This window comes from Salmo trutta, chromosome 22, assembly GCF_901001165.1.
Source record: "Salmo trutta chromosome 22, fSalTru1.1, whole genome shotgun sequence".
Lineage (NCBI taxonomy): Eukaryota > Metazoa > Chordata > Actinopteri > Salmoniformes > Salmonidae > Salmo > Salmo trutta.
In genome coordinates, this window is record NC_042978.1 from 37,344,760 (window position 1) to 37,416,848 (window position 72,089).

Consider the following 72,089-nt stretch of genomic DNA (forward strand, 5'->3'; position numbering starts at 1 on the left):
TGGCAAAGTGGGTGGGGTTATATCCTACCTGTTTGGCCCTGTCCGGGGTTTTCATCGGATGGGGGCACAGTTTCTCCTGACCCTCCTGTCTCAGCCTCCAGTATTTATGCTGCAGTAGTTTATGTGTCGGGGGGCTAGGGTCAGTCTGTCACATCTGGAGTATTTCTCTTGTCTTTTCCGGTGTCCTGTGTGAATTTAAATATGCTCTCTCTAATTCTCTCTTTTTCTTTATTTCTCTCTCTCGGAGTACCTGAGCCCTAGGACCATGCCTCAGGACTACCTGGCTTGATGACTCCTTGCTGTCCCCAGTCCACCTGGCCGTGCTGCTGCTCCAGTTCCAACTGTTCTGCCTGCGGCTATGGAACCCTGACCTGTTCACCGGACGTGCTACCTGTCCCAGACCTGCTGTCCCAGACCTGCTGGAACCCTGACCTGTTCACCGGACATGCTACCTGTCCCAGACCTGCTGTTTTCAACTCTCTAGAGACAGCAGGAGCGGTAGAGATACTCTCAAAGATCGGCTATGAAAAAGCCAACTGACACTTACTCTTGTGTTACTGACTTGTTGCACCCTCGACAACTAATATGATTATTATTATATGACCATGCTGGTCATTTATGAACATTTGAACATCTTGGCCATGTGCTGTTATAATCTCCACCCGGCACAGCCAGAAGAGGACTGGCCACCCCTCATAGCCTGGTTCCTCTCTAGGTTTCTTCCTAGGTTTTGGCCTTTCTAGGGAGTTTTTCCTAGCCACCGTGCTTCTACACCTGCATTGCTTGCTGTTTGGGGTTTTAGGCTGGGTTTCTGTACAGCACTTTGAGATATCAGCTGATGTAAGAAGGGCTATATAAATACATTTGATTTGATTTGATACTCCTGTGTAAGGGTCTGCAGCAAATCACAGCCAGACACCAGAGAGAAGCAAATGTAACCACAGGACATGTGACAGAGTTGATGGACACCCCATGTTCATAAATGGACAGAAAGTTCCACAGAATGGAATATAATCACATGTTATAAGAAACTGCTGCACTTGACCCCAGGTTTAAGAAGTTAGCCTTCAGTGATGCCAGAGTGTTTGATGAGGTTCTTCAAAGAATAACCTCAGCAGCAGGGAGGAACAGCCCCAGCAGTCAGCTGGCTCAGGTACCAGGGCAACAGGAAGAAGAGGGATCAGATGGAGCAGAAGCACCAGCAGTAGGGCCACAAACGTCTGTTGTTTGGATGCTGTTTGACGAGAGAGCAACTGGGGATGCAACACAAAGAAATCCCTCAGCAGATGCCATAATGGAGGTCCGATCCTATTTGGAGGATCCCCTCCACGGGTTACTAAAGTCACGGCAGGGAGACTCTGCATAGTGGCCACATCCGTTCCCTCTGAGAGGGTCTTCTTGAAAACGGGACAAATAATTACTGAAAGAAGAAACCGCATCAGCCCCTCGAAAGTGAGGCAGCTTGTATTTCTGAATGCAAATCTCTCATAAAAGCAGCATTGGTCAGCATTGCTGTGTGCTGCTGGTTAAAACATAGCAATAAAGAAGAGAGAGAAAAGAGGGACCAGTTTAATGTTTTAAGTGGGATGCTGTAGTTTTGCAATTTGTTATTTATTTTTCTTTGATATGGTGCAGTATTCTATTATGCTGTTCAGATTGTATTCATTTTGAATGGTTAGATTTATATGCACTTTGTTTAGATACATTAAAAAGTTATACTTTAAATGCAAATGTTTAATAGCATTCTTTTTCATAACAAACCAATGCATTTTTAAATACATTGTGGTTAATATAAGAGTATGATTTCATTTAATAATTTAATTAGAATCGTTTTAACACCAATCATAATCAAACTATCGCAACTGTTTGACTTGAAAAAATACAAAACATATATATTTTTTAAGAGCCGTTTGGGAGCTAAAAGAGCTCACTGAAAAGAGCCGGAATGCCCATCACTAAACCCGGTACAGTAGGTGGCAGCAATTCACCAAAAGATGTAGTCTGCCATAAAACCTTGATGAAGAAGAAGTTCAGTTCACAGAAGCTTCTACAGTAAATAGCTTACGTTGTACATTGATAAATAAGAAGACATGCTTTCCGTCCTCACATTGCTTTTAATCTTATTCAGTCTAAATGAGGCCAAACAGAAAGATTTGTACACTTTCAAAGTTGTTAATAGCAGAGGGAGATTAGTCTCTTTGGAAAAATACAGGGGTTCGGTAAGTTTGAAACTCGAGCCTACCAACTTTTGCACGGTGGCCTATGCAAATGTGCCATTTGTTACCGGTGAATGCATGCTGCGGAATTTCCTTTCATAAGGCATGCATGATCTATGCATGTTTTATAACAATAGCATCTTACTCTTATGAATAAAATGCTACGTTTAAGACCAAATTCTTTGTGTCTATCATCTGTATACGTGGCAACTGCTGCTGGACTCCAACGTTACTTAGAATACTAAATTGTTTTATAGGCCAATAGCTAGCCTTAGTTTGATCCAACTGTTATGTCTGGTTGTGTATTACTGACTATAATGTAACCTGCATAAAGTTATTATTTCATATGCCTTATAAAAGAGAGGTAATATTCCTTTCTGTAGTCAGTGATAATTTAATATTTTTAAAACATCAAGATGGGCCATTGTAATACATATTTAAAACTTGTATTTACTAATTGTCAACTTTTTTCATTGGGTATAACCATATCACAGGACACATTCTATAGACCGTCTGCATGCTGCATAATCTGAACAGAATTTAAAGTGATACAGTAGAAAGAGGCGTTCACAAATCTGCCCATTTTCTATCCTTACCACGTGTAGTTCCGTCGTATTGACACTAGAGGACAGCAATACCATATGAGCACTACAGGCAAAAACTTTTTTTCTCGTAGTGTTTCCCCCCGACCTGCATTTATTTAAAGGCCGGGTGCACAGCCAGGGATACTGATGCAAACACTTTTTGACCTAAGTCCAAGTAACCTATTAATAAATGAAAACACAATGCACAATGAAAAGTGCACGTCTGCTAATTGGAGCATTCATGAGGAATTTATTGCGAAGCATTTATTTATTTCTCCTTTTAGAGTTTATTATTGTGCAGTATTATTCTAGCGCTTTATACAATTTTACATGTATGAAAATGTATGCACTTACTATTGTAAGTAGTTCTGGAGTAGTGTAAAATGTAAATGAAACACTTTAGAAATAGAATAGCAACTTTTCATTTTGATGGATACAATTATAGACCTTGAAGAGGAAGGTAGATGTATAGAAAAATACAGAAATATAAAGTTGGCCATAAACATGGCTCACAAAACCAGGCTCACTAATCACTTTTTTTGCTGCCGTCTCCGATGAGTCACACATTCACATAAGAGAACATAGGACAGCCCACAGGGCACAGACATTACTTCAACATCTATTCCATGTTGGTTCAACATAATTTTAATGAAATGAGATGGAAACAGCATTGATTAAACCAGTGTGTGCCCAGTGGGAAGTAATGGCTCAAACATTCACCTCAAGGATGTTTGAAATGTGTTGGTGCAATTCTATAATCCCAGTGTTCAAGTGATTCATTGGAAAAAATTATTTGGCACAAAAGTAGTGCACTGGGCCTTTAGTATTCCTGCATTAGAGGACCCATAGAGCCATCTGTAGTGCAGGCAAAAAAACATGTTTCATAGCAAATCACATGTAATGTAATATATCTTCTATTTTATCAAAAAGTCACTGCATCTGTTCAATACTAAAACCGAGCTATTGGCCCAGAATTGCTAAAATATTTTAATGGATATAAGAATTTGACTTGACCAAACATTATTGCAACGATTGACCATTTTCCAGGGCTTCTTTTACTATCACCCTCATTACTATCTGGCCTGAACCTCCACTATTCACACTGCTCAGAGATTGCTCATCACTTACATTCATCTCCAAACCTTTGATCTTGTTTTCCTTGAAACCATGCTCACTCAATTCTTAGCCTTGTAGCTCTGTGGTAGTCCCTACACACAGAGCAGGAAGGATAAAAGGGTAAAACTATTTTATGGAATAACCCATGTGCCCTTACCAAATGTGTCATCTGGTCACGTAGCCAATAAATCATCACATTGAAGTAGTCAGTGTGTGACTTTGGCAGGAGCTCACTGGAGCTGAGTAACAGCACCTCAAATGTTCTAATGCTTGAGCTCCTGTTCCTCTTATAGAATATTTGCTCAAAAGTATTGTGGAGCTCCTCCACCTAAATATAAGAAGTACAAGCACCCAAAATGAGTACCAGTACCTATTTCAGTCAAGCACTGGAAATAGCATTCAGCACCAATGAAAGGCTACTGGTTATTTTCATATTATCGATAACAGTTTTTATCAGTACAACATTTATATTTTTAGTATTATGGTTGCCTGCAGGTGTCTCTTGTGGTGAATGTGGCCAGTGACTGTGGCTTCACTGAGGATCACTACACGGACCTGCAACAGCTGCAGAGGGACTTTGGGCCGTCCCACTTCAACGTCCTGGCCTTCCCCTGCAACCAGTTTGGCCAGCAGGAGCCTGGCAGCGACAAGGACATTGACGCATTTGTCCGGCGTGTCTATGGAGTCTCCTTCCCCCTCTTCAGCAAGATTGCTGTGGTGGGCACCGGGGCCAACAATGCCTTCAAGTACCTTGTGGGTGAGTGAACAGATGAGGGATGGATGGGGGCAGAGGCATACACACATATACATCGAGATGTATGGGTGGCAGGTAGCCTTGCGGTTAGGAGCGTAGGGCCAGTAACCAAAAGGTCGCTGGTTGAAATTCCCCAGCCAATTAGGTGAAAATCTATTGATATGCCCTTGAGCAAGGCACTTAACCATAATTGCTCCAGGGTCACTGTCACTAATTGCTGATTCCTGGCTCTGACCCCATTCACAGGGGGAGTGGGATATTCATTTGTGAAAAAGGACAAATGTAAGCACCCACCTAATTATCTTTATAAGGTGTCTGTGTATAGTTAACTGAATGTCCTTTGGGTGGTGGGCCATTAGTAAATTAAAAAGAAAAGGGGAGCTCTAGGAGCACAGATGTAATCATTTAATAACCTAATATCCAATGTTTCCACAGACAAGCTGTCTTTATCAGGGTATAATGACAAACACTGCGGGTCACTAGTTTATATAGTGTCAAAGGACACACACAGGTGTCTGTAATCATGGCCGGGTGTGGCCTGATATCATTGGTTAATTCTCATATAAAAATAACATACAAAAACATGAATGGATAGCATATGATCATAGATACAATTTGGCTACATAGGCCTACAAACGTTTACAATGAGTAGCAAAATCACAAGAATGGCTTCAGATCAAAGTCTACGTTGAGACCGAATGGAGCAAGGGTCTTTAAATTAAAGGTCCAGACAGCCTCTCGTTTTAATAATAAATTGTCGAGGTCACGGCCTCTCCTAGGGAGTTTGACATGTTGGATGCCGATATAACGTAGGGACAAAATCGAGTGGTTTGCTTCCATAAAGTGGGTAAACTGGGTAAGTCGAGTTCCTGCACCTAATGGTGCTACGATGCTCCGAGATTCATACTTTTAATTCACGCTTATAAGTTATAAGATAAATAACTGCCTTAGTGGAGCACGTGATAACACCTTTGATTGGGATCTGTTTCCCTCTTTGGGGGTGTTTGAAGGATCTACATTTATAAGTGCCATTGCATTGAGCACAGCCATTACACTTGTAGTTTCCATCCGGTAGAGGCGCAAATAGACGTTGTGCAGGGATATTTTGGGGTGGTATATCAGAGTTTACCAATTGATCTCTGAGATTTCTGCCCTGCGAGAATACGACCAAGGGAGGGTCTGAAAACACATTACCGATACTGTCATCGGATCTTAGAATGTGCCAATGTTTGTGAGCGATTCCCTTAATTTGTTCAGAGCACTTTGAATGGCGGGTAGTTAGAATGCAAGAATGCTTCTTTTTGTGAGACTGTCCTTGTAAGAGATCATGTCTCGATTTGTTTTGAATTTTCTCAATGGCAGTATTAATCTGACAATTTCTGTACCCCCTCCTTTAATTTTCTTTGTGTCTCAGCCATATTTCTGTCGAATTCTGATTGTTTTTTGCAAATTATTTTTATTGCATCCTAAGATGCTGGGTTCTTTTACTGAAGACTCTGAAGCGTACTTATAATAAACGTAACAGATATATTTGTTGTGTTCTCCTTAACACATTACAGTCGACTACTCTACAGTGTCTAAAGCCCAACTCTCCCATACATCATTGAACTTTTACCGCCCTTGCATCTCGTAATCCAATCACTTCAATGCAAGAACGGAAACCCCATTGTCATTTGGTAATTCAAATAACTCAACCTCTGCATACAAATCCCATTGGTAATTTGCAACCATTTAAAATCTAAACTCATTAACACATAATACATTTCTCAATACACCACACTCCTCCCCAGAAATTCTCACTTCCTCTGAAACATCCTTGATGAACATCATGGGTTTCCCAAAACAGTTTTTCACTTATCAAGTCATATACAACCTGTTTACAGATCCACTCGGTCCTGAGGCCTTCTGACCCTTTTTGGCCTCTTATGACGCTCTGGGCCCTCAGGCTCACGGCCAGGCACAATCTGTGTCTCTGTATGCATGCCCGTCAGTCTTAGTTCCCAAGTCCCAATCAGAAATGTTCCACTCTGACACATTCAGGTCTTCTCTTTCATTGTGTTGCATCATCATTTGATCCACATGCTTCTTACACAATTTTCCCTCAGTCTGCACTAAGCAGGTTACAGGACCAAGTACCCTTTTCACAACTCCGGGTACCCATTTCTCTCTCTGTCCTCCCTGGTAATCTCGGACAAGTACTGTTTGTTCCCACTGAAAAAAATGAAGACGCTTGCCCACCCCCTTGTCCTGTATCTTAGACTGTGTGTCAGCTGAAAAGCTGGGATAACCTTGTTCTAACCTGTGTTTTTAGGAACAACTCTGCTGGAGTTATTCCAGTTATGGCATGCAGCGTATTCCTGTAGGCAAACAGAAAGTTATCAACACTATGCTGTACAGACCGTCCTGATGACTTGTCCTTCTCAAGAGCCTGTTTTAGATTCTGTACAAGTCGCTCTGCTGCGCCATTTGAAGCTGCATGATACGGAGCCGATTTTATATGTTTCACCCCATTCAACTGGAAGAATATCTCCATCTCTTTTGACACCAGCCCTCGGCCCATTGTCTGAAACCCACTCCTCAACTAACCCGTAGGCTGAGAACATTCCCCGGAGTGTCTCTACCGTGGCTGTAGCTGAAGTATTACTCATACACTTTACTTCTGGCCAGCGTGAGTATACATCTGTAACTACTAAGAACTGGTGCTTTCCCTTTTGAGCAAAATCTATATGAATGGCCTCAGGCCATTTCCAAGGATGCACTGGTGCAAGGTTCAGCATATGTGTCACGATTCTCTAAAGCAGAACCCAGAAGCAGACCAGGACCAGGTGAGTTGAACGAAGGTGAGTATTTATTTACAGACTCAAATGTGAAAGCAGAATAATCCAGGAGACGGAGCGGGCAGCGGAGGTGAGTTGGTGAGAGTGAATAGGCAGATCCAAGGATGTCACAGAAGCCACCGACGACCAGGCAGGGGTGGGGTGAATGTTCCGGGAGAATGATGTTCATTGCTAACGATCCGGCAGGGAATGGATGTCAGGTCAGAGCTTATGAAGTGGAGAGGTGATGATCAGGACCAGGTGTGCAGATAGCTGATGAGATGCAGATGCGGGTAATCGAGAAATCTCCCGCCTAGCTTCATCGCCCGGCAACCAGACAGGGTTCGTTCAGGAACCTCAGGAAACAGACTCCAAGACAGAAAACAGGCAACTCAGGCAGAAAACAGACTCAGGAAGCGAGATTCATGACAGTACCCCCCCCCCCCCTCTGACGAACGCCACCGGGCGGACTACCCTGAGCGCCAGGATGGAGGCGGTAGAAGTCACGAAGGAGGTCAGCATCAAGAATCTGACGCCGAGGAATCCAACTCCTCTCCTCAGGACCATACCCCTCCCAGTCCACGAAATACTGGAAACCCCGACCCCGCCGTCTGGAATCCATGATGCGGCGCACCGTGTAGACAGGACCACCTGTGATCATTCAAAAACCAGCTTTTTACATTAGCATGTGACGTTCAGAACTAGCATACCCCCCGCAAACCTCCGGTGAATTTACTAAATTACTCACGATAAACGTTCACAAAAAACATAACAATTATTTTAAGAATTATAGATACAGAACTCCTCTATGCACTCGATATGTCCGATTTTAAAATAGCTTTTCGGTGAAAGCACATTTTACAATATTCTCAGTAGATAGCCCGGCATCACAGGGCTAGCTATTTAGACACCCACCAAGTTTAGCACTCACCAAAATCAGATTTACTATTAGAAAAGTTTGATTACCTTTGATGTTCTTCGTCAGAATGCACTCCCAGGACTTCTACTTCAATAACAAATGTAGGTTTGGTCCAAAATAATCCATAGTTATGTTCCATCAGCGACGTTTTGTTCGTGCGTTCTAGACACTATCCCAATGGTAAATAAGGGTCGCGCGCATGGCGCATTTCGTGACAAAAGATTTCTAAATATTTCATTACCGTACTTCGAAGCATGTCAACCGCTGTTTAAAATCAATTTTTATGCCATTTTTCTCGTACAAAAGCGATAATATTCCGACCGGGAATCTGCAATTAGGTAAACAGCCGAAAGAAAATACATCACGGGGTCGACTCGGGCACGCGCCTAAGCCTTTTGTCTGCTGATAGACCACTTAGCAAAAGCGCTCGTGTGTTTCAGCCAAGGCTTTGAATTACGTCATTCAGTTTTTTCCCGGGCTCTGAGGGCCCATGGAAGCCGTAGGAAGTGTCACGTAACAGCAGAGATCCTTTGTAATGGATAGAGAGAATCAACAAGGGGAAGAAATGGTCAGACAGGGTACTTCCTGAACAGAATCTTCTCATGTTTTGGCCTGCCAAATGAGTTCTGTTATACTCACAGACACCATTCAAACAGTTTTAGAAACTTTGGAGTGTTTTCTATCCAAAGCGAATAATTATATGCATATTCTAGTTTCTGGGCAGGGGTAATAATCAGATTAAATCGGGTACGTTTTTTATCCAGCCGTGAAAATACTGCCCCCAAGGCAGTTAGCATGACATTCAGTGCTCCAACTAGTTACCTTGCCAGTCACCCAATCAAACGTGGGATTGTGTTCTCTCAGCCAGGGGTATCCAAGAACCAGAGGAACATGGGGAGAAGGCAGAATGAAGAAGGAGATAACCTCTGAATGATTCCCTGACAAAAGCATCTTAACCAGTTCAGTCCTCATAGTGATATGGGCCAGACTACTGCCGTTCAGAGTGGTAGCTTCAATGGCTTCCGGTAATTGCTCCTTGGAAAGCCCCAGCTGTTCCACCAAGTCGGCATCCATAAAGCTGCCATCGGCACCTGAATCGATAAAAGCGTTAACCTGTTAGGGCTAGGGGGCAGTATTTACACGGCCGGATAAAAAACGTACCCGATTTAATCTGGTTACTACTCCTGCCCAGTAACTAGAATATGCATATAATTATTGGCTTTGGGTAGACAACACCCTAAAGTTTCTAAAACTGTTTGAATGGTGTCTGTGAGTATAACAGAACTTATATGGCAGGCAAAAACCTGAGAAGATTTCATGCAGGAAGTGGCCTGTCTGACAAGGTGTTGTTGTTCTTGCCTCTGTTTATTGAAGACTGAGGATCTTAGCTGTAACGTGACACTTCCTACGGCTCCCATAGGCTCTCAGAGCCCGGGAAAAAGCTGAACGATATCGAGGCAGCCTCTGGCTGAAACACATTATCGCCTTTGACAACTGGCTGATCAGAGAACAAAGGGCTTAGGCGCGTGCCCGAGTCGACCCCATGCTTTATTTTCTTTCGTCTGTTTACCTAATTGCAGATTCCCGGTCGGAATATTATCGCTTTTTTACGAGAAAAATGGCATAAAAATTGATTTTAAACAGCGGTTGACATGCTTCGAAGTACGGTAATGAAATATTTAGAAAACCTTTGTCACGAAATGCGCCGTGCGCGTGACCCTTATTTACCATTCGGATAGTGTCTTGAACGCACGAACAAAACACCGCTGTTGGAACATAACTATGGATTATTTGGGACCAAACCAACATTTGTTATTGAAGTAGAAGTCCTGGGAGTGCATTCTGACGAAGAACACCAAAGGTAATCAAACTTTTCTAATAGTAAATCGGAGTTTGGTGAAGGCTAAACTTGCTGGGTGTCTAAATAGCTAGCCCTGTGATGCCGAGCTATCTACTTAGAATATTGCAAAATGTGCTAGTTCTGAACGTCACATGCTAATGTAAAAAGCTGGTTTTTGATATAAATATGAACTTGATTGAACAAAACATGCATGTATTGTTTAACATAATGTCCTAGGTGTGTCATCTGATGAAGATCATCAAAGGTTAGTGCTGCATTTAGCTGTGGTTTTGTTTTTTGTGACATTATATGCTAGCTTGAAAAATGGGTGTCTGATTATTTCTGGCTGGGTACTCTGTTGACATAATCTAATGTTTTGCTTTCGTTGTAAAGCATTTTTGAAATCGGACAGTGTGGTTAGATTAACGAGAGTCTTGTCTTTAAAATGCTGTAAAATAGTAATATGTTTGAGAAATTGAAGTAATAGCATTTCTAAGGTATTTGAATATCGCGCCACAGGATTCCACTGGCTGTTACGTAGGTGGGACGATTTGGTGCCACCTACCCTAGAGAGGTTAATCGCTAAACTCTGGTTCTTGTTCATGAGTGTTGCAGGAAAACGGGGTCTGACAGGACTATTGAGAGGTTGAAACTGACTCGCTAAAAGTCCTCCCAAACTTAGCGAGCCGGGCAGTTTAACCTCTCTGGCGCATGTGGGACGAACTCGTCCCACCTACGTAACAGCCACTGAAATCCAGTGGCGCGATTTTTGAATCGTTAGAAATACTATTACTTCAATTTCTCAAACATATGACTATTTTACAGCTATTTAAAGACAAGAATCTCGTTAATCTAACCACACTGTCCGATTTCAAAAAGGCTTTACAACGAAAGCAAAACATTAGATTATGTCAGCAGAGTGCCCAGCCAGAAATAATCAGACACCCATTTTTCAAGCTAGCATATCATGTCACATAAACCCAAACCACAGCTAAATGCAGCACTAACCTTTTATGATCTTCATCAGATGACACACCTAGGACATTGTGTTATACAATACATGCATGTCTGTTCAATCAAGTTCATATTTATATCAAAAAACAGCTTTTTACATTAGCATGTGACGTTCAGAAAAAGCATAACCCCCGCAAACGTCCGGGGAATTTACTAACAGTTTGCTAAATTACTCACGATAAACGTTCACAAAAAGCATAACAATTATTTTAAGAATTATAGATACATTACTCCTCTATGCACTCGATATGTCCGATTTTAAAATAGCTTTTCGGATGAAGCACATTTTGCAATAATCTAAGTACATAGCCTGGCATCACAGGGCTAGCTATTTAGACACCCACCCAGGTCAGCCTCCACCAAAATCACATTTCCTATAAGAAAAATGTTCTTACCTTGCTTGTTCTTTGTCAGAATACATTGCCAGGACTTCTACTTCAATAACAAATGTTGGTTTGGTCCCAAATAATCCATCGTTATATCCAAACAGCGACGTTTTGTTCGTGAGTTCTAGACACTATCAGAATGCTACATCACGGTCTCGCGCATGGCGCATTGGCGTGACATAAAATGTCTAAATATTCCATTACCGTACTTCGAAGCATGTCAACCGCTGTTTAAAACCAATTTTTATGCCATTTATCTCGTAGAAAAGCGATAATATTCCGACCGGGAATATGCATTGAGCCTAAACAGCCGAATTAAATTTCTCCTCAGGAGCGAATCGTGCACGCGCCTCATTCAAAGGTCCTCTGATCCGCCACTTACCAAAGGCGATAATGTGTTTCAGCCTGAGGCTGCCTCGTCAACCTTCAGGTATTTCCCGGGTTCTAAGAGCCTATCGGAGCCCTGGGAATTGTCACGTTACAGCTAAGATCCTTACTTTTCAATAAACAGATGCAAGACGCACGACTCCTTGTCAGACAGGGTACTTCCTGCATGAAACCTTGTCAGGTTTTTGCCTGCCATAGGAGTTCTGTTATACTCACAGACACCATTCAAACAGTTTTAGAAAATTCAGAGTGTTTTCTATCCAAACCTGACCAATAATATGCATATTCTAGCTTCTGAGTTGGTGTAGGAGGCAGTTAAAAAAGGGCACATATTTTTTCCAAAATTCTCAATACTGCCCCCTAGCCCAAACAGGTTAACGGCGCTGGGGACAAGCGGAGATGTAATGTCCCGAGCTACCACAGTAGAGGCAGCTGTTGGTCTCACGTCTATATTGGTGCTCCTCCTTGGTTAACCCGTGCCGCCCCACTTGCATGGTTTCAGGATCTGGAGGCAGGACCCCTCCACTAATCCCGTGTGGTGAATAATGATCGACTCGTTCTGGTCCACTTCCTGACCCGAATGGTAACCGAGTAGCTGATTGATTGGACGTGCCCCATTGCTTCTCCCTCCTCTCTCGGACTCTGTTATCCACCCGAATAGATAATGCTACCAGACTGTCCAGGTCACTAGGCTCAGGATAGGAGATCAGCTCATCCTTAAGTTGCTCCGACAACCCTTGATAAAAAAACGCTTGTAGTGACACCTCATTCCACCCACTCTCCACAGCCAATGTCCTGAATTCGATAACAAAGTCTGCCACACTGCGAGCTCCTTGGCGAAGAGAGAACAAACGCTTAGCTGCGTCCTTACCTCGGACAGGATGGTCAAAAAGCTTCCTCATCTCTGCTGTGAACTCCTGGTATGACGCCATGCAGGTGTCCTGTCGTTCCCATACGGCTGAAGCCCACTCCAGAGCGCTTCCACGCAGCAGTTCAATAACAAAAGCTATCCTAGCCTTGTCTGTGGCGTAAGAGTGGGGCTGCAGATCAAACACTAATCCACACTGCATAAGAAACAAACGGCATCTTCCAAAATCCCCTTCGTACTTATCTGGCGTCGGAACCTTGGGCTCACGGAAGGAAACCGCTCCAGAAGCGACAGGTGAGAAGGGTGAAGCAGGTGGTGGATGATCCGCCGGCAAACTGAGCTGAGCCTGGATACTCGTCAGACTAGCAGAAAAGTTCCGAACCGAAAACGCTATCTCCTGTAGCGCCGTGCTGTGTTGTTCCAACATCTTCTCCTGATGGGTAATGGCATGGCGAACGGAGTCCAGGTCCGCTGGGTTCATTCTTGGCCGGATCGTTCTGCCACGATTCTCTAAAGCAAAACCCAGAAGCAGACCAAGACCAGGTGAGTTGAACGAAGGTGAGTATTTATTTACAGACTCAAATGTGAAAGCAGAATAATCCAGGAGACGGAGCGGGCAGCGGAGGTGAGTTGGTGAGAGTGAATAGGCAGATCCAATGATGTCACAGAAGCCACCGACGACCAGGCAGGGGTGGGGTGAATGTTCCGGGAGAATGATGTTCATTGCTAACGATCCGGCAGGGAATGGATGTCAGGTCAGAGCTTATGAAGTGGAGAGGTGATGATCAGGACCAGGTGTGCAGATAGCTGATGAGATGCAGGTGCGGGTAATTGAGAGATCTCCCGCCTAGCTTCATCGCCCGGCAACCAGACAGGGTGCGTTCAGGAACCTCAGGAAACAGACTCCAAGACAGAAAACAGGCAACTCAGGCAGAAAACAGTCTCAGGAAGCGGGATTCATGACATTATGTCTATTAGACTGACACAACTGGCATCTCCTTACCATGTCTTCTATGTCTGAGTCTAACCTGGGCCACCAAAAGTGGCTCCTGCAAGAGCTTACATTTTGACCATGCCCCCGTGGTTTTCATGTAGCTCCTTCAGTAGGTCCCTCTGTAGAGTAGACCGGCAGCACCTCTCTCATACCCCATAACACACAATCACTTTCTACAGTCCTTCTCACTCAATGAGGCTTTAGTTCAGGATCAGTAACATGGTTAGGACACCATGTAAGTGTGAAGTGCTTCACTTTTGCCAAACCCTCGCCCTTGGTAGTTTCCCTGGCTATGTCCTTAGCTAAAATGGGAAGTACATCTAAAAAAGACACTCGATAGTTTGGATTGGTCTCTGGGACCCCCCCCCCCCCCCCTTCATGGGAAGCCTATCAAATCCAAATCAAATTTTATTTGTTTCATACACATGGTTAGCAGATGTTAATGCTAGTGTAGCGAAATGCTTGTGCTTCTAGTTCCAACAGTGCAGTAATATCTAACAAGTAATCTAACAATTCCCCAACAACTACCTAATACACACAAATCTAAAGGGGTGAATGAGAATTTGTACATGTAAGTATATGGATGAGCGATGGCCGAGCGGCATAGACAAGGTGCAATAGATGGTATAAAATACAGTATATACATGTAATGTAAGATATGTAAACATTATTAAAGTGGAATTATTTAGAGTGTATTGTATAAAGTGACTAGTGATCCATTTATTAAAGTGGCCAGTGATTGGGTCTCAATGTAGGCAGCAGCCTCTCTGAGTTAGTGATTGTTGTTTAGCAGTCTGATGGCCTTGAGATAGAAGCTGTTTTTCAGTCTCTCGGTCCCAGCTTTGATGTACCTATACTGACCTCTCCTTCTGGATGTTAGCGTGGTGAACAAGCAGTGGCTCAGGTGGTTGATGTCCTTGATGATCTTTTTGGCCTTTCAGTGATATCGGCCTTTCACTGCTTCTACGTTCTGTAAGTGGTCCTCTGTCGATTTCCCTGTGATAAGAATATCATCCAGAAAGCACACAACCCCAGGTAAACCCTGTAAAACCTGGTCCATACTATGTTGGAATATAGCTCGAGCACTTGATACTCCATAAGGCAGGTTATTAATCTGGTATAAACTCTTCAACGTGTTTATAGTCAGGAAATGCTTTGACTCTTGATCTACCTCCACTTGCAGGTAGGCCTGTGTAAGGTCTAAGTTTGTGAACCGTTTACCCCCGGCTAGAGTAGCAAACAAGTCCAGGGTCTTTGGTAAGGGGTACTGGTCCACATCCACCCATGCATTTACAGTCACCTTGTAATCATGACATATTCTGACACCACCGTTTGTCTGTGGAATGCAAACTATAGGTGCTGCCCATTCACTGGATTCTATGGGTGGGGTCACTCCTTGTTTTTCTAGCTTTGTAAGCTGTTTGTCTATTCTGAGTGCATAAGGTTACAGGTGCAGCCTTACAAAACTTTGGAGCTGCTTTCTCTGACACTTGAGTTTTGGCTTTAACTCCCTTTACCACACCCAGTTCACCACTAAACACCTCAGCATATTTATCGCACAGCTGCGCAACTGGGTCTGACACATGGTTCACTCTTGACCAATCTAATTTGAGGTGCTGAATCCAGTTCCTCCCCATTAGCGTAGGACCCTTCCCGTTTGACACTACTAGAGGTAGTGGTAACACCTGAGCACCACATTTCATTTTAACCTCCAGCTGTCCCAATAACTGAATAGGCTGAGCTGAGTAAGTTCTCACCATTACCATGTACGGTTTCACATACTCACGATCACTACACACAGTAAAAAGTCCCAAGTCCTTTTCTGACTAGTGATTTCCGACTGTGATGGAGCCTGCAGGCAGTAGTAGTTCTGCCTTCTCAACTTGATCTGTTGTCCATTAGCGTGTCCCCTTCACTGGATTTGAATGCACTATTTGAGAGCGTTGCTTAGAAAACATGCTGCTCCCTGCAGATACTCTCACCCTGCAAGCCCTTTTAAGATGTCCAGTCTTCTGGCACACTCTGCATTGGAACTCCTTGTAACGGCAGGTCTGCTGTGAATGTCCTTTCCCCAAACAGCGAAAACAGGACTTTGACGTCTCCCCCCTCTGGTCTGACATCCACTGTTTCTCCCTGTCGGATCCGGGTCGATGCCCCTCCCATTTTGTGGTCAACTGATCGGATCTCAACTGAGTCGATGTCTGCTGGAATTTCTGCATACTCTGGGCTGTGCACGCCAAGTTGTTGACAATGTCCAATACTTTTGCCCATGTTAAATTCTTCCCATATGCCGCGCTTAACATCTTGCCATGCAGCTCCTTACTGGCAACTCCATAAACTAGCTGGTCCCTCAGCTGCTCCTCTAGTGCAGCACCAAACTCACATGTAGCCGATGCTAAATACTCAGCTAACGTCTCTCCCGCCAACTGTTTCCTATTCCGAAAAACATACCTCTTGCTCAACATAAAAGTCTCTCAGAGCTGAAATTAGCTCCTGGAAGCTAGCCTCTCCCAGCTTCTTCAGCGCTACCAAATCTTTCAGCAGCGTTAACATCTTTGAACGCACGACTGATAGAAACACCGTACTTCTGCGGTCGTCAGCTATCTCGTTAACTGCAAAAATTGCTCCTCATATGTGCTGAAGCTCTAGTTAGCCTCTTGGAAACACAAACCGGTCTCACTACTGAAAAGTGCCATAGCTCTCATTAGCCCATGCGCCATTTCTTCCCAGCTGACCAACTCATTTACTAACGTTAGTTACGAGCTAACTTTCTAGCTCGTTCACTCAGTTGGTCATCAGTAGTCTGAGGATTTTGCCTCAGAATTCCGTTATCCTCGTCGCCAGTTGTTGCATCCTAAGATGCTGGGTTCTTTTACTGAAGACTCCGAAGTGTACTTATAAAAACAGAACAGATATATTTAATGTTCTCCTGAACACATTACAGTCGACTACTCTAGTGTCTTCAGCCCAACTCTCCCATACATCATTGAACTTTTACCGCCCTTGCATCTCGTAATCCAATCACTTCAATGCAAGAACGGAAACCCCATTGTCATTTGGTAATTCAAATAACTCAACCTCTGCATACAAATCTCATTGGCTATTTGCAACCATTTTAAATCTAAACTCATTAACACATAATACATTTCTCAATACACCACACTTTTGATTCGACAGAATTGTCTGTAGGGCAAACTGCTTTTCAAGGGAAACGGGTGACAACTATCAGCCCTCAAACTGTTAGGATCAGTAGGTTTCCTGTAAAGATCAGTGTATAGAACATTATCCTCACATAAAATCAGAAGATCAAGGAAACTGATTTGACGTGTGTCAGATTGCATAGTAAATCTCAGGTGCTCAGAACAAGAGTTAAGAAAAGCATGGAATGCCTGGAGCTGTTTTGCATCACCCCTCCATAGAACAAAAATATCATCAATGTACCGTTTCCAAATAATAATGTTCGGCAAGAAAACATTTTTGAGAGGATTGAACATGGACTGTTTCTCCATGTAACCCACGTACAAATTACCATAGTTAGGAGCCATAGGGGATCCCATCATAGTACCCTTTGTCTGAATAAAGAAATAATTTAGAAACATGAAGTAGTTGTGTGTGAGTACTATTTCAGCGAATGTTATAATGCATGCACTGGAAGGTAATTCATTAGGGTCACGTTGCGGAAGAAAATGTTCCATGGCTTCAATACCGCCCTCGTGTGGAATATTTGTGTATAATGACTCAACATCAAAAGTGACTAACAAAGTATTATCAGGGAGAGGATCAAATGATTTAATAATAGAGATCATACTGCTGGTGTCCTTTACAAAGGAGGGGAGCTGTTCTGAGATCATACTGCTGGTGTCCTTTACAAAGGAGGGGAGCTGTTCTGAGATCATACTGCTGGTGTCCTTTACAAAGGAGGGGAGCTGTTCTGAGATCATACTGCTGGTGTCCTTTACAAAGGAGGGGAGCTGTTCTGAGATCATACTGCTGGTGTCCTTTACAAAGGAGGGGAGCTGTTCTGAGATCATACTGCTGGTGTCCTTTACAAAGGAGGGCAGCTGTTCTGAGACCATACTGCTGGTGTCCTTTACAAAGGAGGGGAGCTGTTCTGAGACCATACTGCTGGTGTCCTTTACAAAGGAGGGGAGCTGTTCTGAGACCATACTGCTGGTGTCCTTTACAAAGGAGGGGAGCTGTTCTGCGATCATACTGCTGGTGTCCTTTACAAAGGAGGGCAGCTGTTCTGCGAGTGGTCTAATAAAAAAGTTAACGAAAGTCGATAAAGGGGCCGTTACTGCGTCGGTGCCCGCTACATTCTTGTGTAATTTTGTATCGAAAGTGGCAATTTTAGGGTGTTGAATAGCCAAAAAGTTGTGTTCTTTTTTGGTGATCTGACCAGAAATTAAATACCCATCTAGGAGAGTAAAGACAGTGTTCTGAAATTGGGAAGTGGGGTCACTTCTGAGTTTGTTGTTAAAGGTGTTGTCAAGCAGTTGTCTATGACACTCATTTACATAAGCTGTCCTATCCATGAGTACAACCGACCCACCCTTAACAGCAGGGCGGGTAAGGACTGACATATTGGATCAAGGCTTGTTTTTCATCCTTGGGTAAATTATGGAAAGATATGTACTCCTATTTGTTCTTAAGGAGATTATCAACATCTTTTTCAACAAGTCTGCAATATGCCTCAATTGATTGGCTGGAGGTACAAAATAACTCTTACTTCTAAAAGAAGTCGAAGTATGTGCAGGTGAGCAACCTACATGTTCAGTAGAAATATAACGATTAGGGGAGCTAAAGTATCCCCTTAAACGCATGTTACTACAAAACTTAAACTTGTCTACCTTAACATCGAAATCGTTGCACTGAGTTGTAGGCACAAAATAACCCTTTATTAAGCAAGGAGACATGGGCAGGGCTCAAAATCTTGCTTGATAAATTAAAGACATTCAATCCCATGGATTCTGGGACCTTGTGTACGGTCCCCTCTGCCTCTGGTAGTAGTTTCTTCTTACCCCGTTGGGTACGGCATCTCGTCGGTACGCGTGGCCACTGCCACCTCCCCGCTTCCGTTGGCCCAGTCTCTCATTGGATAAAAAACTACCACTGGAAGCAGATGAGGTGCTGGTTGTAGAGCGTTGGTCAGACGGGTGGATAGAAGTAAGCGGCATCCCTCCTGCGTCTGTCATGGAGAGGAGGAACAGGACCTCTTGTCAGGGTTTCTCCAGAAGTAGACTTTGTTCTCGGCCTTGTCTTTTTTGTCTTGGTTGAATTTCTTGATTTTAAGTTCCTTTATTTCTGTAGACAACTTGTCCTGGAGCGCTTGGTTAGTTTTCATCAGTTCATTGAATATGCCATCATCATTAACAGCTCCTTGCAGAGCTGTGCGTTTCTCTTCAATTGTTATCCATTTCAATATAATCCCTTTTCAACTGGTCAACAATTAATGTCATTAAATCAATAGAGCATGTGTTCAGAATGGCACACCAGCGCTGTCCCAATGACGGTTCTATTTGCCACCTGTGTCCCCGTGGAATAATGCCTTGACACATTCTTAATACACACGGGAAACTGTTGAGCGTGAAAAACCCAGCAGCATTGCAGTTCTTGACACAAACCGGTGCACCTGACACCAACTACCATACCCCGTTCGAAGGCACTTAAACCTTTTGTCTTGCCCATTCACCCTCTGAATGACACACATACACAATCCATGTCTCAATGGTCTCAATGCTTAAAAATGCTTCTTTAACCTGTCTCCTCCCCTTCAGCTACACTGATTGAAGTGGATTTTACTAGTGACATCAATAAGGGATCATAGCTTTCACCTGGATTCACCTGGTCAGTGGATGTCATGGAAAGAGCCAGTGTTCTTCATGTTTTGTACACGGCTATGGGTGGGGGATGCATTTTCCAACGTTTTCCTAAATAGCTTGAAGTGTGAACAACAAGTCTATAACCCCTGACTGACATGGGCAGACAGCGACCGTCTTCGTGGACTCATTAGCAAGCCTAGGCCAGCTCAGAGTGTGTGTGTGTCTTAAGTGTGTTTGCTTTATTATGGGTTTGAGTGGAAGGTTGGGTCCCCCAGCGGGAGATAAAATGGCAGGCTACTGGCAGGCTGCACGTTTTTACAAACGGACCCTCAGAGCGTAGGTGATTCAAACGTCAGGAAATATCATGGGGAAGGAGAAAAAGAGGCAAATTACATTTTTACCACACTCTTGTCATATTTTCCTGAGGGAGTGCTAGTGAAAGGCTGGAGGAGAAAGGAAGGAAGGAATGATGATTGCAATCTTCTCCTCACCTTTAAGTGTACTATGTCTAAATATTTTATTCAATGCATTTTTTCAAATCGCAACAACTAGGGGTTGAAACATGGCTTTTGATCAGATGCTAATTTGTATTCATGCTATATTAACACACAGTGAATATACTGTATATATGGTTAATTTCCAATTCATTATCATTATATTTTTTTTAACCTTTATTTAACTAGGCAAGTCAGTTAAGAACAAATTCTTATTTTCAATGACGGCCTAGGAACAGTGGGTTTACTGCCTTTTTCAGGGGCAGAACGACAGATTTTTACCTTGTCAGCTCGGGGATTCAATCTTGTAATCTTTCGGTTACTAGTCTAACGCTCTAACGACTAGGCTACCTGCCGCCCCGAAAACACATAATAAGTATTTATGTTTTATGGAATTGTCACAACATTTTTTTTCTCTTTTGATTCTTTACAGAGATGTCAGGAAAAGAGCCTGACTGGAACTTCTGGAAGTACCTCATCGATACAGATGGGAAAGTCGTGGATGCCTGGGGGCCCAGTGTCTCTGTCAAAGAACTCCGACCTAAAATAGCTGAAATGGTACGGAATATCATCCTCAAGAAGAAAGAGGAACTTTAACTCAACACCTCAAGACCATTCTGACAATCTATTCAGGAGTATCCTATGTGATTGAAATCTGCAACAAAAACACCCCGAGCATCACAAAAATACGCTCCAAGCAGCACACACTCCAAGCACCACACACTCCAAGCACCTCACACTCCAAGCACCACACACTCCAAGCACCACACACTCCAAGCACCACACACTACATACTGTAAATGTTGTATTCTACAGATGTAGGATCTTAATTTGAGCCAGTTTGCAACATCAGGAAAATAATCCTGCAGCAATAGCAAATGTGAATTATTATGTGGATTATAATTAATGGACATTTTTGTATGGGTTGATACATTTTTAGGGAAAATCAAGTCTGAAATTTCAAATGTGAAATTACAAGCTTCAGAAGCCTTTTTAAACACAAATACACAAAATAGTTAAGAATCTCCTGCAACAGGGTGATCAAATTAAGATCCTGTATCTGTGCCCCTATTAACCTTTATGAAACCACCTCTATGACTGCATTCAGCATACTGATATCCTCTTTTGGAAGCAGTTGATCTGCCTGCGAAAAACTCTCATCAGTAATCAGAGCTTATTGTTGTCCTGTTGAGAGGTTCTTTGTATTAGATTGCCTTTTCATGGTATATGTGTGCACATTAATAAATATACTTTTACAAAGTGGCATGAATGCTTTCATCAGTTTTTTTTCTACACAAAGCTGTACATGGAAATGTGTAGGTCAATTTAGGTCAAACTTGACTTTTGCATGAACGTTTTTCTCAAATAAGATTTGTTTGTTTTTTGACTGTCTCTGCCTGTAAGGAATACTCACATTCCTTTGTAGATAAGTCTTTCACTCTCTAATGTTTTCAAGGTTAACACTGTGCTTTGTGCTTTTGTGTTAGTTCTTTACCTTGTTGTCATTTACACTTTTTTTACAGACTGTGTGCTTGTCCTGCCACCGCTTTGCTTTCATCTCATTTGAAACCATATCTTTGGAGAATGAAAATACATTTTGGAAATTGTTTTAGCAGCCTTCCCCTATTACCTGTCCTGAATGTGTTTTCTATGGTACAAGGTGTCGTTTCTCTGTTCAGCAAAGTGTTTTTATCCTTGGAAGATTTCGGTTGATTACCTTGGTACAAAATAGGGCTATTGATTTCGGAGAAGACCCAGTTTGGCTGACACTGCATTGTCAGTAGGGTTGAATTCAGATGAAATAACAACCTGGAATGTTGTACCAACATACAATGCATTCAGAGCTCTGTTTCATTGAACAGCAAGAAAGTGGGAATGTACCATAGGCCTCGGATCTCCACCACTGACATAATTATCGTTCCCTCTCATGTCCCTATCAGGAACAGGGGTCTGTAAATTAGCCCTTTCGGATGAATGAGAGCCGGGGACACATATATACTGTAGGACCTTTGAGACTGTCATGACACACCCCTAAGGGTATACAGTTGTGGCCAAAAGTTTTGAGAATGACGCAAATATTAATTTCCACAAAGTTTGCCTCTTCAGTGTCTTTAGATATTTTTGTCAGATGTTACTATGGAATACTGAAGTATAATTACAAGCATTTCATAAGTGTCAAAGGCTTTTATTGACAATTACATGAAGCTGATGCAAAGAGTCAATATTTGCAGTGTTGACCCTTCTTTTTCAAGACCTCTGCAATCCGCCCTGGTATGCTGTCAATTAACTTCTGGGCCACATCCTGATTGATGGCAGCCCATTCTTGCATAATCAATGCTTGGAGTTTGTCAGAATTTGTGGGTTTTTGTTTGTCCACCCGCCTTTTGAGGATTGACCACAAGTTCACAATGGGATTAAGGTCTGGGGAGTTTCCTGGCCATGGACCCAAAATATCGATGTTTTGTTCCCCGAGCCACTTAGTTATCTCTTATGCCTTATGGCAATGTGCTCCATCATGCTGGAAAAGGCATTGTTCGTCACCAAACTGTTCCTGGATGGTTGGGAGAAGTTACTCTCGGAGGATGTGTTGGTACCATTCTTTATTCATGGCTGTGTTCTTAGGCAAAATTGTGAGTGAGCACACTCTCTTGGCTGAGAGGCAACCCCACACATGAATGGTCTCAGAATGCTTTACTGTTGGCATGACACAGGACTGATGGTAGAGCTCACCTTGTCTTCTCCGGACAAGCTTTTTTCCGGATGCCCTAAACAATTGGAAAGGGGATTCATCAGAGAAAATGACTTTACCCCAGTCCTCAGCAGTCCAATCCCTGTACCTTTTGCAGAATATCAGTCTGTCCCTGATGTTTTTCCTGGAGAGAAGTGGCTTCTTTGCTGCCCTTCTTGACACCAGGCCATCCTCCAAAAGTCTTTGCCTCACTGTGCGTGCAAATGCACTCACACCTGCCTGCTGCCATTCCTGAGCAAGCTCTGTACTGGTGGTGCCCCAATCCCGCAGCTGAATCAACTTTAGGAGATGGTCCTGGTGCTTGCTGGACTTTCTTGGGTGCCCTGAAGCCTTCTTCACAACAATTGAACCGCTCTCCTTGAAGTTCTTGATGATCCGATAAATGGTTGATTTAGGTGCAATCTTACTGGCAGCAATATCCTTGCCAGTGAAGCCCTTTTTGTGCAAAGCAATGATGACGGCATGTGTTTCCTTGCAGGTAACCATGATTGACAGAGGAAGAACAATGATTCCAAGCACCACCCTCCTTTTGAAGCTTCCAGTCTGTTATTCGAACTCAATCAGCATGACAGAGTGATCTCCAGCCTTGTCCTCGTCAACACTCACACCTGTGTTAACGAGAGAATCACTGACATGATGTCAGCTGGTCCTTTTGTGGCAGGGCTGAAATGCAGTGGAAATGTTTTTGGGGGATTCAGTTCATTTGCATGGCAAAGAGGGACTTTGCAATTAATTGCAATTAATCTGATCACTCTTCATAACATTCTGGAGTATATGCAAATTGCCATCATACAAACTGAGGCAGCAGACTTTGAAAATTAATATTTGTGTCATTCTCAAAACTTTTGGCCACGACTGTACTACAAAGCAGGATAAACGAGTTAGCCAGAAATAACTCGATTTTATGGATCAATAAAAAAGTTAAACTTAGATGTATTTTTGTTTGTTGAATCAATTAGACCATGACCATTTCAAGCTTATCTTTCAATTAAAAGTTAAGACAAGTTAGCTGGCTAAATCCTTAAACCTACTTTGTAGTATCCCTATGAACTTACTCTGAGTTTAAAGGCTTAATTAAACACATTTAAACACCATAAGCTATGTTTTTATATTATCCAATCACTTATTAGGACTTGTCCTCATCAGACCCCATGTGCAGTAGGCTAGAATATCAGAAAGAACCCTGTTGTTTGTCAACTGTACATATTTCTTAACACGGAGAGAAAAGGCAGCAGGGTTCTCGCTTTTTGTTTTCTATTTATGTGGAGACTTCAGAGCAGAAACATAAAAGTATCATTAATATGCATGATATTATACAACACAGATCTTCATATGCATGTCATTATACAACACTGATTTGTGAGCAAACAATGTTTCAATCCACCTCTAGTTTCTTACCTCCCAATTGAATTTAGCAAATTGTTGAAGGATGGCTTTGTGAGACATTTTGATGCAATTTTTCAATTATCATCGATACCCACTGTGCAAGTTAAGATGCACTTGGGCTGTGAAAGTCAATATAACCCCAATTCCAAGGCAAATGTGTTACATGTCTGAGGTTTTGATGTTGTTCAAACAACTGCTAAATTATTTAGTGGTTTGTGTTCCCTATAGGAATAATTGGAACCTGAGCTGTTGAAACTTCTAACAACATTAATAAAAATGTAGGATTTACCTGATTTGTTCTTGAACATGACATTTGGAGAAAATGTTGAATGTTTTAAGAACTCCCACAGAAACTGATAGAACCCTCTCTGGTGGCCTACAAGAAGAAAGGTAAATACAAATTTTTGAAATTGTGTCACATCATTTATAAAATGTACTTTAGGATCAGATACAGTAACACCAATTAATCATATTGAGCAGGCCTTCTTAGGAGATTGTAGAATACTGAACAGGTCTTAGGACATTGTAGAATACTGAACAGGTCTTAGGACATTGTAGAATACTGAACAGGTCTTAGGATATTGTAGAATACCTAATGCAGAAATGATGTTACTACTGAATTCTAATGTAATTAAATAGAAAATACACTTACAATAATATAATAAAAGCTTACAGTAAGTGCATATTCATGTATATCTGACATAATCCAATCTATCACTATACATAGATTTTTTATGTACTGTATGTGTGAGGGAACCAGGAGATGGTTGAGAATTTGTCATACATATAGCATGTAGCATATGTATCCTACTGTGTTTCCAGTGCTTGCTGAGCTAGTGCTTGAGAACTCTGGAAGCTTTGGACGCAGTGCTTCCACCCTCAGACTGAGCAGAGGTACGACATTTGGCTATCAAAAACCAGAGGTAAACTTAATTCAACTTAACACGGCAGAAAAATTGCATGAATAGCCCCCAATATCTCATTTCCTGTCTGTCCATAGAAAAGTACATTTTAGCTGATAGTTCAGACAAGTCTGGCTGTCTCAGTGAGTTCCTCATCTGATGTCAAGGGTCTTGGCTTTCAAACTCAAGCAGGATGATTATAGGCCTTGCACTGTCATTATCTCCATACAAAGAGATTAGAACAGTTTTAGGTTTCTTACTTAATTTGAATATCATAAGCACTATTTTTTAACTCCCTCACCTGCCTCACCTTTCACGGTACTGTCACATCATCCTTGCCTGTTGCACAGAAGAAACTTGTATATATATGTGTTGGCCTAGAGTGTGCTTGTATTCCCAGTGAAATACATTACTCCTTAACCTGCCATGTACGTAAAGAAGAACAGCAGCACAGTGTGGAAAGAGAGAGAGAGAAAGAGACAGAGAGGAGAAAGAGAGCTGGGAAGAAAGAGTGTTGTTAGGGAGATGGGGATAAATAAAGAGATGTGCGATGTAAACATGGAACAGGTTAGAGGTAGCATTCCATTTTGTGCCTGTGAAGGTTATTTATTTTAATACCCACCAAAATAGTGCTACACTGGGTAGTTTCCATAGCTTTGGTCAAAATGTATGCACTATACATTTACGGTGTCATTAAAGTGCACTATGGAATTGGCTGCCATTTGAGACGCATACGCTATACATGCCCAATGGTTGTATAACTACTGCACAACTACTTTTTGAAGAATTGCAAGGCTGCCACATGCAGGTGGAAGGACAGCTATATTCACTCGGGAGCAAGAGGCCGTTATAGTTGGCATGGTCCTTCAAGATAATGCAATACGACTCAGAGAAATCCAGGAACGAGTGATACAAGACAACACACACTTCCAGGGAATCAACAGTGTGAGCATTTCCACAATTGACCGTGTCCTCCATCGTAACAGGATGCGAATGAAACAAGTATACAGAGTACCTTTTGAGCGCAACTCACCAAGGGTGAAAGAACTGCGAGCTCAGTATGTGCAAGTAAGTGTACATTCAGAAACATTTACTGTAATCCAGATTGTGTACAGTACTAACACATACTATGTGAATGACATTACTCTTCAATACATACAATGTATGTGAATTAGAAGTGCATACAGTAGGCCTAATTGTACTCTACAGTATAGCACTGTCTCTGTACGACTTACAAAATCCTACATACAGTATATTGTATTTCTACACTGACAATATTTAACTTGGAATCCTTGGACAGACCCCATGAGTTCATCGTTGTCAATGAAGCAAGCTTCAATCTAACAAAGAGGAGAAGTAGAGGCCGAAACATGATTGGACAGCGGGCCATTGTTGAAGTCCCTGGTCAACGAGGTGGCAATGTCACAATCTGTGCTGCTATCAGCAACCATGGTGTTCTACATCACCATGTTACACTCGGGCCATATAACACCCAGCACCTTCTAAGATTTATTGCCAATCTAAGAGATATTTTATTTGAGCAGCAGGTTCAAGAGCAGCAGGGTAAAGTGCTCATCTTCTTAATTTATTAGAATTAACACTTGAACAAAAGAAACAAACGACGAAACAGTCCCATAAGGTGCACAGACTATACAGGAAATAACCACCCACAAAACACAAGTGAAACAAACCTCAACTAAAATATGGCCTCCAATTAGAGACAACCAGCTGCCTCTAATTGGAGGTCCTACTAAAAACCCAAAATAGAAATAGAAAACTAGATTTAAACATAGAAATAGAAAACATAGAACCTAAACAAAAACACCAAAACAAACACCCCCTGCCACGCCCTGACCAAACTACAATGACAAATAACCCCTTTTACTGGTCAGGACGTGACACCTATGTGATAGTGTGGGACAATGTTCACATTACAACCTACCTGAATATACAAAAGAAAGAGAGAGAGAAAAGAGCAAGAAAGAGAGAGAGTGAAAGAGAGTGAGAGAGAAAGCGAGAGAGAGAGAGAGCATGAGAGAGGGAGAAAGAGAGAGCGAGAGAGAGAGAAAGCGAGAGAGAGAGAGAGCGAGAGAGAGCGAGAGAGAGAACGAGTGAGAGAGAGAGAGAGCAAGCAAGAGAAAGAGAGGAGCGAGAGAGAGAAAGCGAGAGAGAGGGCAGGTAACGTAGCTGTAAAACGATTCTCTTACAACAGTATCATCCCAGTTTTATGGCTATTTAATTGCCATTTAGAGGTACTCTAACTCTACTAGGGTATCTTGTGTCATGCGTACATTAAGTAACATACTGTATATATTGTGGGCACCTCTGCCTCTCACGGTTGCTGTCAACACGATGCACAGTGTAGCCTAGTAATGGACAGGAGAACATTAAGAGTGGAAGTTCTGTTATGACAAGATTCAACTGCCTACATCCATTCCACCTGAAATAGCCGTTTAAAAAGGTTAACTGTTACTGTTTTTTGTTATTACTCTGTATCTCATTCTCCCTTTGCAGGTGATGTTAAAAAGACTGTTTAAAAGACTCCAAGGGAAATGTTTCACTGCTAACAATAAAAGTAGCGGGTCCAACAAAAACACTCCTGTATTCTACTGTACTGTATGTTATTTAGCAAACACAAGTGAGCATTCATATTACTCATTCACACTAAGGACATCATCAAATATCAAGCTCATTCACACTAAGGACATCATCAAACATCAAGCTCATCCACACTAAGGACATCATCAAACATCAAGCTCATCCACACTAACGACATCATCAAACATCAAGCTCATCCACACTAACGACATCAAACATCAAGCTCATCCACACTAACGACATCATCAAACTCATCCACACTAAGGACATCATCAAACATCAAGATCATCCACACTAAGGACATCATTAAGCATCAAGCTCATACACACTAACGACATCATCAAAAATCAAGCTCATCCACACTAATGACATCATCAAACATCAAGCTCATCCACACTAACGACATTATCAAACTCATCCACACTAATGACATCATCAAACATCAAGCTCATCCACACTAACGACATCATCAAACATCAAGCTCATCCACACTAACGACATCATCAAACTCATCCACACTAAGGACATCATCAAACATCAAGCTCATCCACACTAACGACATCATCAAACTCATCCACACTAAGGACATCATCAAACATCAAGCTCTTCCACAGTAAGGACATTATTAAACATTAATCTCATCCACATTAAGGACATCATCAGTCACTAAGGGTCTATTATGGGCATGCTTGAAGTTGTGTGCTGCCTCACAGCCAGAGTTCTGATAGATGGTTACTTGCAGGACAGAGCCAGTTACAGATGTAGAACCTTAATTTGATCACTCTTTTGTTGCTGAGAATGTTCCTGCATAGTAGGAAATGCAAACTTATAGTGTACTCAAGGTTTAAAAAGGCTTCTAAAGTTTGTAATTTCCACATTAAAATGTCATTTACAATTGCGACCTGGCCAAGATAAAGCAAAGCAGTTTGACACATACAACACAGAGTTGCACATGGAGTAAAACAAACATACAGTCAATAATACAGTAGAAAAATAAGTCTATATACAATGTGAGCAAATGAGGTGAGATAAGGGAGGTAAAGGCAAAAAAGGCCATGGTGGCAAAGTAAATACAATATAGCAAGTAAAACACTGGAATGGTAGATTTGCAGTGGAAGAAAGTGCAAAGTAGAAATATAAATAATGGGGCGCAAAGGAGCAAAATAAATAAATAAATAACTACAGGGGGGACTTTACCTAGCAGGGTCTTGTAGATGACCTGGAACCAGTGGGTTTGGCGACGAGTATGAAGCGAGGGCCAGCCAATGAGAGCGTACAGGTCGCAGTGGTGGGTAGTATATGGGGCTTTGGTGACAAAACAGATGGCACTGTGATAGACTGCATCCAGTTTATTGAGAAGGGTATTGGAGGCTATTTTGTAAATGACATCGCCAAAGTCGAGGATCGGTAGTATGGTCAGTTTTACGAGGGTATGTTTGGCAGCATGAGTGAAGGATGCTTTGTTGTGAAATAGGAAGCCAATTCTAGATTTAACTTTGGATTGGAGATGTTTAATGTGAGTATGGAAGGAGGGCTTACAGTCTAACCAGACACCTAGGTATTTGTAGTTGTCCACATATTCTAAGTCAGAACCGTCCAGAGTAGTGATGCTGGACGGGCGGGCAGGTGCAGGCAGCGATTGGTTGAAGAGCATGCATTTAGTTTTACTTGTATTTAAGAGCAGTTGGAGGCCACGGAAGGAGAGTTGTATGGCATTGAAGCTCGTCTGGAGGGTTGTTAACACAGTGTCCAAAGAAGGGCCAGAAGTATACAGAATGGTGTCGTCTGCGTAGAGGTGGATCAGAGACTCACCAGCAGCAAGAGCGTCATCATTGATGTATACAGAGAAAAGAGTTGGCCCAAGAATTGAACCCTGTGGCACCCCCATAGAGACTACCAGAGGCCCGGACAAAGGCCATCCGATTTGACACAATGAACACTATCAGAGAAGTAGTTGGTGAACCAGGCAAGGCAATCATTTGAGAAACCAAGGCTATTGAGTGTACCGATGAGGATGTGGTGAATGACAGAGTCAAAAGCCTTGGTCAGGTCAATGAATACGGCAGCACACTATTGTTTCTTATCGATGGCGGTTACGATATCGTTTAGGACCTTGAGCGTGGCTGAGGTGCACCCATGACCAGCTCTGAAACCAGATTGCATAGCGGAGAAGGTGCGGTGGGATTCGAAATGGTCGGTAATCTGTTTGTTGACTTGGCATTTGAAGACCTTAGAAAGGCAGGGTAGGATAGATATAGGTCTGTAGCAGTTTGGGTCAAGAGTGTCCCCTCCTTTGAAGAGGGGGATGACAGCAGCTGCTTTCCAATCTTTTGGAATCTCAGACGACACGAAAGAGAGGTTGAACAGGCTAGTAATAGGGGCTGCAACAATTTTGGCAGATAATTTTAGAAAGAAAGGGTCCAGATTGTCTAGCCCTGCTGATTTGTAAGGGTCCAGATTTTGCAGCTCTTTCAGAACATCAGCTGACTGGATTTGGGAGAAGGAGAAATGGGGGAGGCTTGGGCGAGTAGCTGTGGGGGGTGCAGTGCTGTTGACCGCGGTAGGGGTAGCCAGGTGGAAAGCATGGCCAGCCGTAGAAAAATGCTTTTTGAAATTCTCAATTATAGTGGATTTATCAGAGGTGACAGAGTTTCTTATCCTCAGTGCAGTGGGCAGCTGGAAGGAGGTGTTCTTATTCTCCATGGACTTTACAGTGTCCCAGAACTTTTTTGAGTTTGTGTTGCAGGAAGCAAATTTCTGCTTGAAAAAACTAACCTTAGCTTTTCTAACTGCCTGTGTATATTGGTTTCTAACTTCCCTGAAAAGTTGCATATCACGGGGGCTGTTCGATGCTAATGCAGAACGCCACAGGATGTTTTTGTGTTGGTTAAGGGCAGTCAGGTCTGGAAAGAACCAAGGGCTATATCAGTTCCTGGTTCTAAATGTCTTGAATGGGGCATGCTTATTTAAAATGGTGAGGAAGGCATTTTAAAAAAATAACCAGGCATCCTCTACTGATGGGATGAGGTCAATATCCTTCCAGGATACCCAGGCCAGGTCGACTAAAGAAAAATATTTTCCTGCTGTAGGAAACTGGCTCAAATCTGTAGAAGGCATTGATTGGCTTTCAATATACTTAAGTGCAAAAAGTTAAATAAAGGTTCAATTAAAATATATATATATATTAAAAAGAGTGCAAAAAGATATTTTATAATTTAGAAGTATAAACTGATAAAAAGATTTAATCCACATTAATAATGAATAATTTCGTCTTTATCTTTCAGACACAACCTATTTCGTTCAGATGACAGAGAATCCATTATATATAACTCTAGTCCGTACTCTTTTGGTTATTACATTAATTTGGTTATAAACCTCTTTACCAGGATTAAACATTTTTAAATGACAGATTGTAACACTGTAAGGAATCATACAGTAATTACACCAAAATTCAGCCTTTTTCTGCTGTAGAGTGGGTTTTACGTGTGCAATAGATTATACCCACTGGGCAAAAACTGCTTGAATCAAAGTTGTTTACACACCATTTCATCCCCAAAAAACAATGTGATGACATTGAATCAATGTGGAAAACTGATTAGATTGGCAAAAAGTCATCAATGTAAGGGATGTTCGTATTTTCTTCACCCAACTTTTAACCTAAATCCAATGACATGGTAACATTTTTTGTTGCTGTCACGTTAGTTGACAACTAAACCAAATGTAAATGAAAACTAAAGCACCGACACACATAGCTTTTCAGAACCTCAACAGATCGAAGTCTATCTACCGGTAAGCCTGAGTGTATGAACCCACTGCACCCAGAGATAGAGGAGAGGACAGTCTGGCAATCCATCCCATAATTGGCCTGACTCACCCCTTGTCCGCATGCATACAGTATGCGAACTGTATCTATCTGCGCTACTGTAGATATGATAAAAGGGACTCTCCTTGTGAATCAGGACTATTAGTCCATACACTCTTCCCTTCCTGAGGGTAAGGTGAAAGAGGTCTATAACCATAATACTTTTCAGAAGAGGCGCTTTGACAGGTGGAAGTTTGATAATTAGATTGGTTTCGCATTTACATTTTAGTCATTGAGTAGACGCTCTTATCCAGAGCGACGTACAGGACGTACAAGGAATCAAGGGCACATCGACAGATTTTTCACCTAGTCGGATCGGGCAGGACTCAACTCTTTTAGCCACTTGTCCTTTGGACAAGTAGGACTGATTTCTTACAACATTTTTACATCATTGTATGATGCAAGGAACCACTTTACAAAATAAAACAGATTACTATCTTTCTTACTATAGAGATTAAGACAAAAATGGAGGCTACACTCTGCCTATTGGCTTCATTGCATTTTCAAGCCTTTCTCAAAATACAACACTGCCCCTTTAAGGCTCTCCTGGAGGATGGTTGGCCACCATTGGTACTTTATAAAATAATTCCCTCCATTGATCGAAATGTATGGGTCATGGATAGAAGGATCCATCTTTTGTCAAATTAATGTCAGATTTGAGATTTTAGGAGCAGGTTAAGATAAGTTATGCAGCAGGTTAGGAGAATTAATTTATCAGATTAGGAAAATTAAGTTAAGGTTAGGAAAAGGGTTAGGGTTAGCTAAAATGCAAAACATTTCCATTTTTGACATTAATTTGACAAAAGCTGGATACCTTCTAGCCATGACCAAATGTATGTCAACTGTCATTCCCGGGATGATAACAAATATGTATATGGTTGAAAATAGACTCTGGGACAGTTCTGGGATGACAGATCCAAAATTCATACAACCACTGCACATACATTTTTTTACAAAAAAGCAATGAGCCTGATGCAACAGACCGTTTAACTTAAAATGTTTCTAAAGTTGTATTCCTTCATATTATAAGCTCAAAAATGCATATTAGAAACTCACCAATGCCCACATGGCTGTAGACTACACGGGAATGTTCAAAAATACAATTACAGGGAAACACCATTCTCAAAACCACAACGCACTAGCCAGCTGTTTCATGTGACAGATTTAAATATCTGTTAGAAATTAAGAAATAAGGGAGATCTAAAGATGAATCAACTAGCATGGACTAGGATTATGGCTTTGGCTGCTGGTCAATAAAACAACATTGATTGGAAAATCAACAGAACATGAGAAAAATGCTGGTTTCAATGGCATATTAAGTGTTTATGAAATAATTCCCTCAAAATTTCTATGGTCGTATTTTGGCTAGGCTAGGCTACTTTGAAACAAGGTAAAACATGCTTCAGGAAATTACTTAAAACGTGCATGCTGACACTTCTCAGATTCAAGGTGGGTGATGCGCTGTGTGCAACATGGCAGGCACTGGCCTTCACTCTCCGATCTTGTGACCGTTTGATCTTAACGAACCGTGCCTCGAGTATGTCGACAGAATCAAGCCTTTAGACATTCATGTTAATTATCCTTTATTATATTTTGTCAAACATGACTGGCGTTTAGCTTAGCCTATATTTATGTAATTAAAAGTCTAACTAAAATTTAGATACATTTTATGGTAACTTATGTCAGCATCGGTTTGGATATGAGGCTGTATGTAGCCAGTATGCATGTCGCCTACACTTTGACATTTAGGCTTTTTTATTTCTGTACATGAAAAACAGATTTGAATATTATTCCAATGTTGGCTTCTCTGATCCAATTCTGATTGGAGTAATTGTTTGATATTGTGATTTTTGTATGATTCTTTTACTTAAAACTATATTGTTCTTGTCCAACAATTTGTTTTACTTGTCCCGGACAAGACAAGTGTTAATGTCAAGGATTCAAACCTGCGACCTTTCAGTTACTGGACCAACGCTCTTAACCTCCAGGTCAGGGATCATCAACTAGATTCAGCCACAGGCCGATTTCTTCTTGAGGATGGTTGTTGGGCCGGAACATATTCATTTGTAGATTTCTTACATTTGTATAAGATCACGTGTCTCTCTATTATGCATGGGAATACTTGGGAACAGATTTCTTTAAAAAAAATTACTTGAAGCTGATTTCCTGGTGTTTTACAGTCTTTTGTGTCCAACAATGTACATTTTAAAAAGATTTTAAAAACATCGGGGTTTTTTTTGTCTCTGAAAACTTGGGGTGCCAAATAAAACCACCCATGGGCCGCCAGTTGGAGAACCCTGCTTTAGGCTTCCTGCCACTGCCTCCCTCCCTGGCCTGTGTTCTTAATAAAACCACCCATGGGCCGCCAGTTGGAGAACCCTGCTTTAGGCTTCCTGCCACTGCCTCCCTCCCTGGCCTGTGTTCTTAATAAAACCACCCATGGGCCGCCAGTTGGAGAACCCTGCTTTAGGCTTCCTGCCACTGCCTCCCTCCCTGGCCTGTGTTCTTAATAAAACCACCCATGGGCCGCCAGTTGGAGAACCCTGCTTTAGGCTTCCTGCCACTGCCTCCCTCCCTGGCCTGTGTTCTTAGTTCCACTCATTTTCCACCCCTGGTATGTATAGGTAGAGAGAGACTGTAACACTGTACATTGACATAATATAACATTTGAAATGTGTCTATTCCTTTAAAACTTGTGAGTGTAATGTTTATTGTTCATTTTTCATAGTTTATTTCACTTTTGTTTATTATCTACTTCACTCACTTTGGCAATGTAAACACATGTTTCCCATGCCAATAAAGCATGGGAAACGATAAAGCATGAGAGAGAGAGAGAGAGAGAGAGAGAGAGAGAGAAAGAAACAGAGACACACAGAGAGAGAGAAAGAAACAAGAGACAGAGCGAGAAAGAAACAGACAGAGGGAGAGAGAGAGAAATAAAGAAAACGAGACACAGAGAGAGAGAGAGAGAAGGGGGGCAGAGAGGATATTATTGTCTTGATCATAGTCTTCATACTCTTCTGATACTGTAAGTATGAGTCTCAAATCAAACTTTTTATAGAACAAAAATAGCTTTAATGCATATTCAATTACTACAGTCATTTCAACGTTGTTTACTGTGCTCCTTTGCTCCCAGCGTTAATGTATGATAATAAATAATTTTATAAAAATTAATCATAATATATAATATTAATAAATCCTATTAATATAAATATATAATAATCATAAATAATAATAATAGTAATAATAATAATCATGTAATTACATGAAGGCCTACTACCATCAATAAACAGTGCATCTGGCAGAGTTAAAAGGTTCATCCTTACACAGTGGTATCATTTTCACTATTTGGAAAATATTGAATTCATTATGGTGGCAGATGAAACATTGAGTTTTACTGAAGCTGTCCACAACATGAAGCAATCCTGTTGTATTTAATCAAACCACAACATTAAATCAGGATTCTCCAGGCCTCACCAGACAAAAGCACACATCTGGCGTTTGTAAACAGCAACATTATTGACAACCATTATGTACAAAGCCAATCGACAGCTGATTCATACATTTCAGTTCTCTGGATATAAACCCTACAGGTTTTTGTGTGCATGATACACAACCGGCTATCATTATCTGCCTGATAAAACAGCAAGAATACAAAAACATTTTATTTGGCACTTTGAAAAATGCATAAAAACCTCACAGTAGCACACATTGTTTAAATCAGTCAAAGATTGAGACAAACACATTTTGTTGACAAACATTTCACATACAAAACAGAACAACCAACACCTCCTTTGCAAAAAAAGCGATTGCAGCTAGGGGCTCATCATTGTCTGTAAAACAGCTTGGGCACATGATACCACTAATATCTTATTTTTGTCCAGCAATGAAATACTTCTGCATACTGGAGCAAAGTAGGCCTAAATTAGGAGGAGCAATGTAACTCTTTTGCATTTGTATTTATTATGGATCCCCATTAGTTCCTGCCAAGGCAGCAGCTACTCTTCCTGGGGTTTATTATGGATCCCCATTAGTTCCTGCCAAGGCAGCAGCTACTCTTCCTGGGGTCCAGCAAAATTAAGGCAGTTTACATAATTTTAAAAACATTACAATACATTCACAGATTTCACAACACACTCTGTGTCCTCAGGCCCCTACTCCACCACCACCACATATACAGTACTAAATCCATGTGTGTTTGTGTGTATGCATGTGTCTGTGCCTATGTGTGTGTTGCTTCACAGTCCCCGCTGTTCCATAATATGTTTTTTTATCTGGTTTTTAAATCTAATTTTACTGCTTGCATCAGTTACTTGATGTGGAATAGAGTTCCATGTAGTCATGGCTCTATGTAGTACTGTGCACCTCCCATAGTCTGTTCTGGACTTAGGGACTGTGAAGAGACCTCTTGTGGCATGTCTTGTGGGGTATGCATGGGTGTCCGAGCTGTGTGCCAGTAGTTTAGATAGGCAGCTTGGTGCATTCAACATGTCAATACCTCTCATAAATACAAATAGTGATGAAGTCAATCTCTCCTCCACCTTGAGCCAGGAGAGATTGACATGCATATTATTAATATTAGCTCTCTGTGTACATCCAAGGGGCAGCCGTGCTGCCCTGTTCTGAGCCAATTGCAATTTTTTTCTGGCACCTGACCACACGACTGAACAGTAGTCAAGGTGCGACAAAACTAGGGCCTGTAGGACCTGCCTTGTTGATAGCGTTGTTAAGAAGGCAGAGCAGCGCTTTATTATGGACATACTTCTCCCCATCTTAGCTACTATTGTTTCAATATGTTTTGACCATGACAGTTTACAATCCAGGGTTATTCCAAGCAGTTCAACATGCTCAATTTCCACATTATTTATTACAAGATTTAGTTGAGGTTTATGGTTTAGTGAATGTTTTGTCCCAAATACAATGCTTTTAGTTTTAGAAATATTTAGGGCTAACTTATTCCTTGCCACCCACTCTGAAACTAACTGCAACTCTTTTGTTAAGTGTCGCTTTCACGTCCTGACCATAGTAAGATGTTATTTTCTATGGTAGAGTAGGTCAGGGCGTGACAGGGGGTGTTTTGTGTTTTTCTATGTTGTTGTTTTTTTGGGTTGATCTCCAATTGGAGGCAGCTGGTCCTCGTTACCTCTGATTGGAGATCATATTTAAGTAGGGGTTTTTCTTCCTGGGTTTTGTGGGTGATTATCTTTTGAGTAGTGTTTGTTTCTCTCTGCGTCACGGTTTGTTGTTTTTGAAAATTCAGTTATTTATGTTTTGCAAAGTTTCACGGATTTAATAAAATGTGGAACTACAACCACGCTGCATTTTGGTCCGATCCTTTCGACAGCCGTGACAGTAGCAGTCATTTTAGACGCTGTGGTAGTGTTGGTCATTACTGAGATGTGGCTAAGGAAGAGTGTTTTGAATACTGATGTTAAACTTTCTGGTTATAACCTTTTTTGGCAAGACAGATTGAAAGATTAGTGGAATCTGTGTGGGTAGCTGGACAGGTAGGATGACTGACAGTGAGGGTGAACAGGTGGTCACAGGTCAGGTGACAGAGAAATGGATGAGACTGAGGCAGGAATTCCTTTAACCATAAAGTGGTATATTTACTGAGTAGTCTGTGCTGCATAACAAAGGAAACAGAATAACGTGTATCCAATCAAATCCATCATCACAAAGATCTAATCATAACAATCATTCATTGTTAACATCATTTAGGGAATTCAACAATCCAGTTCATTAATAAGTCAATAGGAATCGGCGGTGAGTAATTTAGGCTCGTAACTATTTATCACAAATCATGAAAGAATAGTACAAACAGTGATCGGTTATTCAATCTATAAACACCATTAGTTGGATATCAGAGCCGATCAGTTCAACAAACAATTACTTTCTTATTTCACCCTTTCAAGTGTCTTCATGTGTACACGGAATTTCATTACATATTAACCATACCAATTACATAATTGGCCTATCATTGACCATTCACATTACACAAAATGTTTGAAGCGTGCGCTCCAAGCCGCGCTCCGCGATAATAACTCCAACAACAACTGATGGCCCACACTCCCGATCGCAACAGATAGTTCAGATGAAAGATGAACAGAGTCGGTGTACTTACGTGGATTCATGGACGCACAGAACTTCTGGATTTGACAGAGTGAAGGAAGAGAAAGCAGCGCGATCAGGCGATAGTGATTTCCTCCTTTTATGGAGTGGAGATCTGTCGGACATTTCCACCTGACCTAATTAAAGCGCCCCTGGCCCAGCTGAGTAAGTGGCAATGAATTAAAGGATTATTCCACCAACTCCATGGGCTTTTTCTACAGCCACCCCGGAAATTGGTTAATTTCCACACTCCTCAAAAAAGGCTCATTGCTCCCCGTCCTCTGTCATCTCAGGGAGAAGAATTAGTCTGGCAACTGGCCTGATATTTGTCCGGTTCTTTACCTGGATCTCCACCGATCTAACACGACCATCGGTCCCAGGCATGATCATAGTGATACGGCCCACAGGCCAGGAGGCTCGAGGCAGCTGAGGGTCCACCATCATTACGACTTGGCCAGTTTCCAGGCTGGCCATTTCTCTCCGCCATTTCCCTCTGTGCTGTAGACTTGGTAGGTAATCCCGAATGAATCGGGCCCAGAAATGGTCAGCCAAGATCTGGCTGTGTCGCCACCGGCGCCTGCCAAAGAGGTTGGTATCAGCGTACATGGCTTGAGGAAGTGATACATCTCGGCGTCCCATCAAGAGCATATTCGGTGTAACCGGATCGGGGTCAGCGACGTCTGCAGAGAAATATCCCAAGGGTTTGGAGTTCAGTATCCCTTCCACCTCTATCAGGACAGTCCGCAAGACAGTTTCCGTGACAGTTTGGTCCCCCAGTACGACTCGTAAGGCCGTCTTTACAGATTTGATCTCTCGCTCCCATGTTCCTCCAAAATGAGGAGCTCCTGGAGGGTTAAATTTGAATGAGATTTGTTGCTCCATCAGCTGATCCTGGAGGCTGGGTTCCATGGCTTGGAAGGCTTCCTCCAACCTGGCTTCTCCTGCCTTGAAGTTTGTACCTCTGTCAGCCAGGATCTCGTAGGGTTTCCCCCGTCGGGAGATAAACCGCCGTAGGGCCATGAGGAACGCTTCAGTATCCAAACTCTCCAGTAGGTCCAGGTGGACACATCTAGTGGTCAAACTCTTGAATAGAATGCCCCAGCGCTTTTCCACCCGACGACCTAACTTGATCGTCAAGGGGCCAAAGCAATCCACTCCTGTTGACCAGAAGGGTGGTTTGAGGAGGCGCAAGCGAGCAGGGGGTAAATCTGCCATTTTGGGCACCGTGGCTCTGGCCCGCCATCTCTGACATTCCACACAGGCGTATTGGTGCTTACGAATGGCTCCTCGTCCTCCAAGTATCCAGTACTTCCGCCTCATCTCCCCATAGACTCTCTCTGGCCCTGGGTGGAGAAGCCTCTCATCATAACTCTTGATGAGGAACCTGGTACTAGGGTGTCTGGAGTCAAGGATAATTGGGTGGATAGCGTCGGGATCCAAAACTTCTGCTTGGCGCAGCCTCCCTCCGACTCTGATCACTCCAAGGATTCGATCATATTCTGGGGCCAGAGAGAGAAGACGGCTGTCCTTAGCCACCTCCCTACTGGCTTTCAGAGCTTTTAGCTCCTCAGGGAAGCTAACTGCTTGTGCATGCTGGAGGAGTAGTGTCTCTGCCGCGAGGGAGGTGGGTATGGAAGCCACCCCATCTGAGGTCTGGTTTGTGGCGGTGATCAGATCCGGCAGGGTTTGGGATTGTGTCATGTCATGGAGAGCTGTTGTTGGTTCCATAGAGATGCTGTAGCATTGGGTGGACTTCCTTAACTCATGAGCTTCAGTTGGTTGCAGAGGGGCTGCACGCCTGGGGGCTGTCGGCCACTCGTTCTCTGGTTGGGACAAGAATGGTGGCCCCAAACTCCAGCGATGGGGTTGAGCCAGTTCCTTAAGTGTTTTACCACGAGTAACGTCATCAGCAGGATTGTTTACGCTGTCAACATACCTCCAGTCTTGGACTTCTGTTAGGTCTTGGATTTCCGCAATGCGAGTTCCGACGAACACCTTATACCTGCAGGACTCCGACTTGAGCCAGGTCAATACAGTAGTTGAATCACTCCAGTAAATGACCCTTTGGATTGGCAAGGTGAGCTCAGCTCGCAAGGTTGATGCCCACTGGGCTCCGGAAAGCGCAGCACTGAGTTCCAGCCTAGGCATTGACAACTGCTTCTTGGGTGCGACCCTGGACCTGGCCATGACGAAGGATACATGGATGTGGCCTGCCTTATCCTCCACTCTTAGATAGGAAACCGCCCCATAAGCTCGCTCTGAAGCGTCACAGAACACATGCAGTTCCATGCATGATCCCAGTTGGTCAGCACAGGGTGGTACATAACATCTTGGCATTTGGACATCAGAGAGCTCCGATAACTCTGTTTCCCAACAGATCCATCGTTCCACTAGGTCAGCCGGGTGGATCGGTTCATCCCAGTCCCTCTTGGTCTGCCACAGGTCCTGGACTAAAACTTTGGCCCGGGTTGTGTATGGCAGAATATACCCAAGGGGATTGTATTGACTGGCCAGGGTCCGATAGATGGTGCGCAGAGTGGGGGTTTCGGTACTCAGGGCGGAGCGGTGCTTGTACCCCAGGGTATCCGGTATGCAGCTCCATCTCAATCCTAGAGTGGGCTCTTGTGGGTGAGCGCCAGACTGCGATAGCCATAGTTCACTGCTACTAGACCTGGCTTGTGGCGGGAGGTGCTGGATAACCTCCGCTCTGTTACTCGCCCACTGTCGGACCTCAAATCCCCCTTTGGACAGGAGATTCCGTACTTTGTCAAGGAGTGCTTTCGCTTCAGCCGTGGATGGGACACTCTGTAAGCAGTTATCCACAGAAGGCATTTTCCACTGAATCCCATACTTCTGGGTCACTGTCTGGGTGCTCCCGTGCGTGTCTCTGCAGAGCGTATATGGCACAGCAAGGACTGCAGGTGGTGCCAAATGGGAGTACTTGCCATTCATAGATTGTGGGCTCTGCGTCTCGTTCCATATGAACCGGAGCAGTGTAGTGTCGGAAGGCAGCAGACGAATCTGATGAAACATGGCTTTGATGTCTCCACTGATGGCTGTAGAGTGCTGCCGGAACCGGAGAAGGACACCGAGCAAGGAAGGACCTAAAATTGGTCCGGGGAGTAGATAGTCATTCAGGCTTTGACCAGCAGCTTGGAATGAACAGTTGAAGACAAGTCTGTACTTCCCACCGTGTTGCTGGATAACATGATGAGGGAGATACCAGGATTCGCCGAGTGCGTTTCCCTCTTCTTGAGTTGTCACTTTGGTGACATAGCCTGCCTTTACAAGGTTATGAATCTCTCGGTTATGAACTTCAGCAAGCTCAGGATTCTTCACCAGGCGTCGCTCCGTTCCACGCAATAGTGGGAGTACAGCCCGCGTCGTGGTTGCCAGAAGAGGATGGTTGGGCACCCGTAGCAGTGGGGTTGCGTACCTCCGAACGCCATCCATTTCAGTGGTGGTGGTGCGCTTCTCCAGGAGGTCTAATGCATAGGAGTCTTGTTTAGAGCGAGTGACCTCCTGTAGCTTCCGGTTGGAGAAGGTGTCCATCTTCCATAGCATCTCAACATTCCGAAGGAGGTCAGTAGCTGGACAGGGGGATGGAGCTGGATTGCTTCTGGTGAAGAGGACTTGCTGTGACTGTACAGCTTGGGTGGAGAGAAGTAAATGGGCTGGACCTTGCACAGCCCAACCCAAGGATGTATGGACAGCAACGGGCCCGCCTTCTGGTCCAGCTCGTATAGGCTCAGTCGGGGTGACGAGATGTGGGTGGTCTGACCCAATCAGGATAAGTGGAGCTACTCTGGCCAGGCTAGGAAGAGGCAATCCTGGGAGATGAGGATATTGTTTCTGTAGAACACTTACCGGGCAGGAGTGCTCTGCAAGATTCAGGCCATCCGCCGTGAAGGCATTGGTGATAGTATAGGTCACGTCCCTGTTTCCAGAAGGGGAAATGCTGAAGGTCACAGCAGAGCCTTTCATTTGGATAACATCATGTCGCACCGTTCTGAGATTAAGGGTCTCGGGGATCCCCTCCAGGTTAAGCTGTCGGGTGGCCGCCGGGAGAATGATTGTTCGTTCAGACCCATCATCTAGAACGGCGAATGTATCAATGCTTCTCCCTCCACTCCACAGAGTGACCTTGACCACCTTCAACATGACCCTTGGAGACCGGTTCTGCTGGTCGAGGTAGAGCTCCTTTACAGCTCCTACCATGAGCATACTCTGCTCTTTCTGTGCTTGGGGAATTACATCATGCAACACTGTGAGATGGATTTCCGTACAGCGATTGCAGGGTTTCCTCAATGTGCAGGTCTCCGCCTTATGGCTACGGGCACACTTGTAGCATCGCTCGCCTGAAGTGATCCAAGCCTTCAATTGAGGTTGAGTGAGCTTTTTTACCCTGGGGCATGAGCCAAGGAAGTGCCCCTTACTATTGCAATATGGGCAGTAAGGCTGAAATTTGATGTTCTTGCTCTTGAGAGGGGTCTTCTTCCCGGGTTCCTCCCCAGCTTCACTATTTAAGTACATAGTAGTGGGAGTTGGCCTTTTCTGTCCCTCCTGGCGTTCAAACTCCTTCCTTCCCCCGTAGACTATGGCTGAGATTGTGGCCTGGTGAGCGATGCTCTTCGCCCTCGCTTTCACCTGCAACCATGCGGCCAGGTCTCTGAGAGCATAGGTGCTTCTCAAGCCCTCTTTCAGGATGCCTTTGTTCAAACAATGTTCAACGAAACTGTCTCTGAGGGACGCTGGAAGCTTGCTAAGAAGCCTGTCCACGTGGGAGCCACATTTCAGCTCGTTCCCGTCTTCTCCTTCAACGGATTGGAGCATCGAGGTCAGGGATTGGACAGCCAGGGAGAACTCTTGGAAGGCAGCATGGTCTCCCATTTTAATTGGAGACATGTTCAGGATGTTGTTTAGTTCATTCTGGACTAGCTGGCGTGGCTCACCATATCTCGCTTTCAGGGCCTGGAGAGAGGCAGTGTATGGTATTGCGGAGTGCATAAAGGATTGGGCCAGCTTATATGCACTGGGAAACCGCAAGTGATCCATTAGTACTTGGTACTTGTAGCGTTCTGACAGATGACTGTGAATACCCAGTAGGCTCTCCAATGCCATTTCCAAAAGGACAAATTCACTCTCCTTTCCACTCTCAAAGTATGGCAGTTTGGGTCTGGGAATTCCATAGGTTGAGGCTACTAGCAGTTTCATAATGTTGGCTCCATCTTCTGGTTGCGTGAAGGATAAACCCGGGACTTCTGATGAGCCCACTGTGGCCTCATTGGGCCTGTCCCCTACTGTCCCAGACCCTCCATGGGTGGCAGCCGGAATTGGGTGAGAGCCCTCCCACCTGCCGTCTGAGGACTGGCCTGGTCCAGGCCCTGGACGAGAGGAATGATTTGCCGTGGTTGGTAATTGGCGGAAAGGCGAAGGAGTGATGCTTTGTCCAGATGGAGGAAAGCTAACTTCTGTCACTGGCATAGAGGGCGTTTGCGGAGTGGTCTGTCCCCCGTGCGCCGTGTTGGCTGTTGACCTTGGAGCCTCCGGGGACTGTGTGCCATGCTGTACCAGAGGGGCAGATTGGGAAAGAAAGGCAGACAGGTCAGGTCCATCTGGAATGGTGGTCAGGTCAGCTCCCTGTTCGTTCCTCTCCAGGAAGGATGAGACCATCCGTGCCTCCTCCAATTCCCTTCTTGCTTGACGGTGCCGTCGCTGCTGTGCCAGGTCCTTGGCAATGAATTCCCTTTCCTGTAGAGCTCTACGGGCTTGCACATCCAATAGGTGACATCGTTCGTCAGCCTGTCGTTCCTCCTCAATCTGACGCTCAATTTCCTGCAACGCTAATAGTTTCATCCTCTCTTGTAGGACAGCGGTCTGTGATTCACTGAGGGCTAGTGAATGGCGGCTGCCATGTCCACATCCAAAGGGGTATCCACTGGTCGAACTCTCACTCCGTCTAGAGTGCCTCGACGATTTCCTTTCAGTTAAGGGGTGAGCGGAGCCTGCCTCAGGAAGCTGGTCGACCTGTGCGGTGAGAGTTACCTCCATAGGTTCTTCCTGTAGAACACTTTCCCATCCCAAAGCAGTTTCTGGTCCTTGGCCCAGAGGGGATGGTTGATGGCTGAAACGTACAGCAGATCCATCACCACTTTGAGCTCTGGTGGGCTTGCCCTTGGATGTGGGAAACTCGACCACATAATCCTTAAGATAACCAGGTGCTTGCCTGGTTCTCCTGGTACTACTGGTGGTTGAGGATGAAGCCTTTGTTACTTTAGGCTTAGCTCCTGGATCTTTTCTTTGTTCCAGGACCTTTCCCTCCGCTGCTCTCTCTTCCTTTCTCCCTCCTTCCAGTGGAGACAATTCCTCCTTCTCCCCCTTCATTTCCTTTCCACCTGTCTTTGGTTCCGTCATCATCCGTCTCGAAGGACCATTGAAAGATTAGTGGAATCTGTGTGGGTAGATGGACAGGTAGGATGACTGACAGTGAGGGTGAACAGGTGGTCACGGGTCAGGTGACAGAAATGGATGAGACTGAGGCAGGAATTCCTTTAACCATAAAGTGGTATATTTACTGAGTAGTCTGTGCTGCATAACAAAGTAAACAGAATAACGTGTATCCAATCAAATCCATCATCACAAAGATCTAATCATAACAATCATTCATTGTTAACATCATTTAGGGAATTCAACAATCCAGTTCATTAATAAGTCAATAGGAATCGGCGGTGAGTAATTTAGGCTCGTAACTATTTATCACAAATCATGAAAGAATAATACAAACAGTGATCGGTTATTCAATCTATAAACACCATTAGTTGGATATCAGAGCCGATCAGTTCAACAAACAATTACTTTCTTATTTCACCCTTTCAAGTGTCTTCATGTGTACACGGAATTTCATTACATATTAACCATACCAATTACATAATTGGCCTATCATTGACCATTCACATTACACAAAATGTTTGAAGCGTGCGCTCCAAGCCGCGCTCCGCGATAATAACTCCAACAACAACTGATGGCCCACACTCCCGATCGCAACAGATAGTTCAGATGAAAGATTAACAGAGTCGGTGTACTTACGTGGATTCATGGACGCACAGAACTTCTGGATTTGACAGAGTGAAGGAAGAGAAAGCAGCGCCATCAGGCGATAGTGATTTCCTCCTTTTATGGAGTGGAGATCTGTCGGACATTTCCACCTGACCTAATTAAAGCGCCCCTGGCCCAGCTGAGTAAGTGGCAATGAATTAAAGGATTATTCCACCAACTCCATGGGCTTTTTCTACACGGATTTAATAAAATGTGGAACTACAACCACGCTACATTTTGGTCCGATCCTTTCGACAGCCGTGACAGTCGCAGTCATTTTAGACGCTGTGGTAGTGTTGGTCATTACTGAGATGTGGCTAAGGAAGAGTGTTTTGAATACTGATGTTAACTTTCTGGTTATAACCTTTTTCGGCAAGACAGATATTCCAAAGGTGGGGGAGTGACAATCTTTACCAAGGATCGCCTTCAGTGCTCGGTTGTCTCCACCAAGTCTGTCCCCAAACAATTTGATTTGCTGGTTTAAGTATTAAACTTTCAAATAGTTCTTTGTTGACTGTTGCTGGGTGCTATCGTCCTCCATCAGCACCGGCCTGACCCTACTCTCACTTGGCCCAAGCTCTCTCCTGGCCACTTACACCAAGTCTGAATTTGTCCTGCTAGATGACCTAAACTGGGACATAGTTAAACCACCTGACCAAGTCCTAAAGCAATGGGACTCCCTAAATCGTTCTCAGATCATTACTAATCCCACAAGGTATGACTCCAAACACCCAGAAAAAGCTACTCTTCTTGATGTTATCCTCACAAATAATCCTAATAAGTATCAGTCTGGCGTTTTCTGTAATGACCTTAGTGATCACTGTTTTACAGCCTGTGTTTGTAATGGCTGCTCAGTGAAACGACCTGTCCTGATTTGGTTTAGAATCAGCTTGATCCCCTCTGTGGAAGACACTTGGACCTTCTTTTTTTAATATTTTCAGTGGTATTGTTAACAAACACGCCCCCATAAAGAAAATGAGAGTTAAAAACAGGTTCATCCCCTGGTTCGACCGTGATCTTGCAGAGTTACTCCACCTCAATAATTGCATTTGGCAAAAGGCTCGGCACACGCATACTCAGGCTGACTGGCTCTCGTTCAGGCAAATGATAAATAATTGCATTCAGGCTATCCGGAAGGCCAAAGTTAGTTACTTTAAGCAGCAGTTCTCTCTCTGTGGGTCTAACCCCAAGAAGTTCTGGAAAACGGTTAAAGACCTGGAGAATAAACCCTCAACCTCACAGCTGCCAATGTCCCTTAAAGTTGGTGATGTGGTTGTTACTGACAAGAAGCACATGGCTGAGCTCTATAATCACCACTTCATTAAGTCAGGATTCCTACTTGACTCAGCCATGCCTCCTTGCCCGTCCAACATTTCCTGATCTCCCACCCCTTTAAATGCGGCTATCCCCGATGCTTCTCCCTCTTTTTCCCCTGCCCCGCTACAAAGTTTCTCACCTGCAGGCAGTCACTGAGTCCGAGGTGCTAAAGAAGCTCCTGAAACCCGAACCCCAAAAAACTGGGTTAGATGGTTTAAACCCTTTCTTCTTTAAGGTTGCTGCCCCTATCATCGCAAAGCCAATCACCAAACTTTTTAACCTGTCTCTCCTTTATGGAGAGGTTCCCATTGCTTGGAAGGCAGCCACGGTTCATCCATTTTTTAAGGGGGAGATCAAGCTGATCCTAACTGTTATAGGCCTATTTCTATTTTGCCCTGTTTATCAAAAGTGTTGGAAAAACATGTCAATAATTAACTGACTGGCTTTCTTGATGTCTATAGTATTCTCTCTGGTATGCAATTTGGTTTGCACTCAGGTTAAGAATGTGTCACTGCAACCTTAAAGGTCCTCAATGATGTCACCATTGCCCTTGATTCTAAGCAATGTTGTGCTGCTATTTTTGTTGACTTGGCCAAAGCTTTTGATACGGTAGACCATTCCATTCTTGTGGGCCGGCTAAGGAGTATTGTTGTCTCTGAGGGGTTGGCCTGGGGTCTTTGGCCTGGTTTGATAACTCAAGGAGTGCAGTTTATAAAGTCAGACAATCTGCTGTCTCAGCCACTGCCTGTCATCAAGGGAGCACCCCAAGGCTCAATCCTAGGCCCCATGCTCTTCTCAATTTACATCAACAACATAGCTCAGGCAGTAGGAAGCTCTCACATCCATTTATATGCAGATGATACAGTATTATACTCAGCTGGCCCCTCCCCGGATTTTGTGTTAAATGCTGTACAACAAAGCTTTCTTAGTGTCCAACAAGCTTTCTCTACACTTAACCTTGTTCGGAACACCTCCAAAACAAAGGTAATGTGGTTTGGTAAGAAGAATGCCCCTCTCCTCACAGGTGTGATTACTACCTCTGAGGGTTTAGAGCTTGAGGTAGTCACCTCATACAAGTACTTGGGAGTATGGCTAGAGGGTACACTGTCCTTATCTCAGCACATGTCAAAGCTGCAGGCTAAAGTTAAATCTAGACTTGGTTTCCTCTATTGTAATCGCTCCTCTTTCACCCCAGCTGCCAGTCTAACCCTGATTCAGATGACCATCCTACCCATGCTAGATTATGGAGACATAATTTATCGATCGGCAGGTAAGGGTGCTCTCGAGCGGCTAGATGTTCTTTACCATTCGGCCATCAGATTTGCCACCAATGCTCCTTATAGGACACATCACTGCACTCTATACTCCTCTGTAAACTGGTCATCTCTGTATACCGTCGCAAGACCCACTGGTTGATGCTTATTTATAAAACCCTCTTAGGCTTCCCTCCCCCTTATCTGACATATCTACTGCAGCCCTCATCCTCCACATACAACACCCTTTCTGCCAGTCACATTCTGTTAAAGGTCCCCAAAGCACGCACATCCCTGGGTTGCTCGTCTTTTCAGTTCGCTGCAGCTAGCGACTGGAACGAGCTGCAACAAACCCTCAAACTGAACAGTTTTATCTCAATCTCTTCATTCAAAGACTCAATCATGGACACTCTTAATGACAGTTGTGGCTGCTTGCGTGATTTATTGTTGTCTCTACCTGCTTGCCCTTGGTGCTGTTTTCTGTGCCCAATAATGTGTGTACCATGTTTTGTGCTGCTACCATGTTGTGTTGCTGCCATGTTGTTGTCATGTTGTGTTGCTACCATGGTGTGAGGTCATGTGTTGATGCCTTGCTATGTTGTTGTCTTAGGTCTCTTTTTATGTAGTGTTGTCTCTCTTGTCGTGATGTGTGTTTTGTCCTATATATATATATTTTTTTTTTTTCATTTTTAGTCCCAGCTCCCGTCCTGACAGGAGGCCTTTTGCCTTTCGATAGGCCATCATTGTAAATAAGAATTTGTTCTTAACTGACTTGCCTAGTTAAATAAATGTTAAATAAAATAAAAATAAATAAAAAGTAGCTGACGTGTATAGTATTGAGTCATCCGCATACATAGACACTCTGGCTTTACACAGTGGCATGTCGTTAGTAAAAATGGAAAAAAGCAAGGGGCCCTAAACATCTACCCTGGGGAATTTCTGATTCTACCTGGATTATGTTTGAGAGGCTTCCATTAAATAACACCCTCTGTGTTCTGTTAGATAAGTAACTCTTTATCCACATTATAGCAGGGGGTGTAAAGCAATAACACATACGTTTTTCCAGCCACAGACTATGAGTGTTCTGTTAGATAAGCAATTCTTCATCCACATTATAGCAGGGGGTGTAAAGCCATAACACACACGTTTTTCTCGCAGCAGACTATGATCGATAATGTCGAAAGCTGCATTGAAGTCTAACAAGACAGCTCCCACAATCATTTTATCATCAATTTCTCTCAGCCAATCATCAGTCATTTGTGAAAGTGCTGTGCTTGTTGAGTTTCCTACCTTATAAGCGTGCTGAAAGTGTGTTGTCAATTTGTTTACTGTGAAATAGCATTGTATCTGGTCAAACACCATTTTTTCCAGAAGTTTACTAAGGGGTAGTAAGAGGCTGATTGGTCGGATATTTGAGCCAGTAAAGGGGGCTTTACTATTCTTGGGTAGCGGAATGTCTTTAGCTTCCCTCCAGGCCTGAGGTCACACACTTTCTAGTAGGCTTAAATTGAAGATATGGCAAATAGGAGTGGCAATATCGTCTGCTATTATCCTCAGTAATTTTTCATCCAGATTGTCAGACCCCAGTGGCTTGTCATTGTTGATAGTCAACAATATTTTTTTTCTCCTCTTCCACACTGACTTTACAGAATTCAAAATTACAATTCTTGTCTTTCATAATTTGGTCCGATATACTTGGATATGTAGTGTCAGCATTTGTTGCTGGCATGTCATCTCTAAGTTTACTTATCTTGCCAATGAAAAAGTAATTTGCAATATCAGTGGGCTTTGTGATGCATGAGCCATCTGATTCAATTAATGATGGAGCCACGTTGGCTTTTTTCCCCAAAATTTAATTTAAGGTGCCCCAAAGCTTTTTACTATCATTCTTTATATAATTTATCTTTGTTTCATAGTATGGTATAGTATTTTTGGACGGGGGGAGTGATTGTTCAATGTGCTTTTCCCTGTGTTTTGTGGATTAAAAATGTTTTACAGGCATGATGTTATGACATTACCACAACGCAAAGTTAGTCATAGCATGTTTGAATTTCAATATGTTTGTGTCAACCCACACAGAGACATATAGGCCCATGAAACGATGATGACTCATACTGCATCATTTAGACAGAACAGTTGATACTCATGATATGCACCAGAAAGCTGTCAAATTAACCAATCTCATGGTCTATAATGAAGTGTCTTGGAGGTACAGTACTGACTTCTTGGATTATACAAATACAGATTTGATTTTTTAGCTTCCAGGCAAATCAAGTTTCAAATGTCATCATGCGAGGAGATTTGTTTTGATCTAAATCTAATCTAACCTTCCTTTACCCCCTCCCTTCCTTTATCCCCTCCCTTCCTTTACCACCCCCTCCCTTCCCTCCCCTCCCTACTTTTGCCCACCCCTCACTTCCTTAACCCTCCTCTCCCACCTTTACCCTTCCCTCCCCAACTTTACCCTCCCTACTCACCTTCACCCTCCCTCCCCTACTCACTTTCACCCTCCCCTACTCACTTTCACCCTCCCCTACTCACCTTCACCCTCCCCTCTCTTCCTTTACCCTCCCCTCTCTTCCTTTACCCTCCCCTCTCTTCCTTTACCCTCCCCTCTCTTCCTTTACCCTCCCCTCCCTTCCTTTACCCTCCCCTCCCTTCCTTTACCACCCCCTCCCTTCCCTCCCCTCCCTACTTTTGCCCACCCCTCACTTCCTTAACCCTCCCCTCTCACCTTTACCCTCCCCAACTTTAACCTCCCTACTCACCTTCACCCTCCCTCCCCTACTCACTTTCACCCTCCCCTACTCACCTTCACCCTCCCCTCTCTTCCTTTACCCTCCCCTCTCTTCCTTTACCCTTCCCCTATAGCTTCACCAGAGCTGCAACAGAATGACAGTTGCACAGCCACAAATTTTTACCGACAGAGTGGGAGGGATGAGAGAGTTAAAGGCCCAGTGCAGTCCCTTTTCCTGTATTTTATATATATTTACACACTTTGAGATTGGAATAATACTGTGAAATTGTGGAAATTATGATAATGCCCTTTAACTGTAAGAGCTGTTTGAAAAGACCGCCTGAAATGTTTTGGCCTGCCTGGTGACATCACCAGGCGGTAAATTAGTTAACAGCCAATAAGAAAGAGAGTTCCAAACCTCTCTGCCAATGACAGCTAATTTTCAGTGTTCCCCTCTCCACTCAGGCAACTCCTAGACAGTCCTAGCAAATTCTTGCTTGAGAAATTGCTCTTTGTTAAGAAGATATTTTAGCATATTTTGGGCCATTTTAATTGAAAACAGTCACAGTAAGATACTTAGTTATTACCCATAAATAATTTGATATTGAGATATAAAAGGCTGCACTGGACCTTTAAAGAGGGGACAAAAAGAGAGAGAAAAAGAGAGAGAAAGAAAGTCCTGGTAGTAGATGCAGTGTCAGTCTGGTTTAATGCTCCTATCTTCTCCTCCTCTTACACAGCCATCCTCCTCTCCTCCCAGTCTATACTTGTTTGAGAGTCCTAGGCCAGTCTATGAGGACCCCTCCACATTGATGGTGGTGACGGTGGCCATGAAGCACCTCTGGAAGAGGCGGTCTGGATCTGGAGGCTGGTTGTCACAGTCCAGTTTACCACTCAGGAAGTGCTTCTTAAACCCTTGGGGACCCGTAGGGGCGCTACTGGGGTGACTTTGACTCGGCCCCTCTCGTGGACTGGGTTCAGCACCTGAAAATACAATGTTTTCACATTAGTTCAATTTTGTATTTTGTGTCTGATGAAGAATCATGCAATACATTACTATGAGATGGGGAGCTTTTCTCTCTATGGGTCCCCGCTCTAAAATGATATAAATATCTGCTGACTGATATTGAGTATTAGTTATTTTCCTTATACTCCAGAACCAGTAGCTTCTTATTTTTAAAAAATATGGTTTCTGAGTAGCCATCTGGAAAGCATACAATTGGATAGCTAACTGCAATCCTTACATATATCAAGTGGAAAGGACAAGGAGGAATCCTAAATAGGGACTGTCTAAAAATATATTTGACATGTCATAGGAAAAATCAATCTTTCGCTATTCTTATTAGGGACATCTTGTACAGCATCTTGTAAAATGAATCAGTCTACTTTCACATTCACATGAACTGATTACACAGAGTGACAAATAATCAACTCCTACAGGCTTGTCCAACATCTAATTCAATTCTATGGGCTTTCTTTTCACTATAAAAACCTCAAACTCCATGATCTCTGAAGCCAGTTAGCCAATGGATTCTGTTCACTTTACCAATCAGACAAAGGCAATCACAATGGGAGTTATTGGTTTACGTTGCTCGACTGGTCAAACTGTGCATATTGAGAGTGAGTGTTCGTGAGTGAGATAGACTTTCATATGGAAATGACTACCCTGAGTCCTTACTTTGAGAATGCTACAGAATTTAATCTCAAATAACCCTTTTTGATTTTCAGAACTACATTTTCTTTTTGGTTAATGACGCTTTCATTTTGAGAGTAGAGTTGTGTAGTTAACGAAAGGCACTCTGTCATGGTTGTCGTAGGAAGGAGCGGAACAACGTGCAGCGTGTGTGTCGTTCCACATTTTATTTTCACTGTGAAACTATGCAATACATACACAATAAACTGAACGAACAAAAACAACAAACCGTGACGCAGAGTAGAAACATACACTAACTCAAAACCAATCTCCCACAAACCCAGGTGGAAAAAACACCTACTTAAGTATGATCTCCAATTAGAGGCAACGAGGACCAGCTGCCTCTAATTTGAGATCATCCCAAACAAACCCAACATAGAAATACAAAACTAGAACATAACAACATAGAAAAACTAAACTAGAAAACCTCCGTCACGCCCTGACCTACTCTACCATAGAAAATAACAGCTTTCTATGGTCAGGACGTGACACACTCTGAATGCTGCATGAATCTACATTACAATTACGAGCAGACAGCCGTCCCTTTCAACATCAGCTCAGTTTCATCCCCCACTTTGAAACTGATCGCAGAGGATTAACATCAGTAGTACACTCCACTGTGGATTGGCTGTGTTTTCTTCTGGTTCCCCATCAAATTTCAAGGGCTACGCAGCATTCATTGTTTTTCTCAGCTTGGCAGCAGTGGGTATATTTTGTTATTGATCTGGCCTGGCTGGAACACAAACAGACACTCACAAATATACACACACACACACACACACACAGTATTCACCCAGTACAGTTTATGCATATAAAAAATTGGAGTTTATTTGTCACGTGCACAGGATACAGCAGGTGTAAACAGTACAGTGAAATGCTTACTAGCAAGCTCTTTCCCAACAATGCAGTATATCAAAGGTAAGAATATAAGATAAAATACAAACACGTGAGAAATAAAAACAAATTAGAATGTATGCTTCACACAGGGTTATGTTTCGAATGTGCTGCACAAATCGAAGGCTACAAAATGTGAAAAATGTGCATTTGAATACTTTTTCAAGGCATGTTCAGGACCAAATATTTTTGAATAAGAGAAGGATTAGAAGGAGCCTCCCCAGGTCTTACCAGCGTAACATGGGCTTTAGACTCGTTACGTAACTCAGGCAGAGTGTTGGGAGACCATGTACCTCCAGGGTGAAGGAAGGTACAGGCGTGGGTTGGAGGCAACCACGCACACACGCATGCGCAAGCGCGCAGAAACGCACACACAGACAATTATCTCAGCAGGTGTGAGAAGAAATTAACTGTGAACTTTTCTATTAACAGACGCTTTCTGGCTTCCTGCAGGCTTCCTCCATGGCTATCCAGTCAGGGAAATCGAGAGGGGGAGGGGTTTACCTCTTCATCACCAACAAATGTTGTGCTTAATCGAGCGCAGTGGAAGTCTAGAACCATTGTTCACCTGATGGTCAAATGCCGACGCTTCTACCTCTCAAGGGAGTTTTCAGCTGTTATTGTGACTGTTGTATGCATTCCACCTGGCACTTACAAAAGTGTGCGAGGCTATAAACAAGCAGGTAAATTTGCACCCAGAAGCTGATTTCCTTGTTGCCGGTGATGTTAATTCCACGCCATTAAGACACGTAATGCCCAACTTTCATCAACACGTCTCCTTCGCCAGTAGGGTCGATAAAGTCCTAAACCACTGTTACTCTACCCACAAGCAAGCATACAAGGCCCTCCCGTGTAGGGCTGTTAAGGTGACTGTATTACCGCCACACTGGTGGTTACGAGCAGTGGTGTAAAGTACTTAAGTAAAAATATTTTCAAGAACTACTTAAGTAGTTTTTTGGGGTCTCTCTGCTTTACAATTTATATTTTTGACAACTTTTACTTCTCTCCATTCCTAAAGAAAATAATGTACTTTTTACTCCATAGATTTTCCTTGACACCCAAAGTACTCGTTACATTTTGAATGCTTAGCAGGACAGGAAAATTGTCAAAATCACTCACTTATCAAGAGAAATTCCTGGTCATCCCTACTGCCTTTGATCTTGTGGACTCACTAAACACAAATGCTTAGTTTGTAAAGATGTCTGAGTGTTGGAGTGTGCCTCTGGCTATCCGTAAATAACAAAAACAAGAAAATGGTGCCGTCAGGTTTGCTTAATATAAGGAATTCGATTTTTTTTATACTTTTACTTTTGATACTTAAGTATATTTTAGGAATTACATTTACTTGTGATATGTATATTTAAAACCAAATACTTTTAGACTTTTACTCAAATAGTATTTTACTGGATGACTTTCCCTTTTACTTGAGCCATTTTCTATTTAGGTATCTTTACTTTTAGTCAAGTATGACAATTGGGTTCTTTTTCCACCACTGGTTACGAGTCATGACAGCAGTCAAATTCCACATGACCGTTTAGTCATGATAATTAGGCTTCTCCAAGTTCTGATGCTGCTGATGGTCATTAGTAGCATACCAAACCTGGTGCTCAGCACTCTATTGTCCCTCTAATCACTCTGACATTTATATTTGTAATTATTATGGATCCCCATTAGCTGCTGCCAAGGCAGTAGCTACTCTTCCTGAGGTCCAGCAAAGTAAAGGCAGTTATACAATTTTAAAAACATTCACAACACACTAAGTGTGTGCCCTCAGGCCCCTACTCCACTACCACATATCAAATTAAATCACATTTTATTAGTCACATGCGCCAAATACAGTGAAATGCTTACTTACAAGCCCCTAACCAACAACGCAGTTTAAAAAATATGAATACGAATAAGAAATAAAAGGAACAAGTAATTAAAGAGCAGCAGTAAAATAACAAAAGCGAGACTATATACAAGGGGTACCAGTACAGAGTCAATGTGCGGGGGCACCGGTGTCGAGGTAATTGAGGTAATATGTACATTTAAGTAGAGTTATTAAAGTGACTAAGCACAGATAATAACAGAGTAGCAGCGGCGTAAAAGAGGGGGTAGGCAATACAAATAGTCTGGGTAGCCATTTGATTAGATGTTCAGGAGTCTTATGGCTTGGGGGTAGAAGCTGTTTAGAAGCCTCTTGGACCTAGACTTGGTGCTCCGGTACCGCTTGCCATGCGGTAGCAGAGAGAACAGTGTATGACTAGGGTGGCTGGAGTCTTTGACCATTTTTAGGGCCTTCCTCTGACACCGCCTGGTATAAATGTCCTGGATGGCAGGAAGCTTGGCCCCAGTGATGTACTGGGCCGTACGCGCTACCTTCTGTAGTGCCTTGCGCCCGGAGGCCGAGCAGTTGCCATACCAGGCTGTGATGCAACAAGTCAGGATGCTCTCAATGGTGCAGCTGTAGAACTCTTGTGGATCTGAGGATTCATGCCAAATCTTTTCAGTCTCCTGAGGGGGGATAGGTTTTGTAGTGCCCTCTTCACGACTGTCTTGGTGTGCTTGGACTAGAGGTCGACCGATTATGATTTTTCAACACCGATACCGTTTATTGGAGGACCAAAAAAAGCCGATACCGATTAATCGGACGAGATATATATATATATATATATACACACATATACATATACATACATACATACATACATACATACATACATACATACATACATACATACATACATACATACATACATACATACATACATACATACATATATATATATACAGTTCCTTGCTCAGAACATGAGAACATATGAAGGCTGGTGGTTCAATATTCTCAGTTCTTCAATATTCCCAGTTAAGAAGTTTTAGGTTGTAGTTATTATAGGAATTATGACACGTCGACTATTTCTCTCTATATCATTTGTATTTCATATACCTTTGACTATTGAATGTTCTTATAGGCACTTTAGTATTGCCAGCCTAATCTCGGGAGTTGATAGGCTTGAAGTCATAAACAGCGCTGTGCTTCAAGCATTGCTAAGAGCTGCTGGCAAAATGCAGTAAAGTGCTGTTTGAATGAATACTTACCAGCCGGCTGCTGCCTACCACCGCTAATGATAGACTTAATTATAATATAATAAACACAGAAATACAGGGTGGCAACCCTAAGTCTAAATATTGCTGTTACATTGCACAACCTTCAATGTTATGTCATAATTGTGTTCAATTCTGGCAAATGAATTATGGTCTTCACACAGTTCGCAACGAGCCAGGCGGCCCAAACTGTTGCATATACCCTGACTCTGCTTGCACTGAACGCAAGCGAAGTGACACAATTTCCCTAGTTAATATTGCCTGCTAACATGAATTTCTTTTAACTAAATATGCAGGTTTAAAAAAATATACATCTGTGTATTGATTTTAAGAAAGGCATTGATGTTTATGGGTCGGTACATTTGTGAAACGATTGTGCTTTTTTCGCGAATGATCTTTTGTTAAATCATCACCCGTTTGGCGAAGTTGAAGTAGGCTGTGATTTCATGATACATTAACAGGCACCGCATTGATTGTATTCAACGCAGGACAAGCTAGTTAACCTAGTATATCATCAACCATGTGTAGTTAACCTCTTACTGACCCCTTCAGGATAGGGGGCAGTATTTTCACATTCGGATGAAATACGTGCCCATATTAAACTGCCTCCTACTCAAACTCAGAAGCTAGGATATGCATATTATTATTGGATTTGGATAGAAAACACTCTGAAGTTTCTAAAACAGTTTGAATGATGTCTGTGAGTATAACAGAACTCATAAGGCAGGCAAAAACCTGACAAAAAATCCTACCAGGAAGTGGAAATCTGATGCGTGGACTCTCTTCAAGTCATTGCCTATCGAACACACAGTGACGTGGTAATCATTGTGCACTTCCTAAGGCTTCCACTAGATGTCAACAGTCTTTAGAAAGTTGTTTGAGGTGTCTACGATGAACAGAGACCGAATGAGAAGGCTGGGAAGTTGTAGACCCAGGGAAGGATATCACTTCATTGGCGCGCATTCACATGAGGAGGTAGCTCTGTTCCAAAACGTTTTTCAAGACACTGGAACTGTCCGGTTGGAATATTACTGAATTTTCACGTTCTAAAGGCCCTAAAGATTGATGCTTTACAACGTTTGACATGTTTGAACGAACGTAAATAGATTTTTTTTTTGTTACCTTTCGTCGTGACATTTTCGGCACGCTTCCTACATTTGGAGTAGCTGAACTGAACGCGCGAACAACAAGGAGCTATTTGGATATAAATTATGGAGTTTATCGAACAAAACAACATTTATTGTTGACCTGGGATGCCTGGAAGTGCCTTCTGATGAAGATCATCAAAGATAAGTGAATATTTCTAATGCTATTTAACATTTTAGATGACTCCAAAATGGCGGCTATCTGTATTGCCTAGTGTATTTTTCTGAGCGCAGTACTCAGATTATTGCAAAGTGTGCTTTCCCAGTAAAGTTATTTTGAAATCCGTCAATGCGGTTGCATAAAGGAGATGTTCATCTATAATTCTTTGAATGACAGTTTAATATTTTATCAACGTTTATGACGAGTATTTTTGTAAATTGTAGTGCTGATTCACCGGCAGTATTGGAGGCAAAATATTTTCTGAACGTCACGCGCCAATGTAAAATGCTGTTTTTATATATAAATATGAACTTTATCTAACAAAAAATGCATGTATTGTGTAACATGATGTCCTAGGAGTGTCATCTGATGAAGATCGTCAAAGGTTAGTGCTTCATTTAGCTGTGTTTGGGGTTTTTGTGATGCATGTAGTTGCTTTGAAAATGGCTGTGTGGTTATTTGTGTCGATGTACTCTCCTAACATAATGTAATGTTTTGCTTTCGCTGTAAAGCCTTTTTGAAATCGGACAACGTGGTTCGATTCAGGAGAAGTGTATCTATAAAATGGTGTAACATAGTCCTATGTTTGAGAAATTGAAATTATTAGATTTGTGGTTTTGAATGTGGCGCTCTGATTTTTCACAAACTCGATCCCTCAGTAAGAAGTTTTAACTAGTGATAATGTGAAGATTGATTGTTTTTTATAAGATAAAATGACTATTATTAGTCTGATCAACCTCTCTTTCGTATCGTCTGAGATTCCTAAAGATTGGAAAGCTGCCGCAGTCATTCCGCTCTTCAAAGGGGGAGACACTCTAGACCCAAACTGTTACAGACTGTTAACTGCCCTGCCTTTCTAAAGTCTTCAAAAGCCAAGTGAACAAACAGATCACCGACCATTTCGAATCCCACCGTACCTTCTCTGCTATGCAATCTGGTTTCCAAGCTGGTCATGGGTGCACCTTAGCCACACTCAAGGTCCTAAATGATATCATAACCACCATCGATAAAAGACAGTACTGTGCCAGGTCTTCAACGACCTGGCCAAGGCTTTCGACACTGTCAATCACCGCATTCTTATCGGCAGACTCAACAGACCTTGGTTTCTCTAATGACTGCCTCGCCTGGTTCACTAACTACTTCTCAGATAGATTTCAGTGTGTCAAATCAAAGGGCCTATTGTCCGGACCTCTGGCAGTCTCTATGGGGGTGCCACAGAGTTCAATTCTCGGGCCGACTCTATTCTCTGTATATAAAGTGGGTGAAAAAAAATATTTGATCCCCTGCTGATTTTGTATGTTTGCCCACTTCCAAAGAAAGGATCAGTCTATAATTTTAATGGTAGGTTTATTTGAACAGTGAGAGACAGAATAACAACAAAAATATCCAGAAAAACGCATGTCAAAAATGTTATAAATTGATTTGCATTTTAATGAGGGAAATAAGTATTTGACCCCCTCTCAATCAGAAAGATTTCTGGCTCCCAGGTGTCTTTTATACAGGTAACGAGCTGAGATTAGGAGCACACTCTTAAAGGGAGTGCTCCTAACCGCAGCTTGTTACCTGTAAAAAAGACACCTGTCCACAGAAGCAATCAATCAGATTCCAAACTCTCCACCATGGCCAAGACCAAAGAGCTCTCCAAGGATGTCAGGGACAAGATTGTAGACCTACACAAGGCTGGAATGGGCTACAAGACCATCGCCAAGCAGCTTGGTGAGAAGGTGACAACATTTGGTGCGATTATTCACAAATGGAAGAAACACAAAATAACTGTCAATATCCCTCGGCCTGGCGCTCCATGCAAGATCTCACCTCGTGGGGTTGCAATGATCATGAGAACGGTGAGGAATCAGCCCAGAACTACACGTGAGGATCTTGTCAATGATCTCAAGGCAGCTGGGACCATAGTCACCAAGAAAACAATTGGTAACACACTACGCTGTGAATGACTGAAATCCTGCACCACCCGTAAGGTCCCCCTGCTTAAGAATACATATACATGCCCGTCTGAAGTTTGCCAATGAACATCTGAATGATGCAGAGGACAACTGGTGAAAGTGTTGTGGTCAGATGAGACCAAAATGGAGCTCTTTGGCATCAACTCAACTCGCCGTGTTTGGAGGAGGAGGAATGCTGCCTATGACCCCAAGAACACCATCTCCACCGTCAAACATGGAGGTGGAAACACTATGCTTTGAGGGTGTTTTTCTGCTAAGGGGACAGGACAACTTCACCGCATCACTTGACGGGGCCATGTACTGTCAAATCTTGGGTGAGAACCTCCTTCCCTCAGCCAGGGCATTGAAAATGGGTCGTGGATGGGTATTCCAGCATGACAATGACCCAAAACACACGGCCAAGGCAACAAAGGAGTGGCTCAAGAAGAAGCACATTAAGGTCCTGGAGTGGCCTAGCCTGTCTCCAGACCGTAATCCCATAGAAAAACTGTGGAGGGAGCTGAAGGTTCGAGTTGCCAAACATCAGCCTCGAAACCTTAATGACTTGGAGAAGATCTGCAAAGAGGAGTGGGACAAAATCCCTCCTGAGATGTGTGCAAACCTGGTGGCCAACTACAAGAAACGTCTGACCTCTGTGATTGCCAACAAGGGTTTTGCCACCAAGTACTAAGTCATGTTTTGCAGAGGGGTCAAATACTTATTTCCCTCATTAAAATGCAAATCATTTTATAACATTTTTGACATGCGTTTTTCTGGATTTTTTTGTTGTTATTCTGTCTCTCACTGTTCAAATAAACCTACTATTAAAATTATAGACTAATAATTTCTTTGTAAGTGGGCAAACGTACAAAATCATAATGTTTAAGTTAATTCATTGAGCTGTATCTAAAGATATTTTCTTTACAGTTATTTACATATGTAATTGTTTTAGAATTTGTGTGTTGGAGATTGAGAGAACTACATACATACTTTGTTGTATTGGTTAGTATTGAATTACGCTTCTGACTGCAAGTTCCAGAATGCCTTGCGACAGGAGGTAGAGAGAGAACGGGACAGTTATGTACAAGTGACAAGTGATTATCATGACCTTTCGCTAGCAACTTAATTTTATTGTTTTATAGAATCTAAAGTTGTTAAATGTAACGTGAACAAGTATTATTACTAAAAGAAGCTTTCATCTCAAACCTGACGTCCCGAGTCATTACTTTGAAGATAGATATTCTATAATATACTACCCACCACTGCGACCTGTATGCTCCCGTTGGCTGGTCCTCGCTACATATTCGTCGCCAAACCCACTGGCTCCAGGTAATCTATAAGTCTTTGCTAGGTATAGCTCCGCCTTATCTCAGTTCACTGGTCACCATAGCAACACCCACCCATAGCACGCGCTCCAGCAGGTATATCTCATTGATCATCCCCAAAGACAACACCTCTTTTGGCCGCCTTTCCTTCCAGTCCTCTGCTGCCAATGACTGGAACAAATTGCAAAAATCCCTGAAGTTGGAGACTTATATCTCCCTCAATAACTTTAAGTGTCAGCTGTCAGAGCAGCTTACCGATCGCTGCAGCTGTACACAGCCCATCTGTAAATAGCCCATCCAACCAACTACCTACCTCATCCCCATATTTGTTTTTGTTTTTCTGCTCTTTTGCACATCAGCATTTCTACTTGCACATCCTCATCTGCACATATATCACTCCAGTGTAAATTGCTAAATTGTAATTACTTCGCCACTATTGGCCTATTTATTGCCTTACCTCCTTACTTCATTTGCACACACTGTATACAGATTATTATTATTTTTTCTATTGTGTTATTGACTGTACGTTTGTTTATCCCATGTGTAACTCTGTGTTGTTGTTTTTGTTGCACAGCTTTGCTTTATCTTGGCCAGGTCTCAGTTGTAAATGAGAACTTGTTCTCAACTGGCCTACCTGGTCTGACACCAACAGTCTCCTGAACAGTTTCAATCCCCAAGCCATAAAATTGCTAAATAGCTAACAAAATGGCTACACGGACTATCTGAGTTTACCCTTGTATTTTATTTCTCTATGCACACTCACAGGACTCTACACACACACTCACTTAATTTGCTCACACACACATTTTATACTGACTCTCTCACTCTCTCTCTCACAATGCACTTTTATTGTAAGAAGGCTACTTATATTAAGTACAACCTTGGTATCTAGGATGATAATGGATTTTAAGTCTTGGAGGTTATTCTGCCTGTGTGGCCTCCAGATAAGTGGAAAGTCATTGAGCCACTGTAGGAGCCCTTTGCTAGAGCATTCATAATCAGCCCCCGTTTTCAATGTTATTTGTTGCTACTGTACTAAGCAATGGGCATCTTACTGCATCCTATACACCAGAAGTCATTCCGATCTGAATCTGAGTGCTACTGGAACCATAGAAGACAGATACCCCAAGCCCTTCTGGCATGTCAAATTAAAATGATTTCCATAGAGATGAGCTTTACTTCTGTTCATACCTTCTGTTTCCATTATATACTGTAGCATTAAAGCACCTTGAGGGTGGGATAAACACACTTAAAATAAAATGCATTTTTATAGCGATCAAGTGAACATATGATACTATACTGGATTCTATAGGCTCTTTTGGCATGGGTCCTATTCATTGGGGCACAACGTAGCAAAGCATTTTTTTTTTACAGAAAAACGAAAACAGGTTGTCCCTCTCTGTTTTAGTTTTCTTCCGTTTGGTGCTTAGTGAATACGACCCTTGCCTTGTAATAGTGGGTCATACAGTTGGTGACATACCTGGTGCTATGAGGGGCAGTCCGTTGTCAAGGCCTCTGGGTTTGGTCGCGATGAACAGATAACACAGGACACAGATAGTGATGATGAACGCTAGCAGGACCACAGCTGCTATGGAAAGGCCAACCAGCGCTCCCAGACTGTCAGACAGAGTGGGTGAGAAGAGGGGAGGAATACAGAGAGGGAGTGTGAGTGAGAGAGTGATAGTGAGAGAGAGAGAGAGAGAGAGAGCGATAGTGAGAGAGAGAGAGCGATAGTGAGAGAGAGAGAGCGATAGTGAGAGAGAGAGAGAGAGAGAGAGAGAGAGAGAGAGAGAGAGAGAGAGAGAGAGAGAGAGAGAGAGAGAGAGAGAGAGAGAGAGAGAGAGAGCGATAGTGAGAGAGAGAGAGAGTGAGAGAGAGAGAGAGAAAGACAAGAGAGCGACAGAGCGACAGAGACAGAGGGAGGGAGCGAGACAGAGAGAGCGAGAGCGAGAATTTCATGGAACGAATGAAAGAGAAAAGGGAATATAAAGTACAGCAGACAAATGAAAGAGAGAATAGGAGAGGAAGAAAACAAGAGATATTTAAGTTCTTCTATGCACTTTCAAAGATATAAACATTTCTTTTGACGTTTGAAAATGTTATCATACGTTTTAGAAGTTGTGCAGCAGTAGCTGAGAGACTGTTGAGTGTGATCAAAGGCAAAACATAATTTCCACTTTGACAACGTTCAACTTCAGGAAATGCACAGATCATCAAATTCAAATGAAATTCTTCCACTGTATGCATTGCTCACACATGCATTCCACTGAAATGAGAAGAAAAGTCCTTTGATGAAAAAACAACTTTTATGATATCTACAATCACTGCCTCTAAGTATTTTCATTTGAAATTATACCAGACTATTTGCCATTACTTTTGATTTCTGCTTTGACTGACTGGTGTTTCATTCCCAATCAGAAACTAGAGCTTTCTTTGTTTTTTTAGCCAAAATGCAAAGCACCTAAGAAAACAACTTCAATCAAACTAATTGACTGTTAAATCAATCAAATCAATTAAGTCTCACTTAAAACTTAAAGCACAAAAGAGTGGAGGGAATAGTTATCCTGTATCAGTGCCTAGTCAGGCGGAATATTATCAATCAATTACAAGTGCATTTAATATGCATTCTGAAAGAGCCTATAGTGGTTTATGAAGACAGATCACTGTTGCCACAAGATGCCAGTGCACAACTTAACAATAATGATGAATGAGTCTGAAAGCGACACAGAGCAGCTTTCTGAAAAGGCATTAGGATCACACACACACACACACACACACACACACACACACACACACACACACACACACACACACACACACACACACACACACACACACACACACACACACACAGTAAAGTCTAACCTAAGCCTGATGTATAATTTTCAACTTCCTGTTATTAACCAAGGCATCAAAGGAACACTTATAAACACCTGCATCACTCTCTGCCATGGGATTAAAATCATAAACTTTTCTGTTAAGTTCAATAAGGACTTCTTTCACTTCTTTCACAGCAGCAACCCTTATTCATGTGATCTCTCTATGATCAGTCATTCACTGTGTGATCCTCAGGAAGCCCTTTCAAGATGACTTTCTTTCTCCACAGGTCAACAAGAAGCCCTTTCAAGATGACTTTCTTTCTCCACAGGTCAACAAGAAGCCCTTTCAAAATGACTTTATTTCTCCACAGGTTGCCCTTTTGATCTATTTATAGAACTAGATCAGGAGGAGAGGGGATGCTGTTGACAGGAACCTTTCCCCATCGGTGGTTGCCTTTAAGCAGCTCATAGGGAGCCTCACAGGGAGCCTCACAGGGAGCCTCGTAAGTAGCTTTAAAGCAGCTCACAGGGAGCCTTAAAGCAGCTCATAGGGAGCCTCACAGGGAGCCTCACAGGGAGCCTCGTAAGTAGCCTTAAAGCAGCTCACAGGGAGCCTTAAAGCAGCTCATAGGGAGCCTCACAGGGAGCCTCGTAAGTAGCCTTAAAGCAGCTCACAGGGAGCCTTAAAGCAGCTCATAGGGAGCCTCACAGGGAGCCTCACGGGAGCCTCACAGGGAGCCTCGTAAGTAGTCTTAAAGCAGCTCACAGGGAGCCTCGCACGGTGCCTCACAGGGAACCTCGCAATGATTCTCGCAGGGAGCCTTAAAGCAGCTCACAGGGAGCCTTAAAGCAGCTCACTCGTAGGGAGCCTCACAGGGAGCCTCACAGGGAGACTTTTTATTAAAAACATTGAACTACAACTATAAAATATCACAAACACTACAGGATAGCCAGGCTTTTAGTTACCATGCGAATGAAAGAGATTGTAAGACAGCTACTGCTCAAACACAATATCGCTACAGGATACTACTGTATTTGTAGGAGAAAACGGAATCCCCTCTCATAATGTTGGGTGGTTTGAAGGACTGACTCAATAGAAATGTTAAAAAGCCTGTATAACTGAATAATGCATTAAAGGGGCAATACGCAGTTGCTACATTCATTTTTAGACTGTTAAATAAATGATATATGTATAGCCATTGATTTTTGTTTTACTCCAATGTTTGTAAACAAAGTCAATGATAACAAACACTTTTCTAGCTTCAAAACATGCTTAAAACTATAATTTTTATCTCATGGACGGTCAGTCCTTGCATCCATAGCTCTGTCTAGAGTTTCTCAAGCTGCATCCCTCAACTGTTTATTGTTTGAACTGCAGATTGGTGCTTTAAGGTGGCTTTTATACATGTTGACTACCTGCCTGACAGACTCAACAGCTGGCTCAATCCCCTTCACATCTTGAAGAAGACGTTATAGTACAGTAGTACAATGTGCCTTCTGACAGCTTCTGAATGACTCATATAATAGCTTTTGTATCACTGACTAAATGTCCAATTAAGTGTTCATGGGAAGTGTTTATGGCATGCTACTGTCATTAGAACACTCATTTCATATGTCAATGCATTTTGCAGACCTATCTGTGACATCAAGTTGAAATTCAATTTTAAAAAAAGACCCAAACACAAAATTCCCTTCAAGTTTAGCACTTTGGTAGGCTATTCTCTGACATTTCAATGCATTTTTGTAGAAACTCAGATCTGGATCCTCACAATATCAAGAGGATCTAATTTTCCACAGCTCCTACTAATTTGCTTATTGTAGTCTTCACCTCTCCTCCACTGCAATGCTGCAACGGTCGCTGTAAATGAGTGTGTTCTCATTCTTAAATCCACTGGCTGCGTCATCATTAGATTTGTTTTATATAAGTATGTTAATGTAGGGACTTGACATCATTCATTTTCACTTATATATTTACATAACGCAACAAGCACCTTCCTGTGATGTGTTCATCATGATGGAGCCATTGATGCATGGCTTCTAGCGTTGTAGTTGCTTTTTACCAATACACCACTACACCACTACACCTATCACATTTGGGACTTGCCAGAGAGAAATTCACCGTATAAAAGAAAGAGTGCAGTGCAAAGTGTTATAGGCATTCCCTATACGTTAGCATAGTTACATTCTTATTCTTACCTCAACCACCACATGTATCCATACTCGTATGGGAAAAAACTGTTGGGGTCATCACAACAGTATTTCATGTCATTGAAGCCACAGCAGAAAAGAGCTCCGGCATCGTTGTCCGGTTTAGGGCACGTGAACTCGTTTACGAGCACTTTCTCTGCGTTGTAGTAGCTAGTGCAGTCCGCGCTCATGCTGACCCCAAACGCGCAGACACGCCAACTATACAATCTGTTAGATCAATTGAAGTTTCAATCCGTCCATATTATTGTCAATCCAAACAGCTGAGTGCTCTGTGTCTTGCTGGTTGACTTTCAAGGTATTTAAGTAAATCCCCATTACTGAGCCCACCTCTCTCTCTCACTCACTCCTCGCCCCACTGTAACGCAATCTCCAAAGAAAACACTATACCTCTCGCTGTGTGTGCGCGCGCGCTCGTGTGCATCTGTTCAGAAGTGCCTTCATTTGGCCTTCCCTAACAGAGTATAGATGTCCTTGGTGCTAATTTGTATCCACGTCCGGTGCACCAGGATGCATGAGTTTATTGTCAGTTTTGCCCACTGGTTGGCTTGTTAATGGTTACATTCTATTGGAAACAGAAATAGTTGAATTGCTGTTTGCAATGTAAAGCATATATTATCATGGATGTCTTTGGTGTGTGATTAGTGGGATGTTGATGGTGCTCCTGTGTTTCTCTGACAGTAAGATAGGCCTACAGTATCAAGCACAAAACCCCCTCTTAAGCCATAGCCCCACCCATCTCTTTAAGCATTCACATGTGAGGCTATGTGCTAAACAGAGTGAGTACAGTAGTGTACTAAACAACCAAAGATTTCAAGACTAAAGGCTGTGTACAGTTTTCACAGTGACATCATGAACATTCTATTGTCGTCCGACATCAAACTTGTCGTTGTAGTTATGAAAAAGTATAAACACAAAAATGACAGGCTGCATGACATCAGCAGCCTGGTGGTCCAAAATAGCATAACTGGTGTATCTGTTTAAAAATTGATTTAGTATATATCAATCTAGCAAACCAGGCAACTAAAAGTGTCAGAGTGTGCGCAACTGGTCGAAGGAAGTCAGGTGCAGGAGAGCAGAGATGAGTGAACAGGCACACTTTAATCAGGCAGAGGAAAACAGCCGGACACAACTGCGTCACAACACTCCAGCCCAAGGAAAAAAGCGATAGCGCACAAATTACACAAATAGGTGCAAATAACAAAACCACAGGTTACAACAATACCCGGCACAAAACCAGCCTGTAGCGTCACACACATAACGAACAAACAATACCACACACGGACATGGGGGGAACAGAGGATAATATACACGTAGAGTAATGAGGGGATGTAAACCAGGTGTGTGGGAAAACAAGACAAAACAAATGGAAAATGAAAGTTGGAGCAGCGATGGCTAGAAGACCGGTGACTTCGACCGCCGAACGCCGCCTGAACAAGGAGAGGGACCGACTTCGGCGGGAGTCGTGACAAAAAGCAACTTTCTAAACAATGTATTGGCTAGCTTGTTGGCTAGCTAACGTTACGTTAGCAGGCTAGCCAGATCAAATAATGACCATATCATAGCTGACGTCTTAACTTTAGCAAATTTGTGTTCATTATTAAAGGAAAATAAACTCACAACAAGATCATTATTTATAAGTTAATGGTAAACTAATTACAGAAAATAGCTTACGGTTGTGAGTGTGGTGAAATAAAAGCTTGACATTCTACCGGTGAATTTTAGAACTTGGACACTGTCTCGTTGGCCTAACGTTATATTCTAATTTGACTTTGGTGCAGGTCATGTTGTTATTCACATTACCGTCTCTGGTAAACACACACTACATCAAATGAAATAAAAGTTCATTTGTCACATGCACAGGATACAGAAGGTGTAAACTGTACAGTAAAATGGTTACATGCTTAGTGGAGTCTTTTGTTTAGACATGTAGCTTGCTAGCTAAATAATGAACCATAATCCCATCTCAATACATTACTACCCTGCATGAATCTACAAGTAGCTAAAGCTAACCAACTAGGTTCAATGTTAGCTAGCTAACATTTGGCTATAACTAGCAATGCAAATTACACTGAGATATGGATAATAATACTACACAGATCATACACATAGCATTAGCTAGCGAGCCAGACAGCCAGGTAACATTAGCTAGCTAGCTAACAGTACGCATTAAATTGCAAAATTGGAAACATACATGGATGTACGCTTCTCCCTCTCTGTCACGGATGCAATGATTGCCCTTCGTTTGAAGATATAATCCAGAGACAGGTGTTTTATATAACAGCATTCTGTGTGTTCTCTTTTCAACTCCCTCCACATATTTGCAATCAAACGCCTGGACATTCTCCATCTCCTTGGGTATCATATTCTGCTTCCACTGGCATTGCACTGATTTCAAAACTCGGTTCTCCAGAAAGTGGAGAGCATTAGCAACACTTTTGCAGTTCTTCATGGTATCTTTAAAAAAAACACATTAGAAAGGCTTACCTAGAAAGGCTTACCTTCAAAAAATGTAGACCTGAATGCCATCGACCAGCACTAAAACATCCTGTGGCGGACTACACTAGCATCGAATAGTCCCCGTGATATGCAACTTTTCAGGGAAGTCAGGAACCAATACATGCAGTCAGTCAGGAAAGCAAAGGCTAGCTTTTTCAAACAGAAATGTGCATCCTGTAGCACTAACTCCAAAAAGATTTGGGACACTGTAAAGTCCATGGAGAATAAGAGCACCTCCTCCCAGCTGCCCACTGCACTGAGGCTAGGTAACACTGTCACCACCGATAAATCCACGATAATTGAGATTTTCAATAAGCATTTCTCTACGGCTGGCCATGCTTTCCTCCTGGCTACCCCAACCCCGGCCATCAGCTCCACACCCCCCGCAGCAACTTGCCCAAGCCTCCCCAGCTTCTCCTTCACCCAAATCCAGATAGCTGATGTTCTGAAAGAGCTGCAAAACCTGGACCTGTACAAATCAGCTGGGCTAGACAATCTGGACTTTCTCTTTCTATAATTATCCGCCGCCATTGTTGCAACCCCTATTACCAGTCTGTTCAACCTCTCTTTCGTATCGTCCGAGATCCCTAAAGATTGGAAAGCTGCCGCGGTCATCCCCCTCTTCAAATGGGGTGACACTCTAGACCCAAACTGTTATAGACCTATATCCATCCTGCCCTGCCTTTCTAAAGTCTTCGAAAGCCAAGTTAAAAACAGATCACCGGCCATTTCGAATCCCACCATACCTTCTCCGCTGTGCAATCCGGTTTTCGAGCTGGTCACGGGTGCACCTCAGCCACGCTAAAGGTTCTAAACAATATCATAACCGCCATCGATAAAGACAGTACTGTGCAGCCATCTTCATCGACCTGGCCAAGGATTTCGACTCTGTCAATCACCGCATTCTTATTGGCAGACTCAACAGCCACGGTTCAATTTTCGGGCCGACTCTTTTCTCTGTATATATCAACGATGTTGCTATTGCTGCAGGTGATTCCCTGATCCACCTCTACGCAGACGACACCATTCTGTATACATCTCGCCCTTCTTTGGACACTGTGTTTACTAACCTCCAAACGAGCTTCAATGCCATACAACTCTCCTTCCGTGGCCTCCAACTGCTCTTAAATGCTAGTAAAACCAAATGCATGCTTTTCAACCGTTCGCTGCCCACACCAGCCCGACTTGCATCACGCTCTGGACGGTTCTGACTTAGAATATGTGGACAACTACAAATACCTAGGTGTCTGGCTAGACTGTAAACTCTCCTTCCAGACTCATATTAAACATCTCCAATCCAAAATTAAATCTAGAATCGGCTTCCTATTTTGCAACAAAGCCTCCTTCACTTATGCCGACAAACATACCCTCGTAAAACTGACTATCCTACCGATCCTCGACTTTGGCGATGTCATTTACAAAATAGCTTCCAATCCTCTACTCAGCAAACTGGATGCAGTCTATCACAGGGCCATCTATTTTGTCATCAAAGCCCCTTATACCACCCACAACTGCGACCTGTATGCTCTAGTCAGCTGGCCCTCTCTACATATTTGTCGCCAGACCCACTGGCTCCAGGTCATCTATAAGTCTATGCTAGGTATAGCTCCGCCTTATCTCAGCTCACTGGTCACGATAACAACACCCACCCATAGCACGCGCTCCAGCAGGTATATCTCACTGGTCATCCCCAAAGCCAACACCTCGTTTGGTCGCCTTTCCTTCCAGTTCTCTGCTGCCAATGACTGGAACGAATTATAAAAATTGCTGAAGCTGGAGACTTATATTTACCTCACCATCTTTGAACATCAGCTATCTGAGCAGCTAACCGATCGCTGCAGCTGTACATATCCCATCTGTAAATAGCCCACCCAATCTACCTACCTCATCCCCATATTGTTTTTATTTACTTTTCTGCTTTTTTGCACACCAGTATTTCTACTTGCACATCAACATTTGCTCATCTATCACTCCAATGTTGATTTGCTAAATTGTAATGACTTCGCTACTATGGCCAATTTACCTATTTACCTATTTACCTCCTCACGCCATTTGCACACACTGTATATAGACTTTCTTTTTTTCTGTTGTGTTATTGACTGTACGCTTGTTTATTCCATGTGTAACTCTGTGTTGTTGTTTCTGTCGTACTGCTTTGCTTTATCTTTGTCACGTCCTGACCAGCAGAGGGAGTAGTTGTTTAGTATTTTGGTCAGGACGTGGCAGAGGGATGTTTGTTTTGTATGGTGGGGGTTTTGTGTGTGTTGTAGAGGGGTGTTTGATTTATGTGTTCCTGGGTTTTGGGTGTATGTTCTAGGTTAGTATGTTCTAGGTTGTATTTCTGCATTCTGTCTAGTTTAGGTTTTCTATGTTTAGGTTTGGGTGCTGGACTCTCAATTGGAGGCAGGTGTTTCTCGTTGCCTCTGATTGAGAGTCCTATATATGGGTAATTATTTGGTGTAGTGTTTGTGGGAGATTGTTTCTTGTTTTGCCTGTGTGAGCATGACAAGACTGTTTTGTTGTTCGTGCGTTCTTTGTTTTGTTGTTTTTGGTGTTCTCTTTATTTAAAATAAATGATAAGATGAGCATCCACATTCCTGCTGCGTTTTGGTCCTCCATTCCCGACGACAACCGTTACAATCTTGGCCAGGTCGCAGTTGTAAATGAGAACTTGTTCTCAGCTAGCTTACCTGGTTAACCTCTCTGAGCCAGTGGGACGCTTGTGTCCCACCTACTCAACAGCCAGTGGAATCCCGTGGCGCGTTATTCAAATACCTTAGAAATGCTATTACTTCAACTTCTCAAACATATGACTTTTTTACACCATTTTAAAGACAAGACTCTCGTTAATCTAACCACACTGTCCGATTACAACGAAAGCAAAACATTAGATTATGTCAGCAGAGTACCCAGCCAGAAATAATCAGACACCCATTTTTCAAGCTAGCATATAATGTCACATAAACCCAAACCACAGCTAAATGCAGCACTAACCTTTGATGATCTTCATCAGATGACAATCCTAGGACATTATGTTATACAATACATGCATGTTTTGTTCAATCAAGTTCATATTTATATCAAAAACCAGCTTTTTACATTAGCATGTGACTAGCATGTGACTAGCATTCCCACCGAAACACTTCCGGTGAATTTACTAAATTACTCACGATAAACGTTCACAAAAAACATAACAATTATTTTAAGAATTATAGATACAGAACTCCTTTGTGCACTTGCTATGTCCAATTTTAAAATAGCTTTTCAGTGAAAGCACATTTTGCAATATTCTGAGTAGATAGCCCAGCCATCACAGGCTAGCTATTTTGACACCCACAAAGTGTGGTACTCACCAAACTCCGATTTACTGTTAGAAAAGTTTGATTACCTTTGGTGTTCTTCGTCAGAATGCACTCCCAGGACTTCTACTTCAATAACAAATGTTGGTTTGGTCCCAAATAATCCATAGTTATATCCAAATAGCTGCGTTTTGTTCGTGCGTTCAAGACACTATCCGAATGGTAAATAAGGGTGACGCGCCCGACGTGTTTCGTGACAAAAAAATTCTAAATATTCCATTACCGTACTTCGAAGCATGTCAACCGCTGTTTAAAATAAAATTTTCTGACATTTTTCTCGTAAAAAAGCGATAATATTCCGACCGGGAGTGGTTGTTTTCGTTCAACGAGAGAGAAAGTAAACATGGTGTCAGCTCGGGCACGCGCCTCCAGTCTCATTGTCCTCAGATCGACCACTTACAAAATGCGCTAATGTTTTTCAGCCAGGGCCTGCAAAGCCACCATTCAGCTTTCTGGCGCCTTCTGAGAGCCTATGGGAGCGTTAGAAAATGTCACGTCATGCCAGAGATCCCCTGTTTTGGTTAGAGATGATCAAGAAGGCCATGAAATGGTCAGAGAGAGCGCTTCCTGTTTGGAATCTTCTCAGGTTTTGGCCTGCCAAATGAGTTCTGTTATACTCACAGACACCTGTTCTCTCCGCTTCAATCATTCAGGCGCGGGCAGTTCAGGGGCATCATGGCAAATACTGAAAGACTGGCCAATAGTTTCTACCCTCAGACAGTCAGGCTGCTGAAACAAAAAAGATT

At 42.8% G+C, this 72,089-nt stretch overlaps 2 protein-coding genes across 2 annotated transcripts; one reads left to right on the plus strand and one right to left on the minus strand.

Moving 5' to 3' along the window:
• The first annotated feature begins 2,013 nt into the window (after nucleotides 1-2,013).
• gpx7 (glutathione peroxidase 7) lies at nucleotides 2,014-21,476 on the plus strand. The gene is made up of 3 exons (XM_029707875.1): nucleotides 2,014-2,219; nucleotides 4,412-4,673; nucleotides 20,644-21,476. Exons 1-3 carry the CDS (start codon nucleotides 2,091-2,093, stop codon nucleotides 20,805-20,807), a joined length of 555 nt encoding a protein of 184 aa, XP_029563735.1. The 5' UTR covers nucleotides 2,014-2,090; the 3' UTR covers nucleotides 20,808-21,476.
• Nucleotides 21,477-50,330: 28,854 nt separating this feature from the next.
• Nucleotides 50,331-65,874, minus strand: LOC115159017 (protein shisa-like-2A). The gene is made up of 3 exons (XM_029708418.1): nucleotides 65,477-65,874; nucleotides 61,942-62,078; nucleotides 50,331-51,204 (listed from the first exon to the last, which is right to left on the minus strand). The coding sequence occupies exons 1-3, from the start codon at nucleotides 65,656-65,658 to the stop codon at nucleotides 51,011-51,013; spliced, it is 513 nt and encodes a 170-aa protein (XP_029564278.1). The 5' UTR covers nucleotides 65,659-65,874; the 3' UTR covers nucleotides 50,331-51,010.
• Nucleotides 65,875-72,089: the final 6,215 nt, after the last annotated feature.

Bases quoted from the DNA above. Each gene is read 5' to 3' on its own strand.
- gpx7 (XM_029707875.1), top strand. From the start codon at position 2,091: ATGCTTTCCGTCCTCACATTGCTTTTAATCTTATTCAGTCTAAATGAG. The intron at 2,220-4,411 runs GTAAGTTTGAAA...GGTTGCCTGCAG, and splicing joins TGGAAAAATACAGGGGTTCG to GTGTCTCTTGTGGTGAATGT. The intron at 4,674-20,643 runs GTGAGTGAACAG...GATTCTTTACAG, and splicing joins TGCCTTCAAGTACCTTGTGG to AGATGTCAGGAAAAGAGCCT.
- LOC115159017 (XM_029708418.1), bottom strand. From the start codon at position 65,658: ATGAGCGCGGACTGCACTAGCTACTACAACGCAGAGAAAGTGCTCGTA. The intron at 62,079-65,476 runs GTAAGAATAAGA...TCTGTCTGACAG, and splicing joins GGATACATGTGGTGGTTGAG to TCTGGGAGCGCTGGTTGGCC. The intron at 51,205-61,941 runs GTATGTCACCAA...TTGTATTTTCAG, and splicing joins ACTGCCCCTCATAGCACCAG to GTGCTGAACCCAGTCCACGA.